Raw genomic sequence first — 72,089 nt, forward strand, 5'->3', positions numbered from 1 at the left:
ACTAAAATATACTGTAGTTTAATATCCAACAAAAATATTCATGTTTTGGAAATAGCCAACGTTTGCAAACTTTTGGAAAAATAGCCAAACAGCTTATGTGACATAAGTGATAGCTAATAAAAAATACTTTTATGACCTTAATTTTTAAATTCGTCACTTTCTCTCTGCTACTTTCTTTCATACATTTTTTTTTTCATAAAAACTTCAAAAATATATATTTATCTTATATGAACTCGAAATTGAGTAATTTCAAATCCTACTGATTCGTGGCGCCGAGCTCTTCAAAAATAGATCTATTGTATTTGATGAAAAATCATGTTTAATGCGTTATGTTTACGTGTGTTTGTAATGACTTTTCCAAAAATATTCAATAAATTTCAATTTATTTCAAGATGATTTCTCAAAATTTTCAGTTATTTCCATATCTAAGGTAGTAACGTGATTTTTCTACGTCTATGGCATTAAAAATTATTTTTCTTCGAAATTCTATTTTTGAAGATCTCGGCGCCACAAATCCGTAGGATTGGGAATCACTCTATTTCGAGTTCATATGAGATAGATATGGATTTTTGAAGTTTGAATGAAAAAAAAAAAGTTTTAAAAAAAGTAGGAGAGATAAAGTGACGAATTCAAAACCAAAAGAGAGAGAAAGTGAGGAATTTAGAAAAAAAAAACCGCTAAATTGATTTAAGGACATTTTTAGAATTTTAACTCATTATCCCAACTGGCATCTCATGCATTTGGCTATTTTTCCATAACTTTATAAACGTTGGCTAAATCCCAAATATTAAGATTTATATGACTTAGTTAGTTACAAATTTTCTGTAACAACACGCGTGACATATTTCTTGTAATATATTTTAAATTTACATATACTAAAACAATAATATCAGAATTACATAAGAACTTACACAACAGGGTTAAAGTACATCAATGAAAAAAGAAAAAACAATAAATATAGAAACGAATGTGAAGTAAGTGATATTTTTGGTACATCAACATAAAGGACTCATTAGAAGACCACAAATCAAATATAATTAGAGATATCCTAATAATCTAGTTTCAATCATGATATAAAAGCTAGAACATTAAAATAAATAACTTGAAGTCAAAATTATATCAGTTGATGATTCATAATTAAAGAGTAAAGAGTTAAAGAACTTATTTAAAAATAACACGTATATAACCCATTAATTCTCCCTAGAAGCTTTCATTTCAAAGATATATACTTAAATATAACCCAATTCTCTCCCTAGAAGCCCCAATTGTAATGTTTATTCTTTCTTTTCAGTAGCTATAGATCTGAATATATATATATATATATACAAAGAAATAAAATATAACGAAAATATAATTCTGCAACATAAATTCTCTCCATTAATAATTATTAATGAGAAATTTAATTTAAGCTTGGCATATATGGGAATTAGAACATATAGGCTCATGTTTCTCTATTTTACTTTTGATGCCCTTAGCGTTGGTAAGACGCTAAGCTATGCAAGTTGCAATTGTGAGTCAGCTTAGACGGGGAAAGAATGAGCACATGTCCTTATACAACCGTGTTTTTTTTTGTTTCTTTTTTATTTTTTTCTTTTTAGCATGGTAATTACTAAAAGCTGGTATTTAAATGACTCTATTGACTATTAGGACCTTTCAAGAAAAAAAAATCGTTTTCTTTGAAAGGGGACTTAGTATATCTTTTCATGTGTGCATGAGCTAAATTAAATTGGGGCTCATTTAAGAACTCTATTAATATCACATTATCTGACACAACACAAAGGTTAGCTTCACAATATAATTAAAATGATTTGTAAAACCAATTAATGCTACGTACAATTGTACAAGTGAGCTGTAGTGACTATATATATATATATATATGTATATATATATACAGTACTTGTATTTTGCTATATTGAGTTGGAATTTGGTAAACCCTAGCCAGAGTGCTTTATAGCCCATTTGGTAGACTAGACCACTTATGGGCCAAAAAGGTCTTTTTACATCAAACCACTTACGTGAATGCATGCAAAAATTTATAGATATTCGAGCTCGATCATGCATGTCTGTCTTATTATGACTTCCTCAGGAAGTTATTTAAAATCCAATTAGCAACTATAACTAAAATTTGAGAAGCTCATACACCAATAGTACTTCTATTTAATTATTGAGCTTTGAAAAATTAATGCATAACCTAGACAAATATCGAACAAAATTTGTCAGCACGGTAGCATTATAACTTGTGTTCACAGCTTTATGCAATTGTCTATTTTTTTTTTTTTAAATTCAGAAAGTTTATGAAGCTAATTATGCATATCCTTTCGTGTACACTGCTCCTACCTTCAACAACTTTTTATTAAGACGCGTAAAATAAAAGCAATGCGTATATATAAATATATAAGTTGAATAAATATCTGTGTGTGTGTGTGTGTGTGTGTGTTAACTAAGATGTGCATTGTCCGATTAATGGAGGAAACTAACCATTAACTTGCATTGAATTGCCGATCAATATCCTAATAATTATTTAAAAATAATAATTATCCTAATAATTAGTTAATAAATACTAATAAGGAGTTTATCATACTCCTTTTTTTTAATATAAAAAGGTGGACATACGTGTGTAATAAATTAATAATTTTTATTTTTAAGAATGTTAACTGGTTAGATTTATCTCTTGTACATGATCACATTCATTAACATGCTTAATTAAGAGTACTATTTAGATTACTGAAAGTAAAAAATGGTGGCTGTGCAATGTATTAATTGAGTGGTCCCGCTTTGTTGCTTTCTGTTTGTATTTACTCGAGCGAGTTTTATGCTTGATATAAGATCATAAGTAGTATCAAGAGGATTTAAATACCACTAATGATACCGAGGTTCAGAATTTACTGGTAACCGCTGTTATCGTAAAAGAATACCGAGGAAAGCTAGAAAAAAAGGAAATCGGTACCGTTGAACTTATCGTTATCACTGAGAAATGCCGTCAAATACCGTATTTACCGAGAGGAATCCATAAAAAATATACAATAAACATAAATAGTATGTAGGATAAAATTAATAAAATTAAAAATAGCGTACAATGTTTCAATACATTACCAAATTACAAACACAACAAAAACTAAGTTCAATAGTACAAACCAAAATGACAAAGTTCAACACAATCCACTAAATACCATAGTTCAAATTCAACATAAAAGAAATAATTTGAACTAAATCATAAAAAACTAACGACAAATTTCGTGAAGAACACTAAATATCATCAGATTTTAAGAATTGTCGGGATTTGACCGGTATTTGACCACTTACCGGTAAGTTTCATTTGGAATGCTTAAAAATTGCCTAAAGACTGTCGGAAAGTTGACGGTTTCCCCGGAATCTAAGAAAAAACGGAAAGTGAACGGTTTTGTACATACCGATACCGGGACTTTGAAAAAAACGGTTTTCGGACTGATTTCCGTCCGATTTCCCCGGAATTTCAAACCATGTCAACTAGAATTTAATGTGTGGAATTATATATAAAAATTTCTTTATCACAACTTTAAGAACATGAAGTTTCCTAAAAATATTAAGACACGACACATTCCTAATAATAGTTTCTTTCTATACTCTTTCATTTCTTCTTATACATGCATTTCCACGGAATTTACAGTATTTCCACTGAAATTGTATCAATAAATTTCTTTAATTATTCCATTTCTTTTTATTTTTCTTTTGTTTTTCAGCAAAATAGTTTAAGTTTCATCTTTCCATGTCCACTGGCTTGATCGAACTCCTATTTCTGATTGAGGAAATAAGATTAATTTCCCATGAATATTCGCACAATCGCACTTTATTAATGGTACTTTCAAATGTGACATTCACACTCATTTAATTTTCAAACGATTTCTTTTTAAAAAAATCATAATTATATATGGTACTGCTCAGAGGCTCATGAAAAATTCAGTTTTAATTATGGCACAGCAAATAAATATCTAAAAAATCATATTATCAACCTATATATATAATTACTATTATATATGTATTTTTAACTACATTTTTCGATTTATTTGAGTAAATATATAATTTTTTAAACACTAAAAATATAACGATTTTGTGTGTGCCAATAGACACAAATTAGTAACAACATACCAAATAATTGAACTTTAAAGTCGTTGGATGTACGTTTTTCAACTCAAGAACGAAAATCTATATCATATCAAAGTTGATAAAAAAAAATTTGATAAACGCATTTCATGTATATTTATCTTGTATTTTTCGAACTTGAAATTTAGCTCGGCTTCATGTGGCCTTGCGCAATGAGAAAAAAAATATAATAATGTTTGTATAACAATTAATCTTTAAATTAATGTGTTCTAAATTTTCAAATTATAATAAATTAAACTTTTTAATTCGAGACAATTTAGCACAAACAAGTGTATTATTATTTTTTTTGTTAATTTAACTTCCAACAATGTACAAATTTGTTGGTGGTATTCTCCTATGTTTAAATCAGTATAGTACCATCACACTTATTACATCTTATTTCATTCCGAACAAAACTTACATCGTAACTTTAATATATAATTTTAACGCTTGCTTTAATACAAGTTGGAAAGTAATCTACCCACTCGATCTATTTAGAATGAATGATATTTTAACTATGTATAATGTTTAGGCATGCAACATTTCTAATGCATGGTACTATATAACAAGTAGCACTATTATTTAGTAATATTTATGTACAGAATACATTAATATAAAAATGTAGATGTAACCTAAATAATGCTTCTTCTTTTTTGCTTTTATTTTACCTTGTGTGCAGTGTCATACCTCATAAGTAGCAACCACACGAACTTCAATCGAGATGTTATTTGAAATGAAGGCAAATATTTTGGAGTAGAAAGTACCCGAACTACCAAATTTTAAAAAACAATTTCGTGTTCATCTTATTTTCATTGTTGCTTTGATGTAATAATGTTATTATTTATTTTATTTTTTTTCAGTTTAATTCTGCTGTTTACGTTTATTTCCTTGTACAGTTTCATTTAAGTTTGCTTTCTTAATTATTACCATTGACATTCATTCACTTACTCATCCAGAACAGTGGGTTTTGCTTTTGCTTTTGCTCTGGCGAGCGGAGAAGAAAGATGAAAGCTTTATTTTGGGGGTGTTTGCTTTGGATTATGCACTAGTTATTGTCTTCATGTTTAGACTTGAGAGAGAGAGAGAGAAAGAGAGGTTTTTTTTGGGGGGGGGGGGGGGTTCAGATCTTGGTTCTTGCCTGGCCGGGTTTTTGTTTTTGCGTTTGGGAGGGGAAAAGAAAGAGGAAAGCTTTTGTTTTGACTTTTGTGGAGTTTTCTTTGGATTATAGACTAGTTATTGTCTTACTATCTTCCAGAAGGTGTTGAAAAGGAATATGTTTTTTTCTCTCTCTATAACAGAAATTAATAAAGAAAAAGAGTTGGGGACAAAGTGTTTTTTTTTTTTTGAGGGAGGGGACAAAGTGTTTTGGGTGCTGCAAAAGGGTAAAAAAAGAAAAGCGTCAAAAGAAAGTCCACAGAATTTGTTAGGGTCTAAAGTGATTCATGGGGATTTACTGTTAATTGATTAAACTTGGAAGGGTATGTGATATGAAGTGGAAATCAGATTACGCACAAATAACGTACTTTCTTTAAATAATGTGTTTGAGACTTAGGCGTATACATTGAACAATATTAATGTGTATTCTCAACAGAGATAGGACTACTTGATGGAGCTGTACAACTTGCAAGATTGTTGAACTTACCTAAAGCTATAGTTACTTCCACGGACTAAATTAAACAGCTTATTGGAAATAATTAAGCCTTTAAGGATTAGCAAGAAACGTACCAAACCATAGATTATTTAAAAAGCAATAAACTTACAAAATTTTCCGTGAGATTATTACTTTATAAAGTAATTCAAACATATTAAATGTGTCGATGATAAAATCCAAATTTTATAGGGTACTGGTTTATTAGGTGATCGTTTTTCATATTTTCTTTTATATTTGAGCATTTTGATGCGTTGATCATATTCTCTTTTTAATGATTTCTTTATGAATGATATTTTGAGATCGATGTCTGCTTGAGGGTGTATGGAAGGAAGACCTTAATAAGCTAATATTGCGATGTACCAAGACAAATTCTATCGCTTTCATCAGTTGAGAATGATGGTGAAAGTATTCTCAACTATTGACCAGTGGTAGGGCCGGAATTTGTAGTCATGGGGGCAAATTTGATTAAAAAAAGTTGTTCTAAATTTTAGCTGGGGGTGTGAAAAAATATCAGAGGGGTATATATGAACTATATATATATAATTTAGGGCTAAAAATGTAAATATTGATAAAATTGGGGTAGAAATTTTTTCTTTTCTAAGTATATGCCCTCTGGTCTTTAGCTGGCCCGTGATTGTGACCGAGATAAATATAGCAAATGCCATGAATATAGTGATATATAAATTTCACTTCCCTCTCCACATCACATAATGGAAGATCTATAAATATAAATAGAACAATGAATGAGTATAAAGCTTTTGAAAGTGAGTCATAGATGAATGATTCTCATCCCAAAAGGAGAATGAAATCAGCAACGACTCTCGTTTATTAAAAACCAATGGATCTGCAAAGACACATTTTCATGTCATATATATAGAAAGAAAAAGAAAAAAAAAAGTCATACCAAAGGGACTCTTTAATTTGTAGCTACGTAAAAAAAGAAAGAGCATAACGTTAATCGGCCAAACGGGAGTCCCGTCCCGTTAAGTAATGGGACGGGACGGGAGTTTGCCTAACGGGAATTCGGGACCCCGTTAGGCATAAAAAAAATTAAAAAAAATTCGGCTTTAAATGAATTTAAATAATTAAATAGAGGGATGTAATTGAAAGGAATTTAAATTAAGTGGGTAGAAATGAAGATTTAAATGAAGTTCAATAATTATATACAAGGACTTAATTGAAAAGATTTTGAAGTAAATGGGTAGAAAAAATAATAAAAAAAATGTGAAATTAAAAATGGGCCTCCTAAAAAACCTCACCGACCCCTAAAAAGGTGCGATGGCGAGGAAAAAGAGCACCCATTTCCTCGTTAATTATTTGAAAATTTATCCCGGACAAGGGCTTGGATATCTCTTAGTTATACAAGTTAGTCTAACCATTTATGTTTACATTTGCGAAATCAACTTCAAAATCGTCAAGAATATCGAAGCACATGAATGTTTCTTGTGCTCGATTTCTATGTTGAATCCAATCCTTACCGCACGTCAATGCTTCGACCATCTCCGGTTTCAAGCTACATCTTCTATCGTCGATGATGCGGCCCGCGCTACTAAAAGCCACCTCAGATGACACGGTTGAAACGTGGATGGTGAGGATGTCTTGTGCCATAGATGACAAGACCGGGAACCTCCTCGCATTCTGTCTCCACCAAACCAAGAGGTCGATGGCTTCGTCATCCGTCCTGACCCAATCGTTCCGATCGTACTCTTGGATCTCCGGATGGGACCGTGCGTCGGTTGCGCTCGACCTCGTCTGACTTGTCCCAGCTTCTTGTTGTTGAGGTGATGAGTTGTACGCGGGCGCGTTGATGAAGACATTCGTGTATTGGTGTCTTCTCGGATACTGCGTCTGTGATTGAGATGGTTGTGCTCGGTATTGCGGTAGGAGTTTTGCCTCGTATACCTTGAAAAGATCAAAAAAAGCTTCCACGATCCTCAAGAGATCAAGTGCAATGTAATCTTGGTCCACAAAATGGTTTCTAATGTACTTCAGAAATTTCTTTAAACCACCAATTTTACATCGGACGTCTAGAATGGCTCCAAAACCATATAATAATGGAACCTTTCCAGCCCCCCAATATTTTAAAAACTTGGCTGTCATTGCTTGAATAGAATCTTGAAAAATTGTTACGTTTTTATATTTATCAAGATGCACAGCAATTGCGGTCATAGTATGAAGACCGAGAAAAGAAGTAGGAGTGTAAACAGCAGAGAGATAACAAGTTTCTTTGTAAAAAATGTCGAAAAAAGAAACAAATGATTCAGCCATCCTAATATCATATTCAGATATAGCGTTTTCCCCATGTTCGCTGTTAATGTAAGAAACAATAACATTGACGTAATGCTCGGATAAGAAGTTGGTCAACATGAGAAAGGTAGAATTCCACCTAATTTTGTTATCTAGGTGAAAGGTGCGTTCTTGGAGACCGTTTAGTCTAAGGCGTCTCTTAAGCTCATCTACTCTAGAGGTTGAACTATTTATCCAACTAATGTAATTCCTAATCTTGTTGATCGAAGGGTCATAACTAGCGGCTCCGGCTTGAACTATGAGGTTTATGATATGGGTAGCACAACGTTGATGCAAAAGGGTATCATCAACGTTAAGTTTCTCCTTTAACTCCCTAATCATGGCGTTGTTGCTGGTGGCATTATCTAAGGTTACAGATATAATCCTATTGGTCAAACCCCACTCACCAATAACACTAACTATGATGTCTAAGATGTTTTCACCAGTGTGAGAACCTTCTATCCTCCTAAAGGCAATGATACGTTTGTTTAGGTTCCAATCGTCGTCTATATTGTGCACTATAACGCTCATGAAATCCATCTTAGATTGACCAGTCCATATATCCGAGGTTAAGGCAACGCTATATCTACCAGATGATATTGTGTCTTTCATTTGTTCCTTTTCTCCTAAAAACCATTTTAGGAGATCGGATCTCAAGGCTTTCCTAGACATAATTTGAACATTTGGAATTATAGAACTAATGAATCTAACGAAGCCTTGAGATTCGATATGACTAAAAGATTGATCGGTGGAAACAAAATATTCTACTAAATCACGTCTAAAACTTACGGGATCGATGTGACTTACCTGGCTTGACGAGGCTCCAGATGGTGTCCCCTGGCAGTGCCTGTGATGACTCCACAATAGCGACGTCCCGACTCTTGTGTTGTGAGCGCTGAATATTTTGCCACAACTGTGACATTTTCCGGCTTTTTCGCCATTCGCAATCACCTCTTCAAAGAAGGTCCACACAACGGACCTAGCACGACGTCGTGGTGGTTGTTGTTGTTGAGGTGGTTGTTGTTGTTGTTGAGGTGCTTCACGTTGTTGTTGTTGTTGTTGTTGTTGTTCTCGTCGTTGTCGGGTCTCCTCTTGTTGTTCACGTTGTCGAGGTCGTGGAACTTGACTTCGAGGTTGAGGTGGTGCTGGTGGTGGTGGTAGGTCTTCTTCTTCTTCTTCTTCCTCCTCCTACTCCTCCTCCTCTTCTTCATTTGGATTTTGGGTTTCATCGTCATCTTCTTCTTCATTTGGATTTTGGGATTCACGATAATGTTGCTCGAATACTTGAAATTCTTGAAAAGCCACTTCGGATGGCGGAATTTGAGCTTGATAGGCTTGCTCGGGATCCATTTGAGGGTAGTATGGCACTTGGGTGTTTGGAATTTCGGTGAATTCCGAATGGTTGAAAGTAGGAGCAACATAATTTGGATCGAAGGAGTATTGGGTGTTTGGGTCGGGGGCGTTTTGAGATAAGTGCAACCAATTTTCTTCAAAACGGTGCATTTGTTGACCTCGGGAAGCTCTTCCCCTTCGACCTCGGTTGTGGGATGAAGATGTCATGAAAAATTGAGAGAGATTGAGAGTATTTGAGATTGAAATTGAGAGAGTTTGAGAGAGAGTGAATGAAAGGTGTGAAGAAAATGAATGAATTGGGGGGGTATTTATAGATTTTAGAAATAAATGGGTTAAAAAAAAAAATTCGGCCGAAATACTCCAACGGCTATAAAAAAAACGGCCATAAAATCAACGACTCTTTTTTTTGGGCCGTTGGATCAAAGATCCAACGGCCGAGATTTAAAAAAAAATCGCCACGGGACTCCCGTTACCGTTCGCCAGCTTAACGGGACGGGAGTCCCGTCCGTCAACAGTAACGGGAGTCCCGCTCCCGTTATTGTGCCTAACGGTAGCGGGGATTCCGTCCCGTCCCGCTACCGTTAGGCCAGGTCTATCTGTGACATTCTGATCTCTAAATCAAATTTACATAATCTCATTTTCTTTTCTTTACATCCTGAGCATTTTCTTTTAACAACACTCGCTTATTTATTTATTAAAACTACAAACGTTTTTAAGTGTACAATTTCCAAAATCATGAATAGTCTGAATGTTTTAAACAATTATTTTTCTTATAAATAAAATTACAAGCTGTAAAAAGTTAAGTAGAGCAAAAAAACAGTTAAAATTTTTAAGAAAATTAATTATTTACAAATTAAAGACTACTATTTTTCTAAGAAATACTTAAAAGTTTAAACACGTTATTTTTAGTTATTCTTGAGATAAGAGGATAAAAACGGGTACTGAAAGCAATTACCGCTTTATATTTATGAAGCTTGGACTTGCGTGAACCATTGTTTGTGTTTGTAGTTTATTTTTATTTATATATATTAAAATGACATTTAATATGGTATGGCCTTCCTGGGGCCATTGTCCAACTGCCCCATTCTTGGGTCGGGATCTTGGTGTAGTGGATATAGGGGTGGCAATTCGGGTCACGTGTTGTGTTCGTGCCGTGTCTTATTCGTTTTCACGTATTTTTTTACAGACCCAGACACGACCCGTTTATTAATCGTGTATAGGAGCAAAAAACTCAAACACGACCCACTATTTTTTTGCCAAACCCAGACCCAACCCACTAAGACCCATTTATTAATCGTGTCTTAATGTACCATGTAACCCACGAACCCACTTAGACCCACAGACCCATTTAGACCACTAAACCCATTTGAACACGCGAATCGGTTTAGGTCCTTAGACATGTTTACTTCAAAGTATTGAAATTCTCTAAATCAAATTAAATAACAAATTACTCAGAATAAGTAATTAATAAAAATACTCCATATAATCAACTAATCCACCAACATAATATTTCTAATACAAAAGAGAAGTTCAAACACAATCCATTGGATCATTATTGGTCTTGATCGTGCTTACCAATTAACAATCCATTTAATATTCGTGTCTAATTGGGTCCTAATGGGTTGTCGTGTTCGTGTCGTGTTCACCCGTTATTTAATCGTGTTAATCGTGTTCGACACGGATGGACCCAGATCCATTTAAGGTCGACTCAAACCCATTTACACTGTGTCGTAACCGTGTTGTGTCTCGTGTACGGCCCCAAATTGCCACCCCTTAGTGGATCCTCATTCCCATCAACGGTGAGGGGGCTTCGTAATAATTAATTTTTTTTATAAATAAGATTATATTACTCAACAAAAAATTAAATTGAATGATATTATACTCCTTTAGAAATATATGAAGATATAGTTATTAAGAGTATGGGTTATTCTTTTTTATTTTATTTTTAGAAGTGATATTATTGGCGAAGATTACATGATGTATTAGTATTGCAAGATTGCAAGCACACGTGACACTATTGATCAAAATTACATGATTTAAGATAAATTTAAAGAGGCAGAAATGTGTGAGATTAAATGTATTTATGAGGTATGTGTGAGATTACCGCTAGATCAAACTAGTTACCACAAATAATTAATTATTATTTTTTTGTTAATATGCTATTAATTTTAAATTATTACGAGTGTGTTGTTGATCGTTATTGATAGTTTACACAAGCATAATGGCCGCGCGATTGCCGCGGGATTACCGATGCATTTTTGTAATGATAATTATATATATAATTGACTATTTTCTAGCCATAGTAACTTGTAGTCAAAACATTATAGAAATACATAAAATGTAATAACATATTAAGTTTAAGTTGTATTTATTATATAGATATAATTCAGAACAAAAAAAAAAGGTGGTTTATTTTACGTAATACGGACAAAAGGTGAATTGGATTCTTGAAATGTTCATGTAAATCGTCAATATAACTGAGACCACTTGAAAAAAAAATAATATGGGTTAAAATTCTTTCAAACCCCATCCTTTACTTAATTAACAAACACTAAGGTATGCAGGCCCAAAATTTGACATCACTTACTGTGCCCAAGTCCATGACCCTTTTACCACAGACAAAAGATAAATGATTTTTCCTTTACGTTTGTTTAGTAGTTCTAGGTGATAAACATAAAGCTCAAACACATTTCCCAGTAAAGTATACCCATTCTTTTTCCTCTCTCGCCGTTTTCCCGTGTTCCTTTTATTCTTTGGTGGTGCGTCAAAATAATGACGAAGAAAAGAGGAAATTCATTGTATTTATATATTTATCTACCCCACGTCGCTCATGAATCTTTCTCTTCTTCAAGGTTAGCTTTTTTGTTTTCTTCATATTTTGTGTTTTTTTTATCCTCTTCTCTCTCTCTCTCAGAAAATAGGGTTTTTATTTTCCATGATTGACGGTTGTGAGATATCTTTGTTTTAGGAGTTGCTAGGGTTCATGAATCTTGGGGTCTACATATTAAGGGACGGTGATAGTCCCGATAACGGCAAGTGATGGAATGGAATTAAGACAAAATACTTTAAAATAGATTAGGGTTTCAGAATTGTGATTATTAAAAAATTGGGCTTTCTTCTTATCTGTTCATTGCATGTTCTAATACTAAGTAGTAATATACTAATTTCAGTTGATTTCGAGGATTAGGGATTTATTTATAATTAATTTTTTGGGTTTGTGTAAAGCTTTTTGCCGGTAATGCTTAGTTTGGAGATCAAAGTTTAGATTATGAGGACTGGTTGTTTAATAGATTCGGAGTTGAAAATTTGTTCGTCTTTAAATCTCATAATAAGTTCTGATTCAAAAAATAAAAAAATGTTTATAATCTATGTTCTTCAAAGCTTATTATCTCTTTGATTTTGGTCGAATCTATATTCTGAAACATCTCTCATTTATTAGGTCCGCCGTAGTCTGCTGGAATAAATTCTCCATTATCAATGGCCCTGCTATTTCTGGTTTCCAGTTTTGGGGGTTTAGAAGTAATGGATATTGGATACATTGTTCTGGCTACTTCTCCTTTGTTGTTTTAAATTGTTTATTGTATGTGCAGAGCGAAGGGAAAGAGAAGAACGATATGAGAGAATGATTTAGAGAGGAGGAGAGAATCTTGGATTGAATGGTTGTGATTTTTTTTTTTTGGTAATCTGGAGGGGATTTTGGTGAATTATATATAACAAAAAAAGTTCCAGAAATATCTGGGCTACGTTTGAGCAGAAGATAGAAGAATGCTCTGGAGAAGTCTAGACACTTACTCGATGCAACCGTTGTAAATTAAATATTTCTATAGGATTTTATTACGCTCATGGCAGACTTGGTTAAAAGAATTATTTCGAGACTGTTCTGGAGTTTTTCAATCAGAATGGCAAGTAGTGTAATAATGACACGTTTAAAGGGCATTTTCGTAATTAAACTGTAGACTTAACAGTAATATGAGTCTGGGTGAATAGTAATTTCGGGTTCTTCTTTATATATATATAATAATGTATTTATGAAATAAAATTATTTCATGTTACTTTTTGAAGACCATTTGAATAATTTTGAAATTTAATATTCTATAGATCAACTCCTCATGGTCTTTATGTACATTTTTTTTTTTTTTGCTAAAAGTGACTCACTTAATTATACTTATATAGATAATGTATATGTGATTATTTAGACATAAAAAAAGAGGCCTTAATAAAATCAAAGGAAAGATATAATAAATACAAAAATATGTTGTTTGTGTAAATTTATTTATTTTTCATCTTATATATTATATATTTTTTCTTAGTCTATTTTTAATTGTATAATTAGTCATTAGTTTTTTTTTTATAAAATTAGAAATTTATATTAATTGTTAGCCCCTAGCGACAATTCTTGGCTCCGTCCCTAGCTTCCACCCATAACCGCTGCACCTCCCCGGCCAAATGCTTGCCCTCGCTTCTACTCTGGACACTGGATTTTACTTATATTGTCTTGACGAACCTTAATGGCATAGATGAATCTCACCGCTCTTATCCCGAGAAATACGGCTCTGGCAACCTCATTTTTTTGCCATATTTTATGTTTGTGAGCACTTATATGTATCAACGACCACGTCTCACATCGATGGGTCCCACCTTCTCTCTCACGCCAACGGTCCGCTTGTCGCTAATAAAAAATATTTCATTTTTTAGCGTAGGAGAGAGAGAGAGAGGAAGAGTCGTGTATTATAAAATGAGAAATTACATAATTCGCCACCAATTTCATTACATTTTCTCATTTTCCACCAAAATGCTAATTTTTTTTCAAAATGCCACCATCTATGTCAATAATGTTGATATCTATGTTTGCTCTTCACTATTAGATATCAACATTGTTGACATAGAGGTGACATTTTGGGAAAAATTAGCCTTTTGGTGAAAAATGAAAAAATGTTATAAAATTGGTAACAAATTAGACAATTTCTCTTATAAAATCAAGATTATCTCTCGTAGGCAAAAATAGAAAATAAATAAATAAGCCCGAGGACAAAAGAGAAACTAAAAGAATGTAAGTGAGAAAATAAAAATAGTATTCAATATATGAATGGGTAAGCAAAGGTCTAATGTAACAATTTGTTTCTCTCTCTTTCCATACACAATTGGAAAATTGACAATAATAATAATATTTGCTTGATAATTACCAAAAAATCAACTAAAATTCTTATACGATATATTTAGTATCAAATCGGTCAAGACCTAAATAATTATGTGATACATTTGATACTAAATATGTTGAATTTTGATTGATTTTTGATAAGTTAACGAACGGGTGAACGGGTAAAAATGAAGTATCATTACTAATATTCATGAGTTCACTTCATTTCATTTAGATTCCCTCACAAAATAAAAACTAACACTACATTTTAGATAGATTTACAGAAACAAAAACAATAACAAATAACCACCACTCCATAAAAAAAAAAAATTGTCGTTACCACATTCGAGTGTCGTTAAGAAGCTCGAGACAAATGAAGGAATAATCAGTGAAGGAAAGCGTAGACGGCGGTGGAGATGTAGAGGAGGAGGGCGGAGGAGACGAGTACGACGAGAGCAACGACGGCGTGGACGGCGGGCTTGCTCCCGCAGGAGAGGAGGCCGAGTCGGATCTGCACGACGTTGACCATGGACAGCACCAGAAACACGCAGCCCATCACCGACCCCACGGCGGAGGCCAGCATCCCCAGGCGGAGCACGCGGAGGTTGATGTGGGCCCGGAAGGCCTCGTCGGCGTCGCGGCTGTTGAGCAGATTGATGGCCAGCTTCAGGCCCTGAGCCACCAGCGACGAGAACAGGAAGAAGCTGAACGACGCCACCTCGAACGCCACCAGCCGCCGCGCCACCTCCACTCCGGCGTCGCACGCCGCCCTCTCCTCCAGGCTCCGCTGCCCCGGCGACGCCATCGACAGCCCCACGAACACCGCGATCGTGAACAGTGAGTTCACGTTCACCAGTCCGTCCAGCGCCGTCACGTGCACGCTCGTCGTCGACTCGTTCCCGCTCCTCCGCCGGCAAGCCGGAATCTCCCCGGATCTGACAAGCGAGTGAGCTGAAAATCGTTATTACGCACACTTGAGGTTGTTTTATTCATATTGTTAATACCCTTGGCATTCATTCACTTACCCATCCATCGGTTTTGGTACTTATTCGATCTGGGGTTTTGCTTTTGCTTTTTTGCTTTGGCGAGCGGAGAAGAAAGATGAAAGCTTTGTTTTTGGGGGTGTTTGCTTTGGATTATGTACTAGTTATTGTCTTCATGTTTAGACTTGAGAGAGAGAGAGAGAGAGAAAGAGAGGTTTTGGGGAGGTTCAGATCTTGGTTCTTGTCTGGGTTTTTGTTTTGGCGTTTGGGAGGGGAAAAGAAAGAGGAAAGCTTTGTTTTGTGGAGTTTGCTTTGGATTATAGACTAGTTATTGTCTTAATGTCTTGTAGAAGGTGTTGAAATCTGAAAAGGAATATGTTTTTTTTTCTCTCTCCATAAAAGAAAATAATAAAGAAAAAGAGTTGGGAACAAAGTGTTTTGGGAACTTGCTGTAAAAGAGGAAAAAAGAAAAGCGTCAAAAGAAAGTCCACAGAATTTGTTAGGGTCTAAATGATTCATGGGGATTGATTGTTAATTGATTAGATTTGGGGGGGTATGATATGAAGTGAAACCACATTGCGTACAAATAACGTATTTTCTTCAAGGAATGTGTTAGAGACGATTTAGACGTATACATTGAACAATATTAATGCGTATTCTCAACAAAGATAAGACTACTTGATGGAGCTTTACAACTTGCAAGATTGTTGCACTTACCTAAAGCTAGTTACTTCCACGGACTAAATTAAACAGCTTATTGGAAATAATTAAGCCTTTAAGGATTAGCAAGAAACGAAACGTACCGTGGTAGCTAGCTTGGTCTAGCGATAATCCCACACTCACCTCGACGGAGAGGTCATGGGTTCAAGCCCCCATAGGATGCAGAAATGCATGCCTCCTAAGATTTATTCTAATAAGTATGTAATTTTGGCCGATAGTGTCACCTGCGCTTTGCACTACTAATATATAAAAAAAAAGAAACGAAACGTACCAAACCATAGATTATTAGAAAAGCAATAAACTTGCAAAATTTTCCGTGAGATTATTACTTTATAAAGTAATTCAAACATATTAAACGTGTGGATACTAAAATCCAAATTTTACAGAGTATTGGTTATTGGGTGATCGTTTTTCATATTTTCTTTTACATTTCGGCATTTTGATGCGTTGATCATATTCTCTTTTTAATGACTTCTTTATGAATGATATTTTGAGATCCATGGCTGCTTGAGCTCAAAGGGTTTCCCTTTTAGGATCCTATACAAAAAAAAAAAAAAAAAAAAAAAAAAAAAAAAAAATGTTTTGTTTATAGATCTGGACATGCACTTAATTAATGTCCTCTTTTACTTTTCCTTGCTTATATACCCTAAAACTTAATTATTGCTATTTAATGAATGTATGAACGCTATTGTCAAATACTGAAACAATTGCTGTCTTAGTAGTTAGGTACTGCCTCAATATATGTATATGGAAGGATGACCTTAATAAGTTAATATTACGAAGTACCAAGACAAATTTTATCGCTTCATCAGATTAGAATGATGGTGAAAGTATTCTCAACTATTCAAGACCATTGTGACCAGTGGTAGGGCCAGAATTTGTAGTCATGGGGGATTTTTGATCAAAAAAAGTTCTTCTAAATTTTATCTGGGGGTGTGTAAAAAAAAATTAGAGGGGGATATATGAACTATATATATATAATTTAGGGTTAAAAATGTAAATATTGATAAAGTTGGGGTACAAATTTTTTGCTTTTCTAAGTATATGCCCTCTGGTCTTTAGCAGGCCCGTGATTGTGACCGAGATAAATATAGCAAATGCCATGAATGTAGTGATATATGAATTTCACTCCCCTCTCCACATCACATAATTGAATATCTATAAATATAAATAGAACAATGAATTGAGTAGAAAGCTTTTGAAAGCGAGTAATAGATGAATGATTCTCATCCCAAAAAGAGAGAGAAATCAGCAATGACTCTCGTTTATTAAAGATCAATGGATCTGCAAAGACACATTTTCATGTCATATATTTAGAAAGAAAGAAAAAGTCATACCAAAGGGACCCTTTTTAATTTGTAGCTTCTTAAAAAAGAGAGCATAACGTTTGCATAGACCATAACGTTTGCCCTCGTTAAAAAACAGCAAGTCCAAAAAAAATTTTGAAAAAAATAACTCATAATATAGCCTTAGACGGCTGGTCTAGCATTGCAAAGCTCATCCGCCGAGTCGCCTCGCTCGAACACCGCCGCAGCTCCCATTCCAGACCCTGTCATAAAAAAGCAACAATTTATTTTCTAAATTAAACACAAGCAAAAAAAAAAAAAAAAAGGAACAGCTCATTTTATTTTCTTTCTTTTTAAGGTACATAATCTCTAAACTATTATCTGTGACATTTTGATCACTAAATCAATTTTACATACAAGTTTGGATGTCAAAGAGAAGAGGAATCACCTATGCACATGGAAATGACACCGAAGCGACAACCCGTTCCTCGGCGCTTCATCTCGTTCAGCAGCGTCGCAACGCAACGAGCCCCTGAGTGACACATAGGCATGTGTTAGTACTTTAGTGTTCATATACAAGAAGCACAACTTTTTTTCCTTTTACATGAAGATATTTTGTGTGTGGATGTACTATATACCTGTAGCGCCTAGAGGATGACCAAGTGCGATTGCCCCTCCGTTTACATTGACTTTTTCGGGATCGATCTCCAACTTCTTACAACAGAACACGTATTGAGAAGCAAAGGCCTGCGGAAAAAAAAAAGAACAAATTGAAATATTTTGCTTGCTCGGGTTTGACAAGAAAATCCTCGGCTATAAAATCGTGTACCTCGTTGATTTCGTACAAATTGATATCGTTGAGCTCGAGTCCCGCGGATTTCACTGCCGGTGGAATCGCTGCCGATGGACCGATCCCCATCACGGCAGGATCAACGCCCACGGCCGCAAAACTCCTTCGATCGACACGGACAAAATAAAACAAATTATTAGTATTTGTATTAATAAGAAAAAATATTGAAAAAATAAACTAGGCCTCCAATGAACCTGAAGACACCGAGAATAGGGAGTCCCTTCTTCTTAGCCAGGCTTCGCTTCATGAGGAGAACTGCTCCGGCTCCGTCGCTCACTTGGCTCGCATTACCTAAACCAATCGAAAGATTCGAATCACAATGCATAAATCATATAGTAAACAAATAGTAAAAAATATGAACTAAATGAACTCGCGATTTACCTGCAGTTGTGGAACCATCCTTCTTAAAAGCAGCCTTGAGCTTTCCCAAATCGTTGAGGTTTGAGTTTGGCCGAATTCCTTCATCCACCGAGATCACTACAGGCTTCGCTTCTCCAGTTTTAGGGTCCACAATCTTATTTTAGAGGAGCCAAAAAAAAAAAAATCAAAACCCGGCACTAAGACTAGAAGAAGCCAATTAACTCTCACTTATTTACAGCTCTACCTTGGTGAGAACGGGAATAATCTCGTCTCTGAATTTACCAGACGCGGTCGCCGCAGCAGCGCGCCTGTGAGATTCGACCTATACACACAGCACAATTATCTCTATAATATTATATATTGATAGCTCTGTGACATATTGATAATAATAATAATAAAAAAAAAAAAAAAAAAAAAAAAAAACGATCTAGCTTACAGCAGCGAGATCTTGTTCGCGCCTAGTCACGCCGAACCGCTCCGCTACATTTTCGGACGTGATTCCCATCGGAAGAAGACAGTCACGGGCTTGTGCAAAGGCTTCAACCTGTTTCATCATACATTCTCACTTGTCAAAAAAAAAAAAAAATTATATGAATATATATTAGCTTTAATCGCTGATATGTATTACTTTCGGGTTTGTGTGATTTATTCTGTCAATGTTGTCACATGTCATTGACTCCACTCCAGCTCCAATCCCTGCGTCCCGGAAAAAATTTCATGTAAAAAAAATTGGAAATTGAATGACAGATATCACCAAAAAAAATAGTTCTGTAATTTATGACTCACCGATCTCGTAAAATCCTGCTTTTATTGCAGCAGCGACATCGGCAACCGCCTGAAGGCCTGACGAGCATTGGCGGTTGACAGTTCTGATCGGGACAGTGTCTGAAATTAATTACAAAAGTTAATTTCCAACTCTAAATGACTGAGACTTTGGTTTTGTCTCATTTATACTGTCAAGAAATCAAATGGACACAACGACCAACTGTAAGCATGAATTTTTATTAACACTTGAAATTTTCTCCACCCTCACTCTAATTGATCTTCATGAGAATCATGAGTTTTCTGCTTCATCAGCACACACAATTTTGAAAAGACCAATTCATTTATTATCGAATGGTAAAGACACATATAGTCGTTCATTTTCTCGCGGAGTTATGGTGATATTGTTACTTTGCACATTAAATTAAAAAACCATTCAAACCTGTCTCTGATATTTCAGCCAAAATTAAAAAAAAAAAAAAAAAAAAAAAAAAAAAAAAAAAAAAAAAAAAAAACGTAAACCATAGGTACAGCTTTGAGTAAAGATTAACAAAAACAACTAAACTCATAAACCATTTTGGATGAGTCTTAAATTAGATGTCAAAGCAGCATAACCACCGGAATTCATTCATGGAGTAAAGTAGACAATTTACACAGGAAAAAGTACTGAATATATATGGAGAGAAAATATAATAAACGCACCAGGGAAACCGGCATATAGAGAAGCCATTCTGCACTCGATTGCCCTCTGTGAGCCCGGTGCCAAAACCGTGCCAACGACTATATCACCAACTTCACTTGGGTCCAAATTTGTTTTCTCTACCACGGCCTAGTTATCCCAAACCCCATCCCATAAGTAATACATTAAGCCTGAATAGAATCTGATCAGAGAATATTATAATTAAAGCTCTGACCTTTAACACGGTTGCGAGTAGATCATCAGCCGGGGTGTCCTTAAACCCACCGCGCTTTGCTTTGCAAATTGCGGTTCTGTATGCCCTGTTTATCAATAAATTAATCCAACAAATTCATGAGTATAAAACACAAGTTTTGAATTCTTTTTTTTTTTAATTTTATTTTATTCGTTTCATATTTTGAAAATGCTTTTACTCACGCCACAATCACAATATCGTCTCCAAAGGCAGCTTTGGGAATATCCGAAGCGCTGTCCTTTGCCGCACATTCTGAGGCCTAAACAGCATAATCAATCATAAACCCAATATATATAATATAATCTGATATGATATACACATGCATGGTCAATACGATGAAAAGGAGCGAAAACGAAGCTGATTGAAGACTTACAGAGAGAAAAGAAGAAGAAGAAGAAGATTGGTGGGTAATTGGCGATAAGTGTTGGAGCAGAATTCTCTGTCTCGTAATTGCGTTTTCCATGTCTGCCTTGTGAGAAAGTCTCGAGCTTTAGTCCTTCTGTGGAGAAATGAGATCAAAGTCTCTGTCTTTATATTGAAAACAATTGTGTTGTTGTTGTTTGGAATCAACTCAGAAAAATGGTGGTTGGTGTACTGGTCAGGGTGCTCATCATAATTTATAGGACAGTCTTGGGAGTTAGGGGTAAAATTGGAAGAATTGAACCAATCATTTTGAGTCAACGAATAAGAAAATTCGTGGAAAATTTCAAAGGTTATTTATTTACAGAAATACCAAGACCAAAAGCAAATACGGTTAATGTTGTGCGTTGGCTAAAAAGAGAAATGAGTTGCACGAATAATTCAGCACGTTAAAAAATAAAAAATAAAAAATAAAAAATAAAAAATAAAATTCAGCACGTTCTTCTCGTTACGGAAGATTTTGGAGCGGATGGAAACGAATTCCGACCAAATTAGAACCGAAATTTTGTTTTCTATGATTCTATCTATTGCTCCAAAAATTAACTTAAAAAAAAAAATCTATTATTTATAACATGGGATGGGACGTTAGGTCATATATTATAATTTATAACCCACAATTTCCAATAACTTATAATGATAGACCATGCATTATTCTCCTTTCCAATAATCTCCCTTGATTTTCCAAACAATAATGAGAAAATTATAGGATATTTTATTTTATTTTCTTTCGCTTGCATTTTCTACGGATTTTTAACATAATAAATCAATTTAATTTTTCCATGCATTTTCTTTATTATTTTTATTTTCTTTCAAATTTCACTTTAAGTACTCTCAACATTCAAGTTTCAAATGGTGGACGCTCTATTAACTCCCTTCAACTCTTAATTATTCTCATAGTTATGCATTATTCTTCATCTTCGTCATCTTCTCTTTCTCGAAAAAAAAATCCCACCACCATTTCAAAGCACTCCATCAAGAATTCATCCACCGCTTGTGCGAAATATACAATATTTGGTTGAGTTTTATTCAATTTTCTATCATACATAATACCAAGAGTTTCTCTCAGTAGGATGTGCCAAGATCAACATTTATAGTTCAACATGGTTGTTTCTTGGCGGACTTAGTGAGTCCTCGCCCATTCCACCATCATTTTTTCAAAAAAAAAATAAAAAATTGAAAATTGAATTTAAAGATGTAAGTGCTTTTTCCCCACTCGGATTCTCTACAAGTAAAGATAAAGATATGGACCTTCCCGTTTAAATCGAACTTTATTTTTCCTATAATTTCTTTGGACTTATAAGTTTAGTTGATTCTCTTTTTTTTTTTAATTGAGGTTTTCTCTTGTTGTGTAATGAAGCCAATATTAACACTTCAACTAGGAATTAAGCTATTTTTACTACCATTTGTTCGTTCACCGATTATTGGTGATTTTTACATACACGAACACGATGTAGTTTTGTGGGTATTCATATGTTTGGGGAAAAATAATGGGGAGTACGTACATCTGCTTGTGTACGTATGATATTTGTTAAGAATGTATTTAAGGATTAGTTTAAATTTTGTTAACAAATTAGTTTAGTGTTCTAGAATCATTTTCTTGGTTGATTCCCTTTTTCTTGGTTTTTCCTCTTGCTATGTGCATTCTGTCTTCAAGGTGTAATCAAGCCAATATTAAAACTTCAAGTAGGAATTAAGCCATTTTACTAGTATTTGTTTTCATTGATTATTAGTGATTACTATATACACGATGTATCGTGGATATTCATATGTTAGAAAAAAGAATTAAATAATTAATGGTGAGTGTTTATTTCCTTGGGTATGATATTTTCTTAGGAATGTATTTAAGGATCAATTTAAAATTTGTTAACAAGTCAGTTAAACGTTCTAGAATCATTTATAGTTATTTAGGGATAAATTTAAAGATTTTGGATTAGTTTAAGATTTTTTTTCTAATTTAATTTAGCATTCTATTCAATGCATATTCAGAATATTATATATGTTTTTTATTTTTATTTCTTACTTATTATGTTAATTCTCTTTTTTTTTTAAAGATAATAAATAAAATTATTTCCTTTGCTGATATTCTCTTTGAGAAATTCCATTAATTGGGCTTAATAAGCCATTAAATATCAAGATTAGACCCTAATGTTTAAAAATATCTAAATATGGACTTTTGACCCAAAATCGGACAAAAATACCCTTGATTCAAAAAACCCATATTTTTCTCTCATTTTCAAATGATTTTCATCACAATTCTTTTTCATGTTCGAATTGGTTGCGCTAGGATTAGAATTTTCGCTAGGATTAAAACGCCCCGATTTTTTTTTTTTAGGAATTTGGGTATGTGTTCAGTTTCGATTTTGAGGGTTTCACATTGTATTTCATCGTACATCATCGTATCGCATCGTACAGCATCGTACGACATCGTATGTGTTCAGTTTCGATTTTGAGGGTTTCACATTGTATTTCATCGTACGGCATCGTATCGCATCGTACAGCATCGTACGACATCGTACAGCATCGTATGTGTTCAGTTTCGATTTTGAGGGTTTCACATTGTATCTCATCGTACGGTATCGTATCGCATCGTACGACATCGTACAGCATCGTACGACATCGTACGATATCGTACATTATAATGTGTATGAATTTTATCGTACATTATAATGTACGATATCGTACGATGTCGTACGATGTCGTACGATGCTGTACGATGTCGTACGATGCGATACGATACCGTACGATGAGATACAATGTGAAACCCTCAAAATCGAAACTGAACACGTACGGTGCTGTACGATGTCGTACGATGTTGTACGATGCGTCGAAAATTCTAATCCTAGCGCAACCAATTCGAACATGAAAAAGAATTGTGATGAAAATCATTTGAAAATGAGAGAAAAATATGGGTTTTTTGAATCAGGGGTATTTTTGTCCGATTTTGGGCCAAAAGTCCATATTCAGATATTTTTAAACATTAGGGTCTAATCTTGATATTTAATGACTTATTAAGCCCAATTAATGAAATTTCTATTCTCTTTTTATATAAATAGTATATGATATCTTTTTAGTATCTGCCATATAAGACCATTGATCGTTTCCCACTGTGATCAACCTTTACAATTGAACACGATGGACACTGATGGGTGATGTCAAGCTTAACATTTTGAAGTCGTTGAGTGCGAATAGACATTTCCCATTAAGTCTGTAACATTCTTACCATATTTGTCTTGGTTGTTTGCTCCGAAGTCACCTTTCGTGGCTTTGGTCTCGTCCTCATGGAGCGTCGGTGTAGCTCCCATAACGGTCGAGGTGATAACGATTGCAAAATATTGGTTTCAAGTCGATAAATGAGACCAAGAGAAACTTGGGATTGACAACCTCATCGACAATTTTGCAAACGTAAACGCTAATGGATAATTTTATTTTGTGTACGATAAGTCCTATGAGTCAACTTTAGATCCTTACGAGTTAATTAACTTGTTTAATCACCCCATCAACTTTGGATACCTATGAGTCAACTTGTGTAATCAACCTATTTAGGCCATCTTTAAAATTATTGGCCTAAACCTTGTAAAATAACACATTTGATTGACCAATTGTTGACCCCAAAGCATGCGATCATGGATGATTCTATTTTGACTCTTCTAGAACTTCAATTAGAACGATTGAGGTCTCTTGAATATCATTTGCACCAATTTAGGGTCAGCATTAGTCAACTTGTTGAATTAGTCATTTAGAGCGTCTTTAAAATGTTTAAGCTTAAACCTTGCGATAGACCTATTTGAGCTTATTGGATCATTTGAAAGTTTTGATCAAGAGTTATACAGGCCCATCTTATAAAATGTCAATAAACCGTAACTTTGTACATACATCTCTAACACTTTTACACCCATCGCTAAACCCTAGAAGGTAGGTATGGAATCCGTCGTTGTCCCAAACCAGCTTCTCCAAATCCGTCATGATATCTCGTCCTAGAGTTATAGATGGTATCCAATTTTCTTCAAAACATAACATTGCAAAACACAATTTTGACGTGAGATTCAAGATTGTGGTGGTAAATCAACGGTTTTTAAAAAAAAACATTGCTTGTCTCATAGGTGGCAGTCGATCTTTGACCGAGTTTGAGAAACTATATAATCGGTTCTTAAGAAGAAAAAAAAACAAGATATCACCTTGATGTCGCGGTATCTCATAAAATGATGTTGTTTATACACAAATTTTTAAATAGAGTTTGTCAAACCTCAATTTACCAACGAGATATCCCTGTTAATCTCCGAGATTTTGATCCTTAGTTGTCATTGTCCCACGACTCCACTGGTATCAATGTTGCTTAAATGTTGTAATTGATTCGTTACCGCGTCCATACATTTGAAGCTCCTTGATTTGCTTAATTTGAACATATATTTTTAGGCGAAATTCAATATTTAGGTGGTGAATGAGTTGTTTCTGGAAAGTATTGCTCTATTGAGGGACGAAACCAGAATCTAGTTTCGGGGGGCTAATATGTAAAAAAAAGTGTGGGAAGGCTGATTTGTAAACTTTTAGGGTAAAAATGTAAACAATTATAAAAATAGGCAAAAAGTGCAACAAAAAATCTCATAAGAAGAAAAACGATTCTTAAGAAGAAAAACGAGGTATCACCGTTGATGCTACGGAATCTCATAAAATGATATAGTTTATAATATACAATTTTTAAACCATTTTGTCAAACCTCAAGTTATATCTCCCATTTCTCATCAAGATTTTGATCATTACTTGTCAAACTCATGCTACACTTTTTTTTCTTTCTCTAATTTAATTTTTATACTTGTTTCAACTTTCAAGTGTAAAATTACCCTAACTATCTTATTTTAACCATATTTTGAGATAATACCTTCATTTCACTCTTATTTTGATAATCTGTTATTATATTCCAAAAATACCTTATTTACAGTTTTTTTTATCATATATATATATATATATTATATATATATATACTTGTTTCAAACGATTTAAAATAAAAAAAAATGATTAGAAGTTTAAATGAAAAAAGAGTCAAAAGACATTAAAAATAGTCATCATATAGTGGAGAAAAAAAAAAGTTAACATAAATAAAAAATAAAAAAAAATTATGTATTTTTTATTATTTTCATATGCGTGTTATTTTTATTTTATAATTAGGGTCTGTTTTTTTTTTCTCTCGTCCAAGGCTCTGGATTTAATGGAGCCGCCTCTGCCCACAAACCCACTAGCATCAACCTTGCTTATGTTGCTTGAATGTTTTCATTGAGTCTCACGTTTATGTCCTTCTCTAATTAGAGCCCCTGGGTTTATGTTTATATTTCTCTAAAACATGAACACTGATATCTCACATCAGGCGAAATACATCAGTGGGTCCCACTTATATCTCACATCCGCTGATGAAAATCATTAATGCTAAAACATCTAGTGTGATTTTGATTTTTGAAGGAATAATTAGAAACCGCATTACCAAAAATACCCTTATGCTTTTTTTTTTCTCTTATTTTCCAAGAGATATTTTTTTTGTTTACATATACATATTGGACGCAAGTTTTTTTTTTTCTCTCAGCAAAACTTTGATACAATAGAAGAAAAAATGTACAAGTGTTGCAACACTCTTTAATCTAAACTCGCTCTCTCACTTTTTTTTCCCCTTTTCTTTTCTTTTCTTTTCTCTTCAACAATGAATAAAAAAATGAATATATTGTCTTTTTTTGTTCGATGCTCGATCCTCCGAACCAAGGGCTTCAAATGAAGATACTCTCCAGGGACTGAAGAAAAAAAAAAGCAAAATATCTGTGCAAATATACGTTGTATCTATACGTGGAAATGCTGTTCCTCATGCTCTTGTTTGGTTGTTTTGAGGCTTTGTCTGAAGTGCAATAGACATGGCACGAAGCCTCTTTGTAATCTCGGTGAACGATGGGCGACATTCAGGGTCGGGAGACCAGCAATCTTCCATCAGATTCTTCCACTCCAGATCACATTTTTCGGGGATCAAAGGTCGCAGAGTGTGCTTCAATATCCCACCTTCAAATTCGATGGTCATTTGTTAATCTTATAGGAAGTATAATCAAAATATAAATGCAAGTGCAAATGTCCCTAGATGAACTTACCGATGATCGCTCCGCAATGCATATTTGCATAAGGTTCCTCGCCGGTCAAAATCTCCCACATTGAAATGCCGAACGAAAAAACATCAACCTAACAGAAAAGGTCAATATGAGTTTGAGCAATTGTCGTCTTCTCTTTCACATCATTATATGAATTTGATAAAACAAACCTTCTCAGAGACACGGGTACTACTACCATTCAAAAGTTCTGGAGCCATCCACGGAAGAGTTCCTCTCACACCGCCGGAAACTAGTGTGTTCCGTTTGATTCTCGACAATCCAAAGTCTCCAACCTATAAATTAGATGTTCACTTCACAAGCAATAAAAACCTCGAAGGTGGGAACAAGTATACTGTAAATTCACAAAGGATTTCCGAATGATCAAGCTTTTTGTCTAGGGAACTTTAAAGGATTAAGTCCATTATCTTTCTTTTACTTAATTGTCAAGTCCTGATAGCATCTAGAGAGTAGAAAGGAATGCTAATATACGATGATCTAGTTTATATTTGTATATCAAAATCGGAACTTTAAATCACTGACCTTGCATATGGGCCGTTGAGGATCTCTCAGATTGACTAACAAGTTATCACATTTCAAATCAAAGTGTACGATATTCTTTGAGTGCAAGTATTCCATCCCAAATGCTGCATCCATGGCGATAATAAGCTTTTTACGTCTATCAAGCGCTCTGTTAAATAATTCACAATATTCACATAAATAAGGTCGAAAAAAGACACGGGGAAAAAGAAGAAGAAGCTATGGAGCTGAATTACCTGTCCTTCTTAAGTAGGACATGCCTTAAGGATCCATTCACCATATATTCAGTTACAGTAGCCAATGTTCCTTCATTTCCATCTGGTACCACCCCATAAAATGCAACAACGTTTGGGTGATGAAGGGTTGAGAGGATTTGTGCTTCTCTCCAAAAGTCTTTTGTCTGGTATAGCCATGAGAAAGAGTTTCATCATGGGTCAAATGAAAGCCAAGAAAAGGACTAAAAAGAAAACTAAATTCTACAAAGAATAACAATATTCTAGGTAGAAACACCAAGCTTCTGGTGAAATTACTCCTTGAAAATACATATTCAAGCAAATATATATATCAGTCGATTGGAAGGGGGGAATAAAAAAAGTCCGGATACTTACTAGTCGTTCTTGCTCAGATGATCTCCCAGAAAAGCAGCTCTTTTTAATTCTCTTGATAGCAACATCCGATCCCTTCCATTTTCCATGATATACAGTACCGTATCTACCAGCTCCCAACTCCCGTAGTTCTTCAAGATCAGCATTCCTTATAATCTGAGCATTCATATAAATGCAGACGCAAATTCTTAGCATTTAAGTTGCATCTTTTGGAGCTTATTAGTCGACTTATAATCAAAAGCTTGAAAAACAAGAAATTTAGAAATTACGTGCCCACAAAATGGCTCAGATCAACATTCTATATTTTATATTTTACGTGCCCACAAAATGGCTAAGATCAACACTCTATATTTTATATTTTAAATCATAGGAAGACTTGAGGGACGTACAAAATTCAGTTAATATTATCTAGGAGGGAATGAGGGTGATAAAAGCATGTGATAAATGTAAAAAGTTGTAAAAAGATACAAATCAATGATTTTGGAAAAATAAGTACGCAAACAGAAGAGCACCTGTAAACCATAGATACTGGCTTCAATTTCAGCTATCATTGCATCACAAAACGATTCATTCTTCCCTCCGTCCTTACCATCCTATATACATAACAAGGAATTAGATAAATGAGCAATGGAGGTATGTATAAACAGCAGATGTAACATAGATTCATGCACATATCTGTGTGAGAAAAAAAAACCAATTTATTTATGTTTACCTCAGATTCGGTTTCTGGGATAATGCTGTCAACTTGCACCGCAGTAGGAAATATTGCATCGCCAATCGTTTCATCCGTCAGAGATTCAGCTACTGACGCTGGCTGGTTGTTAGCGTTCTTTGTAATTGGAGAAATCGATTGCACCGACTCGATGTCTTCAGCATTAGGGTTCATCGCAGTAAAGTTTGATAAATCGATATCTTCAACTTTCTGGACAGGGTAACTTTGAAAGTCGATATCAAGGAGAGAAATCTCTTGCTTAAATTTAGTATCTCGAACTGGATTCCGTGAGACCAAATGCTCACTTCCGGGAACTGGCAACTGGAAAAAATTTACGGAATTCACGAGCAATTTTTCAGAACTTGTGTCACTATCACCAGAGTGGAGTTGGGTAGCTTCTTGGAGTACTGGATCACCCGATAGGAGATCACCGAACGGATTCTCATCGCGGGAGCGTCGCATGTCACTTGGAAAAAAACTTGAAATTTCAGGCTTGGTTTCTGAAGCATTGTTTCCTTGCCCGTCCGTTGTTCCCAGGGAAGAATGCTGATTGTTGGTGGTTGTTTGGCTCATGGTGAAGAGTTCGGCAATGCTTTTGTCAGATTGGTGGTTTTGGGGATGATCCATCAAGTTATCAACCAAAGGTATAAAACCAATGGCCGAGGATGTAGGAATCTTCTCTTGAGAGAGCATGTTTGGATTCGGGTTCGACTCTACCCCAACTGCAAGAAGACTATTACCATCTTGTTCAACTGAAGTATTTCTTCCATCAACCATCATTACCAGTCCAGACTTCAGAGAATTTTCAGCATGCTGATTCAGCCCCGTGGAGCTAGAAATACCAAGAGCGCCTCTAGTAGCTTGGAAACTGCCAGTGGTATTATCAATATCTTTGAAAGTAGTTTCATTTGGAACGACGAATCCTCCAAACATAGAGGAATTTGGAAAATTCTCGATCTGCCACCCAATACTTGCATCGTCCAGTAAACTATTTTCCATGAACGGATTGATGAAGTCTGCGTTTTCGGGCAGCTGGGATGGCTTTTCTGGCAAGCAACCCGAATTCGGTGGCAAAGACAATTGCGCCTTTGCATAGGACAACGGGGAAGATGGGCTCGTTCCATCTTGTGAACAGTATTCAGTCCTCCTTCCACTCTCCTGCAGTTTTGAATCGGAAAACGCATGTGGCATTCCTTGATGAGAATCACCACAATCTGACAGCAAACCAGTTTGATCTTCCTGACGCGAGGTTGGTCTTTCAGAATGAAATGCCCTTTCATTGTGCAATAGCTTGTCACTGAAGAATATACCAAACTCGCCCTCGTTTTGTTCAGCTGCTGAAAGATTTGTGAAGACGCTGTTAGGACTGGGATCATTTAAATTTCCTTTATATTGGTGTTCTGTCTGGCGATGATTGATCGAATTTGATGCCGAGCATGAGGGATTGATGTTACCATTGTGGACACGGGGACTCTCAGGTGGTATTTGAGAACTGTTGATCTCATTATTAGCCTCAAAGGAGTTAACAGGACGTGATGGTATCTGAACACCCTTGGAGTCTCCTTGACGGGATAAAAGTGAAGGAGATAGACCGGGGAGCACGTGTGAGTTCTGGGTATCTGAGAACTTATTAGAATCCAGTGCAACAGAATTGCCATTAATCTCCATGGGATTTTGGGAGCTCTTATGTCCCAACAACTGATTTGCATCAATACCGAATTTCATACCTCCAGTGCTTTTCCGAGGACTAGGATCTCCCATGCCGTTCACAGCAGCAACATACTTGTAATCAGGCTGCTGTGTGGTGCTTGAATCAAGAGCAGACATATTATCAGATTCACCCAGAGGGATCAAAAAGATCCGCAACCTCTGCGAACCACCTTCCTTTTCAAGCCCATGATACTCTTCTATCATATTTTGAAGATCCTCGTCAGACGATACTGATATAAGAGCATCAAGATCTTCACCAGGAAGCTGGTACTTAATTGCGTGAGGCTCATTGCAGATGCTGGAAGTTTTCTTCACAAGCTCGTCCCACGAAACATTCTTCCCGATCGAGACGATGCGAGTCTCACCACCCACATATCGGAGTCTCGCGTCGCCGGGCCTTGGCAAAATCTTTCCGCCGGAGCTGCAGAGGAATTTCACCTTCTCTGACTGACTGGCGTCCGACGTTCCCGACCCACTAAAGCGGCCGGAATGAGGGAACTCGGATTTGTAGCTCGGAAGGACAGTTGTGGCGGCGGCGGCCCCACCAGACCGCTCGCAGTTCAGTTCGCTAAAAGCCTTCCTTAACACGTGTCCATTATCACCATTCTGTTTCTGAGCCGTGCTAAGTCTATCAGCAGCATAGCAATCCACATCAATCTCTTTGACAGAACCTCTGGCGGACGCATATTCAGTTGCTTCGGAAGCGCACTCCGAATCCATTCTCGTCAACCCGAGGAACCGAGAGAGCTCCTCGTAGCCCATCTGAGAATCCTGGCAGCCATTTGATCCGACGCTCTTTTCGCAATCCGTACCAGCATCAACCACAGCGCCGACCCTTCTCCCGGGGAGACGATCTTGAAGAAACTCCTTGGAAAACTCCTCACCAGTCTGTATCGAGACGTTGTTGTTGCGCACAGTCTTTACCGCAGCTGAAATAGAGAGGTTTGATTCTTGCCAGACCCGACGACTCGCTGGACCAGGAACCTCATTGGCCATGGAATCAAGCAACTATTCAGCTCCACAACACACTTATGAACTGCCTACCCTTTTTGCCCAAAAAAAGTTCAACAACAGACATGTAGTAGGTCCATATTCCTGCTAAAAAGCTGCACCAAATTTTGGCTCAACTTTCTTCCTTAATATTCATCAAACAATTTCCATTCCAAAAATGAAATTAACTAAAAAAAAATATACCCCAAACAATAATCCTGTCTGTAAGCTCTGTTTTCCTTTAGTGTATAGAGCCTTTGCAGTTGAAACAAATCTTAGATCATTCACAGAACTCACCAAAAACACTCCAGAGGCCACTAAATAACGATAATCCAATCTCTTTTTTCCTTGAACAAATAAAGTCCAGACCTGTACACCATAGAAGAAGAAGAGGAAGAGGAAGAGGAAGAAGAAAAAGAAAAAGAAAAAGAAATCCAAATAAGAAATTCTCTTGTGATGATCGGACGCTAATAAACTATTCTAATCGAACTTAATTTCATACAATCCACAGAAGTAATTTTTTTTTTTTTTTAAAAGAAAAAAAAAAGACAGGATCACAAACAAAACAAAACAGAAATGAAGAAAAATTACATATTAGCGAGCCAAAAACTCAATAACTCCAAGATTCAAAAATCGCACATCAATGATCAAAGCCCAAACTAATTCACACATGCCAAGGATTAAAAATCCAAAAATCAAAACAAATAAAATAATAATAATAAATCACCTGAACTTTTGGAGCTCTGTTTCTCTCTCTTCAAGCTCTGTTACAAAACTTTATTGCTCTTATTTCTGCAAGAATCGCAGCTAAAGAAGAGAATTCTCGAGCTCTGTGAAGAAGAATGAGCGATTAGGGATTGGAAAATTGAGGATTTAGAAAATTCGCTCAATCTTCGACGAAGCGACATTGCCGAGAATTAAGCGACTTCGACTCCTCCCAAAATGCCTTTTAACTGTTGCGAATATTTAGTTATTTAGTTATTTATTAATTAATTAAATATCAAATAATTATTTGATTTTCCTCGGTTTCCAATGAATATTCATTCCCTCCGACGTGGCCTCACATTCTCTTTGGAACTTTAACTTCTCGTGAAACGTGATTACAATATATAACCATTTGTCATTAACATGAGATTAATATCCATTATTATTTCACTTTTCCTGTCTTAATTTTTGGTATAGAGTGCAGAAAAAGAAAAGGGATTAATGCAGATATTTTTAATGTCGTTAATTTCGTAATAACTTTATGTTTAATAATTATTTTTCGGGGAATTAGAGAGCTCATCGTAGCTGGAAAGTGGGATATATAAAATTGTAAGTTTTTATTTTTCCATAAATATCTACGTGATTCGTTTAAAAATAAATAAATATCTACGTGATTTATGTTTCTTTTTCTTAGATTATATGTCTGGCATCGATCCAGATGCAAAGAACTTTCTGCCTCGTGTGGCCTCTCGCTGGCTGGTTTTCTTCTATATAAATATTTGTCAATTCTAATATTTTTAGTTTATACATATATATATTTCCAATTTCTTAATGAAAAAAAAGATGAAAATAGATTACTACAGCTTGTAAAGTTAGTTATCATGCCACTTTTTTTTATTAAAAAAAACACTTATTTATTTTCTTTTTTAAGTGCGTACTAACAATTTAATTTGGAGTGTTCGTTTCTTTAGTCAAATGTTAGGAGTTTTAATTTTAGACTCTAACTCGAACACCTTTAAGCTCCTAATATAATATCTAATAGAGAAATTACGTGTCAAATTGTGTAGAACTAAAATCTAGCATTACATCATTTTCTACTTATAGTGGCTACAAATTTTATAGTTACAAACACGAAACTAATTAAGCCAAAATTACCAACTTTAATAATCAAAGTTAACAATTTGCTTGGCCTTTTTCAGCCTATGCATTAATTAAAAGAAAAGAAAAAAAATATGTTTAACTGGATTGTCTTTTTTTTTTTAACAAAATTTTTCATCCTTACAAAGACGAAAAAATCTTAAAGGAGCTCGTTGCATACGCATGAAATTTTGTTAAGCCAATAGCTTGTTCATCAAGGTTTTTTTTTGTGTGTGTGTGAGTGTGTTAGCATCATAAAAAAAGTCGATTATAATGGGAATAAAATCAATAGGTAGATTATGGATTAGCACTAGCTTGTACAAAAGCACACCTACGCATGTGACTCTGCTGGCAGTGGTGGGCATGAACTTAAAAGCATGCAACGTGACTCCTTGTGATTATTATTTGTTATATTGTGGGTTCACGTAACATATTGAAGTTATATATATGGACATAGTGTAAAATACATTATCCATATCCTCATGCAAGCTTGAAATTCTCTTCTTTGAACTAGTGTTTTAGGTCTGCCTTGTTGTATTCTAGCTGTTTGTTCTCGTACCTATAATATTAGGAGGTTGTCTCATTATAATTGTGAATTATTTGTAGTATTATAGTAAATTGAAATTAATAGATTTATAAATTAGTCAATATTTTTTTATAATTAATTAAAAAAAATTAAATGTCTAAGTATCAGACGTCCATAATTATTTTGATCATGTGATGATTAAAAATTTTAAAAAGATAAAATGTTTATATAAGTTGTCAAACTTTGAATATTTTATGGAAAATTTAAAATTTTGATTATCTTATTAATCAATAATTTCGATTACTATTTTGTATGAATTTTTTTTTTACGTAAAAGAACAGAAGAAGATTAAATATATCCCTCCATCGTGAACGAAAGTCTAGTAGTCGTAGTAATGATTGTGATAATAGGTTTATATATTTATTTATTCTTGTAATAGGATTCTAGAGAGTACTATCTGTGAATAATTTGTGTGTCATGAATCATGATGTTTACAATTACATGAAAGTGGCATATACCAAAACTATTTTAATGAGAGTTAACAAGAAACTCTACACGTAATATATATATATATATATATATATATATATATATATATATATCACTTTCCACGAGTGGTACTATTCCATTCTATTATTACACGTCTAGGGATTTACTCAATCCTTGGTAACAAGGAAAGCTTTGATCACTTTCAACCCTTCGAAATCACAAAAGATGATATAAAATTAGTTATTGTTTTATATTGGTGTATCTTTAATTACATATTACTCCAAACAATTAGCTGTCTCACTAGCTTGGAACAATTGTCGTTTGCCTGTATTATTTACTAAAAAACATGTTAACTCATTAGTACGATAGCACAATAGTCGGCATTTTATTTATTGAATAAGGAAAAAAAAAGTATATGATCTCTTTATAGCCAATAGAAATCTCAAGAGTGGCACAGAGACATTGGTCATGCTTGCTTGACGTGTCCTCCAATAGATTGATAGATTGAGTTTATGAGACCAAAAGCTCTCATTGCTACGTTTTAGCTCAGCTGTGTATTTGCGGCTCGGATCCAATCACATGGCAAACCCTATTTACGCTCCGTAATTTTTATAATATATAATAATATACGAGGAACTTCACATGATAGACAATGCTCTATAATTTATATAGATTCTATATAATTTATAAATTAAGGTAAGAGAGGTTTAGCTGATGTTGGTAATTTATAAATCGCGAAAATAAAACTACAAAATTCAAAATCTATTAAAAAAAATAAAAGAAAAACAATATATATTTATATTTATTATTTGGGCCGATTAAAGAACTAGCCAAAATAACACTCTTACTTTAAAATTATAGCCCAACTATAAACATATTTAAGAAAATAGCCAATTTATCATAACAACATTTCAATATTCCAATAATACCCTTAGGTTAATATTATTAACTATCATAGTAAATAATATCATCCATAACAAAAAAAAAATAGTAAATCTAATTAACAATAACCAAAACTATAGTAAATTTTATTTATCGTAACAAGAATAATAGTAAATCTTATTTACCGTAACAAGAAAACAGTAAATCTTATTCACCGTAACAAGAACAACAGTAAATCTTATTCACCGTGACAAGAACAACAATAAATCTTATTTACCGTAGTAAGAACAAAAGTAAATCTTATTTACCGTAACAAGAACAATAGTAAATCTTATTTTCCGTAACAAGAACAAAATAGTCAATCTTATTTACCGTAACAATAACAAAAGTAAATCTTATTTACCGTAACAAGAACAATAGTAAATCTTATTTACCGTAGTAAGAACAACAGTAAATCTTATTAATCATAATAAAAACGAGAACAATTATAAATCTTATTTACCGTAACAAGAACAACAGTAAATCTTATTAACCATAATAAGAACGATAGTAAATCTTATTAGGTACATTTACAGATTAACCATAACATTTTCTAATTAATCTAACATGAAAAGTATCAAAGATGAGGACTAGTTAATCTAACAGTAAATACGATTTACTAATTATTTCCGTGAACAATCGATGACAATTAATCAGTAAATCATATTAACCATGGAGTAAATCGGACATAGCTATGACAAGTTATTACATTCATAAAAACTCATGATTACTTCAACATGAGTTACAATGGCGCCATGAAGATTATCAATCAATTTTTATTATTTTCCATTGAAATACATATTCAATTCCACGGTCCTCAACTCCTCATAAATCATCAAAACCACCGGTAAAAAAGAAATCCAGTCCAATCCAATCCAATTAATGCCTATTCCAAGCTCTCAAGTTCATACCGGTTCAATCAATCAATTAGTCAACTACGAAATTAGGCAAACTTATTTCCAGATTCACGTGGAATCAGACTGACCGACATCGATGATAACTCAATACCAAAGACCATAAACCCTACCAAATTAACACCCCTAAACAACCGAACCAATCGAAACTGGAGAACCAACAATCAACGACCAGTCATGTGAGCTTGGACAGCGATGACGATACCTCACCGCGAGCGAGAATGAACGCTAGGTAGTTGTTGAAATCGGAGAACTGCGAGTATGTGTTCAAGCTGTTTCCATATCTGAGACTTGTCCACCGAAGAAAATGAAATTACCGCCTGAATGTTATGTTCCTATTCTTCAACTTGAATGTTATCTTCCTTATCCCTGACCTTACACCAGTTCCGGTATCTCCGGCACAATCCTCGACGTCAACGTTGACGATGACATCTCTCCTCCGTCATCTCTGACCGCACTTCCTCCGCCATCTCTAACCGCACTTCCTCCGCCGACGCCTGCTTCTTTGCTTCACCGCGCTTCGCCTCGATTCGATCAATCCACTACAGATTTACCTCCCTCGCTATTTAGGGTTACTCAATTCAATCGGACATGACGACAACCAGACGATGAGATGAACTAGGATAAAGGACTTTTTGAGAACTCCAATTAATATTGGCTATTTTCTCAATTTAATTAATAGTTTGGCTATTATTTTAAACTCCCCTTGTAAACAAGGCTACTTATTAAGAAATCTCTTATTATTTTAGATGAAAATATATTTGACCACATTATTTCACATTTTTTTTTATTTCACACATTCATTTTTATTCTCAATCATAGTCGTTTTTATCATTTGTCTCTTTTAAGTCTATTAATTACGTTTAAAATCCATTTAGGAATTGTATATTGAAGTTAAAATACATTCAAAACCAAATTTCATATTTTTCATGTTTTTTATGGTTTTTAACTAGCATTGAATAATTTGAAGAAGATAGTAAATTCTTTCATATTTCGACGTATTATGTTGTATTTTTATTTTTTTTGGATGAAATTTGTTATATTCTCCATAAATATATGCATATATTAAGTTTTTTTCGATGAAATACAGCAAAAATATATTCTCAAGAGTGGCACAGAGATATTGGTCATGTTTGCGCTACTTATTAGACAGTAATTTTTTTATGCCTACAAATATATTTTATGTTACAACCCATCGTTCATAAAATCAACAAGTCAGCTAATATTATATGAACGTAGTTTTTATTAGGATTTAGGCAGAATTTCTAATAGAAGAAGATTATCATAAATACCTGTCAACTTTATTTAATATAAAAAGGACACTTTAGTTATTGAATTAGGACTCATAAAAACTATAACCTTTTTTATATCAACTGTTAACCGCGTTTGTGGGTTGACACTCAAAACCGTTCGTGGTTCGATCTACGGGCGGACTCTATGACCGCACGTAGATTGAGTTTAGTGAAATTCTTCTCTTCATGTCGCCTTTGTCTCGTCAATGAATCTTTGCGCTTCTCATCATGTTCTTCGGGTCTTCGAGTTACTCGCGTTCGTCGTGTTCTTCGAGTTCTTCGCAATTTTCCGGTTCTTTATGTTCATCAAGTCCTTCTAGTTCGTCGTGTTCTTCGTCTAAAAAGATAAGAAACGTGAACTAGAGGGACGCGGATGGATTTTCCTTGGCGCGCGCTTCGACGTTCAACATTAATCGTGTTGTATTGCGTTCTTGATGAATAATTTGTGCTCGTCTCAATATTTTCTAGAGAGAGATAGATAGAGATAGAGTTATGGTGTGAATTGTGTGGAGTTTTGATAAGTTGAAAAAACTTACCTTGGGTGTGAGTGGAAATGAGGTATTTATAGATTTCTATTTTGGAGCTTGGATTGGCCTGGGGACTATTTGGATAACATCAACTATATAAAGATGTTAATTATATTTAAATATGAAATTTATAGTCACGTAAAATATTTAAATTTGGTGGACGTGTATGGATATAAAATTATATATATGGAACACAAGATGTAAATACACTCCCTCTTAGCATCCTATATAGATAATTTATACATAATCTGGACAAACTTCTTTGGAATGCGTTGTTAAAGAAGTCGTTATGCACAAATTGAAGCCACTATATATGATGGTGATATATAAACAGGGGTGGGACTATATATAGTAGATATCCTTTTGTCCATATCCATATGCCAACCCAAGCATTTCAAAAGTTTTTTTTTTTTTTTTGAAACGTGGCCGGCACCACGAGAATATCATTAAAACCCTCACTTAAGTGGCGGAGGAATACCGTGGTTACATCAAGGACCAAGACCACGGAGATCGTTCACGGCCTCCTGAACAACATTAGGGGGGGCCGATCCCAACCACCTGGTGCCCGGATCAAAAGTAAAAGCACAACTAGCAAGCACATGGGCAGCCTTATTACAATCTCTAGGAAGAAACATGAAGTCTAAGCTAACGAAGCTAGGAAGAAGAAGATAAATATCACTAATGATGGTACCTAGCTCCGTCACCGGCGCTTCACGCCTTCGGAGAGTCGAGATAACCTCAAGGCAATCCGATTGCACTAAGATTTGCGACCACCCCATTTCCTGCGCAAAAACCATACCTTGGAGGACCGCCGACGCTTCTGAAAGTTGGGCCGAGAGACCAAGCTGAATAACATTCGTTGCTGACCCGAGAATCTCCCCTCTAGCATTCCGCGCAATCGCCCCGAGCCCAATCCGGCGCTCATCGGAACGAACTGCAGCGTCCACTGAAATCGCCACTCTGTCATCCTGAGGCGGGGTCCACTGTCTCTGCGAGCCAGCTTCCCGTTTTCCTTTCCGACCCCCGCACGCTTCTTGGTAGTCTCTTAAGAGCATGGCCGTCCATTCCAGAAGGGCATCAGGCGTCCACCTCTTCCGTCCCGAGCATATACCATTCCTGTGATTCCATAACTCCCATATAATAGTCAAGAAAAGTTCAAGAGTGTGTACCTTAAGTCTCGTCGAGGCAAGGAGTAGAAGCCCAATCGTGTCATCACCCCGGAGACACCGGATGATGTCTTTAAACCCACCAAGCTTCCACACTTTCCTGGCCCAAGGACAGCCCCAAAACGCATGGTAGATGGTTTCCCCCGCCTTATCGCACACCGGACACTTGTCATCAGAGGAAATGTGCCGATATTGGAGGGTAGACTTCGTCGGAATCCAACCCCTACAAACCCGCCATAAAAAGGACTTAACCTTAGGGGGAATATTGAGACTCCACAACTTATTCCACCATTCCGTGTTCCCAGATTTACTAGAAGGCCCCTACATACTCCTCAACTCCATAGCCACCCGGTATCCACTTCGCACCGAAAATTCTCCATTCTTGGTAGAATGCCATCGTAGCATATCAGGGCCCTCACCACGACTCTCTGGTATACTAAGGATAGCCTCCACGTCCTCGGGGGGAAACATAGCAGTAATAAGGGGGATATCCCACGCTCCTCTGGAGTCCTTAAGCTCCGAAACCCGCATCGCCTCCGGGATAGAAGCCGCCTCGCTAATTCTAAAGCTCGGGGGCCGGGGAATCCATCCATCCCCAGAAACCGACGTGGATTCACCGTCCCCAATCACCCATCTAGACCCCCGAAGAATGAGCTCCTTTCCCCAGCAAAGACTCCTCCAAATAAAGGACCCCGTAGACCCGCAAGAAGCCTTGATGATATCACTATTCGGGAAATAGCTTTGCTTGAGAACCCGTCCAACCAGACTCTCCGGCCGACGGATCAGGCTCCACACGCTCTTCGCCAGTAAGGCCTGGTTAAAGGCTCCGATATCCCGGAACCCGAGACCGCCATCAGATTTATGTCTCGCCATCTCCGACCACTTACACCAATGAATCTTCTTTTGCTGACCCGAGTCCCCCCACCAAAAACTCGCGATAGCTTTGTGGATCCCATCCACGAGCCCTTGGGGAAGGCGAAAGCAGCTTGCCACATACGTAGGAATGGCCTGAAGGACCGCCTTAATGAGAGTCTTTTTACCCGCCTGTGAAAAAAAGAGACCCCGCCATGATTGGATCATTTCCCAAACTCTCTCCCGAATAAACGCAAAGATGTCGGCCTTCTTTCTCCCCACCGCCGTAGGCAAACCCAAGTAACGGTTATGGCAAGACGTGACCGACACTCTTAGCACCTCGGCAAGCTCCACTCCGTAAGCTTCATCCACATCCGACCCAAAACATATGTCAGATTTAGAATAATTAATTAACTGACCTGAGGCTGCCGAGTAAGAAGCAAGGCACCGAGCCACCTCCTCGCATTCTTCGCCATTAGCACGGAAAAACATGATGCTATCGTTAGCAAAGAAAAGGTGAGACACAACCAGATCCCCCCGGCCGAACCTCGCACCCCGAATGAGTTGTTGGCTCTCTCTTCTCCTGAGGAGACACGAGAGTCCCTCCGAGCAGAAAAGAAAGAGGAAAGGCGAAAGAGGGTCTCCTTGTCTGAGCCCCCTCTCCGGAATCACCCGTCCCCTGACCTCCCCATTTATGTTGAAGGAGAAGCTGACCGAGGAAACGCACCGCATCACCTTCTCCACCCACCGTCTATCATTTCAAAAGTTATCCTTCAAATATTTAAATAAAAAAAATCAACATTACAATAACACAATAGAATCCGCTCTGTTTTGCTTCGATCTATACCGAAAATGACATAGATGTTGTTATTGTTCGATATTATTCTTACTATTTGTATCGTAGTGTATCCGCTTCGAGAACTGCACGTCGAGGTCCACGCAAGTAGAGAATTCCCTGCCATTGAAGATGACGATTGAAGCTCGAAGAGAGATGTGGATGTGAGAGGTTTTGAGTTTTGTGTTATGGCGTAGGAAAGGTGGTGGCTCAGCCGAGGAACTTGGCCGCCATTGAAGAGGACGAATGGGAGCTCGAAGTGTACTTTTTTCTTGTTTTGTTTAATTCAAATTAATTATTTTGTAAAGAAGAAAAAAAAATATATTGTAAAATCAGAGTCATCCACGTGTCCCTTTAATTGCATTGTAGCAACGTGGGAAGTATATAAAAGTATAAACTCGATTTAATTTTTTATAATTAAAATTTCTCTTGTTTTAATGACATTATATTTTTTATATAAAATTTAATTTATATATGTTTATATGAAGTTTCATACTATATGTTGTCGAACACCCTTGAAATAAATTTCTAGTTCCGTCCCTCCCTGTATGTCGCAATCGCGTGATGAGGTTCGGACGTCGGTCATCTCCAAGGAATAAAATATATTGGTAAGAAAGGAAGGGAAAGAAATGGTATTTTGAGCTTAGATTTTTGTTATTATTTTTTACTTTATTTGGCTTTCCAATTTTGGTAGAAAGTAGGAGTGCGTGTCCTTTTGATTATCAAATTTCATTGAGTGGAACCCACTCAAACCTTTCCCTAAAGTCAGCAGCTCATTAGACAATAAATACTCAATATATTGTCCACTTTTCCTCTCTAATATTCCAACAGATTAGGAGTGCCTGTCATTTTGATTTTTTTTTTAATTTTAGGGATTCCAAAGAAGAAAAGAGAGTTTAAATAATCAAGTAATGAAAGTAAATACAATAATTTGCGTATATGGCCTTAATACAATAAAAAAAAATGAAAAGACTAAAAATACATTACATAATAATATAGCTAATATACTATGCTAATCTGATAATATATATATATATACACTATGCTAACACTTTTCAACTCAGATTTATTTGTTTCAATAGGTTTATTGTTTGATCCACTGTTAATAGAAAAATATTTTGATGTTTGATTTTATTTGAACATTTATAAGAGCATGTTCAGGACCTTTAACTGTGGGCAGCTTGTTCTTTGTTTCTTATGCTTATGCTTGGATGATTGAAGTTTCTTATGCTTATGCTTATGTCTAGGCTAGATCTTAATATATTATAATAAGCTAGATTCTTAAATGTTAGAATTAAGAGAAACAAATTTGGATACATATTTCTTATTTCTTAGACATATTTATAGACATATATAGACAAGTGCTGGGAGTATATCAACAGGAAAGGGATCTTGAAAACATCGTTTAAAAATACGGATCTTGAAAACAGAATTTGGGTGAGTTACATTTAATGTCAATATTATTTTTAAAATGTTTGAGTCTAGGAAATCAAATTTGAGAGCTAGTAAAAATGGAAACCTGGCTGTGATCTTTTGGATCTTTTGACTTACGCGTAAGGTGTGAGTAAAGCTGGTCATATGAAACTCGGGAAATTGGATCCCCTACTCCCGTCCCATATTTTACGGGAAATGGGAATCTCGGCACCGTAAAAAATGGTACCGGGAAATCTCGAAACCATTTTCTATGGTACTGGGAATTTTCGGTACCATATATCGCAGTTCCAGAATTATCGGTACCATATTTCGCGGTTCCGAGATTCTCATATTTCCCATATTTATTTTTTTCATTTTATTTTAATCATGAATGCATTTAAAATTAAATAAAAAAATCCATATATTTTCAATTAAAATATACCATTTTAAAAATATGGTACTAAATGGTGTTAAATGGAGATCCCAGTTCCGTCTCATTTCCCGAATGGTTATGGGAATAAAGTCTCAGTACCACATTTTTATCCTCTTGGAAATCTTTTCTTACATGAGCACTCAATTCATTTAATGGATTTTAATCTCGTCACCTACTTTCTCTGTCTTTATTTTCTTTTCTCTAAACCATTTGGTTCCTCTGAAACCTCGTTACTCTCTCTCTCTCTCTCTCTCTCTCTCTCTCTCTCTCTCTCTCTCTCTCTCAGCAAGCATTAAACCCAAAAAAAAAAAAAAAAATTAAGCGATCACTGCTGATGCGCGCCCGTTCATCGTGGCCGTGGACTTTGCAGATTTGAATGAACCTGAAGATCTCAACGGTTGCGTAGCACGTCACTCCACTGCTTGAAGATTTTAGAAAGCTCACAATCTTCTCAAGCGATTGCTCTGCGGTGATCGGAGCTCCGAGCGAAACCACGTTGTCGCTTGCCTTGAGTTCGGTGACGAAGTTCAGTCCCGTCACAAATCACACTTTCCTCGGCGCCGCCGCCATTCTCGAGCGGTGATGGCTGGAGAAGTGACCGTCGAAAGGGCAGTTTGAAAAAAAAATTGTTGACATATTGACATTTGTTGACATTGATTACTATTTACTATAGAAAATTGGACTTCCATAATTTTACTCAAAAGAATTTTAGCATTTTATCTAATTAAAAAAAATAACTTAATCAAATATTGTCAAAATGTGCACGATTTGTTGATATAGATGTCAACAAATAACACGATTCAAAAAATGACATAATTTCTACTCATATACATAAATAAAACAAATAATTAGCAAACTAGTCATATTTACACTTTTAGATTGCTATTTAGCCGATTATGTAAATATTTCGTAAATAGTCACGTCCACATATTTACCTTGTAAATATGACTAAAATATCCGATGTATAATGACACTAGACGGGAAATAAAATGAGATATTTTAATCAATTTACAATACCAAACGGCATAAAAAAGACAGCGTCAATGGAACACAAAAACGCAACTGCAAAACGATTGTCGTTTTCTAGAAACCTCCTAAAATTTACAAAATCGCCGTAATTTCACCAAAAAACTAAAATTTTGCACTGACATATTAAACTCGCATTGCTTTATAACAAATAGACATAGCTAGGAATTTAGGATCTTTATAATATAGGGCTTCATACAATTCATCAAAATCAAGTCTCCTTCATAAAAGGTTTTGTTCGATTTGGAATCACTTAATTTCGAGTTCGTATGAGATAGATATGGATTTTTGAAGTTTTTATGCAAAAAAATTTTTTTTTTTTGGAAAAAAGTAGGAGAGAGAAATCGACGAATTAAAAAACAAGAGAGAAAAAGTAATGAATCTAGAAAAAAATACGTTATATTTATTTAAGGACAAATATGGAATTTTAACTAATTACCTCTAGTGTCACCTAATATAATTTGATATTTTTCTAAAACTCTCCAAACATGGGCTAAATCTCAAAACTTGAGTTTAAGGTGACCTAGTTAGTTACACAATTCTTTGGTTAAAGGTAAAGGTTTCACTAAGATAGGCGAAGAAAAAAGAGATGAGATAATAATGGATTTCGAAAGCAAGTAGAATGAGAGAGGAAAACAAAGAGTTGTAAACAAAATGGAAAATTGTTTTAAAGTGTAATATTTTTAAAGTAATAGTTATTTCAAAATAATACCTTTACAAACGTGAAACCATTTATTTCAAATATTTTCATTAATTGAAAATTTAAAGTCTATACAATTAATAAAATATCATTTTATTAGAGAAATAACTTTCCAGATTTAAGTTAATTAAATTAATTGTTCAGTTAATTTAATTAATTTCGACCTGGTGGACTACTTTTTTTTTAATAAAATGAAACTTGTACTATTTTTTAAAAGAATGATGGGGTATTGGACTATTGACATAATTACCATTTTTTAAAATTATTAAAAATTTGTAAATAAATTTTAGTTTCATTAACTTAAATTATTAATAAATGTTATTAGTTATAATTAAAATTAAATAAATTAATTTAGTTTGAAAAATAATATATTGTATTACTTTTTATTTAATAGGTCTTATATCTATATTAATCGAAAATTAATCGGTTAAACGTTATCGAGCGGTTAATTTTAGAGATTTGTAACTAATTAAGCCACTTTAAACATGTGATTTTGGATCTAGCCTATGTTTGACCATTTTTAGGGATATAGTCAAATGGCTTATGTGGCAATAATTAAAGTCTGATTTGCCCTTATTTATTAACAAATTCGTCACTTTCTCTCTCTAATTTTTTTCAAATAATTTTTTTTGCATCAAAACTTCAAAAATTCGTATATTTCTCAAACGAACTCGAAATTGAGTGATTTCAGATCATACAAATTCGTGGCGTCGAGATCTTCAAAAATAGACCCATTGTGTTTGATGAAAAATTATGTTTAATGCATCATATTTACGTTTTCATTTATTTTTTTGATAATTTAAAAAAAAAATAGTTCTTTCCATATTTAAGGTAGTAACATGATTTTTCTAAATCTATGGTATTAAACATGATTTTTCACAATGGATCTATTTTTGAAGATCTCAGCGTCACGAATCCGTAGGATTTGAAATCACTCAATTTCGAGTTCATATGAGATAAATATGGTTTTTTGAAGTTTTTATGTAAAAAAAAAGTTTAGAAAAATGTAAGAGTGAGAAAATGACGAATTTGTTAATAAATAAGGGCAAATCAGACCTTAATTGTTGTCACATAAACCTGTTGCTATTTCCCTAAAAGTTATGAAAAGTAGGCTAAAAACAAATTTCATAGTTTCATTTTGGTTATTTTGCTACACTGCCCTTAATTTTAAACGATTAATTTAAGTTTAAAAAAAACGAATATGCATCTTTACATCACACTTGCAATACTTTGCTTACTTCTTACCTAACTACATTCATTTGCTATAAAAAAATAATAAATCTAAATAAATTGTCATTGTATTAAGAGGAATTGTCATAACCACTACAAACTCAATAACAATTTCCAATAATCCATCAAACAATAATTTTGGCCAAATATACCACTTGCCTCTATGTGTAAAACCCTAAATACCCTTAAAAAAAGTTATTCTTTACATTTCATCATTTAATTCCTTATCTATCTCTCCCTAACGTCTGATACCTCTCAAAAATCTTGTCACTCAAACACACCCAAAATCAAAACCCTTATGTTTCTTTGAACCACGATCGAAATCCTTGCCCAAACATTTCAGCGAATGAAACCATTTTCCTTCTCCACGAATCTCTTCTCCTTCTCCACGAATCTCTTCTCGTTGCCCGGATTCTACTTGGTTAGTTTCAGCGAATCTCTTTACCAAAGACTCTACTGGGTTAGTTTTAATGTTTTTTCTTACCATTTATTTCGTTTTTGTGTATGTTTATTCTGGGTATGTTTAAATTTGGGACAAAAATAAGGTTTTCGTGATTCTGGATAATTTTTGAAGTTGTTCAACGAAGTTCGTAAGTTTCGTCAGATGTCAACAGTTGACGTCAACAGTTGAAGTCTTATGTCAACAATTGATGTCATCTGTTGACATATATTGTTGATGTATAATGTCAACAGTTGACATCAATTGTTGACGTCAACTGTTGACATCTGATGTCAACAATTACTAACTTTGAATTTCTTCTTGATTTGTATGCAGTGATGGCGGAAATTTATTGAGGACGTCACTGTAATGGAGAGTTAGCTGAAGTTTGGATTGTTGAAGAAAAAAGATGAGGAAATGCGTTGGTACAAGCCACTATAAGATAAATTGCCATATGGATGGAATTTCACAAAAGTTGAAATCAAATTAAAGACATTTTAGTATGAACTATGGACCGAAGAAGAATGGCTTGGTGATCAGATACGATAGTCAATTCTACTGTTGTTTTTTTTTAATGGTTTTGACATCAATTGATGACATTGATGTCAACAGTTGACGTCAATTGATGACATTGATGTCAACAGTTGACGTCAACTGTTGACATCAATGTCATCAATTGACGTCAACTGTTGACATTGATGTCAATTGTTGGTATTGACGTCAATTGTTGACATTGACGTCAACAATTGACTCCTATACACGTATCATAAATTTTTACGGAATGTGACATTAGATCTATAATTTTTTTAATAAGAAATTTTCGATCACCAGTTGATGTCAATTGTTGACATCTGTGATCTTTGATCTCTCTGTTTGTTGATATTAACCTATCACCATGCCACAACAGAGCAATGGGTACGTATATAGCTATTATTTAATATTACCGTATTTATATACTAAAGAAGATGTCCAATCCCAATTTTTTTTAAAAAAAAAACAGTGATGATTGTGACATGTTTGTCATTAAGGCCATGGAGTTTATGTCTCACGGCTTAGATCTGCAAGATGTGAAACAAGAGGAGATGTACATGCACCGGCAAAAGTTCACGATCGACTTATACCGGCACGGAGTAGTGAAGTTAGTGACCCATGTTGGATTGAACATGAAGATTTATGACAATTAGAAAACAATGTAAACAATAGATAGCAATGTGTTTCACGTACTACTCTTATCTTAATCTTTTAGTATGATTTTGATAGCAATGTTGTTCACGTACTACTCATATCTTAATCTTTTGGTATGCTTTTGATAGCATGTTTAATGAATATCAACAATATATCAATTATCAATCTGTAGTTGTTTTTTAATTATTTTAACGTCAATTGTTGACATCAATGTCAACAGTTGATGTCAATTGTTGACATTTGGGATTTATGAGCCCTCTGTTTATTGACATTGATGTCAACAATTGACGTCAATTGTTGACATTGATATCAACTAGGCATGTGCACGGTCCGGTCTGGTCCAAAACCGGCCAAAAAATCAGAAAAAACTGAAAAAATCGGACCGGACCGGACTGTTTTGAATCGTGTAGACCGGACCGGACCGTTTTGAACCGTTTAGACCGGACCGTTTTGGATCGTTTGGACCGTTTTGAACCGTTTTACATCATTAAAATTAAAAAACCATTAATTTTCCACCAAAACAAAAACATATAGTCATGTATGTGAGAGAAATACATGCACAAATGCCTAATTTGACTAATTGGACATTAATTTATTTCTTTTATTTTTTTTTAAATAAACCGGTCCGGTCCGGTTTAACGGTTTTTTTTTTAAAACCGGACCGGACCGTTTGAAGTGAGTAGACCGGACCGGACCGGACCGGGGAAAAAAAAACCGTTTTAAATTGGACCGGCGGTATAAAGATCACCGGTCCGGTCCGGTTTACGGTTTTTACGGTTTTTTTGCGCCGCCCTAATATCAACAATTGACGTCCATTGTTGACATTGATGTTGTTGACATTGATGTCAATAATTGATGTCAATTGTTGACATTGATATCAACAGTTGACGTCAATTGTTGACAGTGATGTTGTTGACATTGATGTCGACAGTTGACGTCAATTGTTGACATCAACGTCAACAGTTGAGGTCAACAAGTAGTCTGTACAAAAAAAATTCTCTTTAACAAAAGTAGTTTGAACAAAAAGCATAATGAATTAAACAAATAGACTCCTAAACAAAAGTAGTATGAACAAAGCGTAATAAATTAAAAAAAGTAGTATGAACAAAGTATAAAAAAGTAGTCATCCCATCTTAATGTAGAACGAATTGCCGATTCATGAGTTGGGACCGAATCCCACCCCTCCTCGAGTATTGGTGGCATAAGGGGATTCGATGGCATAAAGGTTTGAACAAAGTTAGCGAAGTTCACTTCAGACGGCACCATAATTCTGAATGATCCTTTCTCATGATACCGACCAGGTTCAACCCAAGTACCACTGTACTTGAATAATAAATAAATTTCTGTCATCACTATACAAATCAAGAAGAAATCCAAAATTAGTAATTGTTGACATCAGATGTCAACTGTTGACATTATACATCAACAATTGATGTCAACTGTTGACATTATACATCAACAGTTGATGTCAACTGTTGACATTATACATCAACAATATATGTCAACAGATGACATCAACTGTTGACATAAGATGTCAACAATTGATGTCAACTGTTGACATTTGACGAAACTTACGAACTTCGCTGAACAACTTCAAAAATTACCCAGAATCACGAAAACCTTATATTTTACTCAAATTTAAACATACCCAGAATAAACATACACAAAAACGAAATACATGGTAAGAAAAAACATTAAAACTAACCAAGTAGAGTCTTTGGCAAAGAGATTCGCTGAAACTAACCAAGTAGAATTCGGAAAAGGAGAAGATATTCGTGGAGAAGGAGAAGAGATTCGTAAAGAAAAAAAAGGGTTTCATTCGCTGAAATGTTTGGACAAAGATTTTGATCGTGGTTCAAAGAAGAAGAAGAGTTTTGATTTTGGGTGAGTTTGAATGACGAGATTTTGGAGAGGTATCAGAACTTAGGGAGAGAGAGAAGGAATTAAATGATAAAATGTAAAGAATAATTTTTTTAAGAGTATTTAAGGTTTTACACACAGAGGCAAGTGGTATATTTGGCCAAAATTATTGTTTGATGGATTATTGGAAATAGTTATTGAGTTGGTGGTAGTTTTGCCCAAGAATTCTCGTTGTATTAAACTCATTCTAGTATATATACACATATTTTTGCCAAGAAAATTGTTAGAACATCTTCTTTTTTTTTTATCATTTAACATTTTTACTATTTTTTTTTTTATCAGAATTTACACGACTTGCCGCGTATGGGGTGAAAAACACCCCTGTAAGTTATTGGAGAATAAATAATAATACAGTTAAAAAAAAGAGCAGTTGCGTACGTGTCCCCACACACTCGATCTCTCTGACTTACAACGTGCTTCTCTCTCCCTCTCTCCCCCTCTCTCTCCAAACTATAATCAAAGTATATTTTTTTTAATTCCTTTAAACTCCACCAAAAGAATAAATGTTCGCGAAAAAGGAAAGATTACTGATTCTCTTTCTCTTACCGGAATCCTAGTAGAGAATTTCCGAAGCAACTTCCTCGAAATTTTGTTTCGATTTGCTGCCACGATGACCGAGCCGCCGGAGAATCGCCGCCAGTCCGCTGAGAATCCCGGCGAAGTCCAGGCGGGAATTGAGCGAGAGACCGGCGCTGAGAATGGAGGCGGAGAGAAGGAAGTGGAGAGAACTGGCTATAGCGTCGGCGACAGGTTTGAAGTCCAGAGCGGTGAGGCCAGCGGAAGAGATAATCCGGCGAACGTCGGTGGAAGTGAATCTCCAGGTTTGTCTTGATTGCATTTCTCGCTTCGTCTTTGGTTAGCAATAAAGGGCAAGAAAATGACTTTTCCGATTCTGTTTACTTTCGTAATTCAATTCGTTTAAGCAATTCAAACATGTGGTGAAGCTTTCGTCAATAGCATTTAAGAACTTTTTATTCTTGACATTCAATATAAAGTTCTTGTTTCGGTGATTCAGGAACTTCTGGCAGAGTTTCTGTTAAGTTAAACACATTACCGACGGAAATATTGAATCCCGAAAAATCCGAGTCACATTCCGGTCATCTTAAGTTGGAACGGGCTAAAACTGAGAGGCAGAGACAGCATAACATAGAAGCAGCACAAATTTATGATGACAAAATTCCGTTCCAGCAGAAGGTAAATCGACACAGAGACAACTCCGATTTCTCTTTCTTATTCTGCTTCTGTAGAATTGACTGCTTTTCAAGTGAACTGTCTTTTGGTATTAGCAAATGAAGAATATTAGGTTAAAAATGTATTTTATTCACAAGTTGCACAACAAAATAAATTAGAATATCTTCATCATGTTTAATAATTTTTTTTAACTATGTTTTACTGAGGTAAGTTACTTTGTGCAGCTTAAGTTGTTAAAAAGAATAGCTACTGTGAAAGATGATGGAACTGTGGAATTTGAAGTTCCAGGAGATGTTGAACCATTGCCCATTATAGCTGGACAAAAAGACTCGCAACCAGAATTTAGTGACGCAGAGCCTCTTGATTGTGCGGATCTTCAGGATATACCACCACTTGAGATCGTAATGCTTATCGTTGGAACACGTGGAGATGTTCAGCCATTTATAGCGATCGGAAAACGTTTACAGGTAACAATTATATGCAATGTTCCAAATCTTATGCGGTGTTCCCTTATGTTGCAAATGTGTAATCCTCGCAAGAAATGCGTATCCTTGAATAAGATAGATTTGAAAAGCACGATGATAAACGAACCTCTTCAGTTTCATGTACTCTTCCTCACTTTTTTTCTTTAACATCCTCAGTGAATGGGAGTGTATATTTACCATCATTGTGCAGGACTATGGCCATCGTGTAAGACTAGCAAGTCATTCCAATTTCAAAGAGTTTGTCTTGACCGCTGGATTGGAGTTCTACCCATTAGGCGGTGACCCCAAAGTTCTAGCTGGTTGTATGTACCCGATTCACCACTTGTGTTTATTTACTCGGTCTCGGCTAGTCTTTTTGCAGCTTTCTCATCTACCTGCAATTAATACTTGATTTGATTGATGAACACTGCTTGTGACCTTACACTCGTAAAATTACTGTAAATCTTTAAATACATGAATGAAAGAAGCGTTCCTTGGCTTGAACGCGTTGAATTATTTTCAAAGTTAGAGCAGCATTCTATCTTGTATTTCTTTAGTTAGTTTGAGTTCAATTTTTTTTTTCTTCCTGTTTTGCAGATATGGTTAAAAATAAAGGATTCTTACCATCAGGGCCATCTGAGATACCTGTACAACGGAATCAAATGAAGGAAATTATATATTCTTTAGTTGCAGCTTGTAAAGAACCAGATTTAGATTCTGGACTTCTTTTTAAAGCGGATGCAATTATTGCAAATCCTCCAGCCTATGGTAAGCATGAGCTAATGACAGATCATTTTAATTACTGTACTCTTCACAGTGTTGTCAAGATAGAAGCAGTGTTCTTGTAAACTTTTATTTTTTAAGCCTTTTTTCTTGTAAAAATTTATTGCACTTTTGTAGATGGAAAGGCATATGTATGTATCCCTATTTTTTTAATGTAAATTTGATTGTAAAATTAATCAAACACTTTCTATAGGCTACTTTCTAGTCTACCCCATCATTTGCTGTCTTCTCAGTTTTCAAGAACTTACGAGAGACAATATATATATATATATATATATATATATATATATATATATATATATGTGTGTGTGTGTGTGTGTGTGTATATATATGTGTGTGTGTGTGTGTGGAATAAGTATTAGTGTTTCCTATTCATGTCTAGTATTATATTCTGCTCTGAATATATTGCTTTCTACGATTTCATGTTTTGGTTTTTTGTTTGTACTTAAAATATTTTTTTTATTCTGTACTGTAGGACATACTCATGTGGCCGAGGCACTTAAAGTACCGCTTCATATATTTTTCACAATGCCATGGACGTAAGTCTTGTCTTGCGAGTAGAAGCTTACAAACAGTTGCATCATTCGAACTTTCCTGGAGTGAAGAGATTGATTTTACATCAATATGGTCATTAATTTTAATTTAAATTGCTATATGTTTCTAATGACATCAGGCCAACTAGTGAATTTCCACATCCTCTGTCTCGTGTCAAACAGCCAGCTGGATATAGGGTGAGTTCTTCTTCTTTTTTTTTTACAGTCCCCTACCTTGTTATATATTTTATTTTCTGAAGACCCTCTGTGGCTTACGATACTTTGTCGCATTTTTCAGTTGTCATATCAAATTGTGGACTCGTTGATTTGGCTTGGCATTCGAGACATGATAAATGATATGCGCAAGAAGAAGCTGAAACTTCGTCCTGTAACTTATTTAAGTGGTTCGCAAGGCTCAGATTCAGATATTCCACATGGCTATATCTGGAGTCCTCACCTTGTTCCTAAACCAAAAGGTGGGTGTACCTTTTAATTAAAATACTCTACTTCCCCTGCTCATCACCACCTGCTTAAAATTATTTCCTGCTCTGGCTCTGGTCATGCATTAGAGCCACTTCTTTGGACTCTACCAAACAAATATTTGTTACTTGAGTTGCAGACTGGGGTCCAAAAGTTGATGTAGTTGGATTCTGCTTCCTTGATCTTGCTTCAAATTATGAACCACCAGAGGAACTTCAAAAATGGCTTCAAGCTGGCGACAAACCCATTTACGTGGGATTTGGTAGCCTGGTGAGTTTTTTCTCCTGCGTCAACAATTTTTTTTTAATTAAGAACCACTGCTTTAAGCCTTCCTAGTAACTAATCTCCGGATCCTGATGGTTTTACTCGTCAAAGTTTTTTTCGGATTTTTGGCACAGTGGAATCATCGACAACATAGTGACATGAGACCCACATTTGTTCAACCCCAGAAAATACCGGATTGTGTAAGGTGGACCCTTGCTTTGAGACCTAGTGAGGTGATGGGGATACTATGCATATCACCAGGGGAGTATTTGTTAAAGGACAGCAGATCTCAGATTTGATTATCGTCGGTAACGAGATCGCGGAAGAGTACCAGAGGAGGGGCAAAAAGGTGCTTCTCCAAACTTGGACTTAGAAAAGGCTTACGATAGAGTGAATTGGAGTTTTTTACACTTCGTTCTTGAGAAGAAAGGTTGCCCGGTGGTGATCATGGATTTGCAGATGTCTTGTGTTCGTTTCTTTTTCACTCTAGTTAACGGAAAACCTAAGAACCACATGTTGAAATTTGGCTACGCGACCCTCTTTCCCTTCACCTTGGTGTATGATTTGTTGGCTCATCGGATCCAAATAGGTGTTGGTGAGGGATCTTTTTATTCCTTGCCGTGTGGGGAGATCCAATATTTAGATGGCTTATGTCCAATTCGTGGACGATACCCTTGTTCTCGAAGAGCCTTCTATAGTCCATAAGTTCTGTGAGGCTTCTGTTCTTAAGAGTTAATGTCGATGAAAAACACTTCCCTCGGCATCAATTTGCAAGACGTGATTGTTGAAATTTGGCTTGCGACTTCGGATGTACCCCGAAAAAAAGATTTCTGAGATCCCGTGGTCGCCACGGTCTCCTAACTCCTTGTCGGATGGAAAAGTGGCTGTCTTGCTGGGGTTTCCCATCTACTTTATGTCAGTTTTTAGAATGCTGAAATGAGTTTTTTTAACCGTTGAAAGAATTATTAGGGAATTCCAATGGGAAGGCTTTGAGGATAATCGATCTAGACATTTGGTGGCTGGGAAGACTTGTTGTGCTTCTAAAGTAAAAGAATTGGGAATCAGAAACATTGAGAACTGTAACATTGCTCTTCCGTCCAAATGGGGTGTGGAGGTTCCCACTGGACAAAATGCTCTGTGGCATAAAGTGATCGAACCCTTCATGGTCTTGATAACAACGGGTGGTACCCTGGGATTTCGATCAGAAGTTCTTATCACAGATCTTGGAAATCAGTTTCTTCCGTTCGTGATGAGATTTGTTTAGTCGAGTTCAATGGGTTGTTCGCGGTGAATGAGTGGTTAGATCTTAGCAAGACCTGTGAAGATCCAAAGTCGCTTTTGCTGCCAGATTTTTAGCCCGAGCTAGAATTTCCAGTTGTGCACACCCATCAGTCAGTTTGCAATCTCAGATCCTCTCCACCCTGGCAAGATCACACGGGATCTCACTTGTTTCAAAAGCTGAAGCATGTTGCTATTTGGGATTGAGTCCAAGACCAAATGGCTTGGCTGTCCCGACATCGATGGATTTTCCGTAAAATCCATGTCCTCGCACCATTCATCAACCTTAACCCGTCCACAGCGTTATCCCACAGATACTGCTGTCATTTTTCATCGACCAGCAAGACCCGCTATCTCTGTTCATCAAGTGTAGAACTGCCAAGGCTGTTTGGACCAGGATGTTTAATCGTCCCATCATCAGCATTGATGTCACAGCTTCCTTTCAAGATCTTTGTCGTCTCTGTAAAGCTCCAGGATCAAATAGAAAATGGGTTCATTTGGCGAAGAATGCTTTCCTAACCGCTTGTTGGAGTATTTGGAGTCAAAGGAATCGGCGTAGCTTCGATAATCAGATCTTCTCTTTCGAATACCTCCGGGACAGGATTTATCGCTGTATACATGCATATTGGTTTGGCAGTATGATACAACCCTTTGGGTAGAACTCATCCCCAAAAGCTAGCTATTAGGGAGAGGGTGCCCAAGAGGTTATAAACCCACATGCCAAGCCCATACTTTAGCAATGTGGGACTCTCACATGTCAATCCCATACTTAACAATGTGAGAGTCAACTAGGATCGTAACACAGTACTTATTGGTTTCAAGTAAATATTTTGTTCAAATCCAAAGATATACATGCTTGCTTTCCATCTTAATGGGGAAGTTTCTGAGGGATTTTTTGTTGCGTAGATGTCGACTATTTTGTTGATATATTATGGTGTCAATCAGTATTTTAAACTTGTCATCATTCCTTTTCGATCTCTAAACAACACACCTTTTCGCCATTTTGGTAATGTTCAATTAGCATTAAACTCTTGGCTCTTCATTTGTTTTTAATTGCCCACCCATCAATGCTACAATCTCTTGGAGGAGGAAACTCAAATATACTACTTGATGCGGAACCGAACCCCAGACCTCATGGGAGATTACTATATTTTGGTTCTTCATAAAATAACAGAATTCAAAAGGATATTATGGATACTCATCCTCATAAGGGCTAGTGCAAATATATACTTTTTTTATCAACTTTGTCGTAAAAACTTGCTTCGTTCGGAATTTCATACTAAGAATAAAAGCAAAGGAAATGTATCCTTGCTTAATTTTTTTTTTTCTCTTTTGTTTTGTCAGCCAGTTCAAGAGCCAGAGAAAATGACACAGATAATAGTAGAAGCACTTGAAAAAACTGGACAAAGAGGCATTATTAACAAAGGTTGGGGTGGCCTGGGAAATTGTAAGTTTTTGCTTTAGTTACTTGTAAGCTAATATTGTTATATTAGTCCGTATATGTGACTGAGTTACTTTATTATTTATATTACCAGTGCCCGAACCCAAAGACTCCATATACTTACTGGACAATTGCCCTCACGACTGGCTCTTTTTACAATGCAAAGCTGTGGTAAGGCCTGTTTATAACATTTATAGATTCCTAAACCTACGGACAGAGTTGTAACTATGTTCCCGCTCTTGAATTATTTGTCTTAATTATGGTAGATACTATACCTTGATATGTTATTTGTCTTACAAGCATTTGCTATTTTTTTTTGTTCGTGGTACTTTCATCATCGTTACACAATAGATACAGAACGTGCGGTGAATTTGATTATACATTACTGCTCTTCTTTCAGGTTCATCACGGAGGTGCTGGAACGACAGCTGCCGGTTTAAAGGCCGCAGTAGTGGCTCTATAACCTCTTTGTGTTTTCAGTAATTTCTCAGTTTCTTCTTGTTCGCTTCGTCGTAATTGTTCTCTTTTACAGTGCCCAACGACAATTGTACCGTTCTTTGGGGACCAACCTTTCTGGGGAGAACGAGTACACGTACGAGGAGTTGGGCCATCACCAATCCCAGTCGAAGAGTTTTCGCTGCAAAAATTGGTCTACTCGATAAAATATATGCTCAATCCCCAGGTAATTATGATTACATGAATGAATTCAATTTTCAACTAGCAAGTAGATGTGTCACTTAATACGAACACAAATCCAGGTGAAGGAGCGAGCCGTTGAGCTTGCCAAGGCTATGGAGGACGAAGACGGTGTCGATGGAGCGGTGAAAGCATTCTTCAAGCACCTTCCTCGCCGGAAGCCTGATGTTGAACCAGAAGTGGTGTCTTCGAGTTTTTTCTCTCTCAGCAAATGTTTCGGTTGTGCCTGAACCTTGAATCCTTTGTTAACTGTTATCCTTTGTCGCTGATCTTTCCTTCAAGAAGTCGTATAATTCTCCACATAGTGCGATTCCTCCGATCCCCACTTCCTAATATGTCACTGCGTACATGTATCAAGAACGTGACTCGATATTTATAGTTCATATTTCTTTTCATAGCTTTTTTTTTTTTTTTCCTTTTGTTTTTGTATTCAACATTTCTCTTTATAGAAAAGCTAGAGCTGGTTTCATTTCCCAAATGATCTTGCGTAGACTTGTTTAGTTATTTATTTATATATAATTTAATTATCTGTAAGTCTGTCTACCCTCCGTAACCAGATCAAAATAGCTTCCCATTAAAGTCTGTGGTCAATTCCGTGGTTTGTGACACAGCAATCTTTTGTCGTCCTATAACAATGAAGGTATGTTTCTGTATCGCTTGCACTTTTGTGTAGTTTGGCTTACTGTGCTTTTTTTTTTTTTTTACCTCTAATCTATAGGACTAATTCGATTCCACGGGTATTGCCACTTCTGGTTTTGTTTTGAATAGAGCGTGGAATATTATATATACACACACATGCATAGGGAAAGGTTTTATACGACACGGTATTTGGTCATTTACAGTATGACACAAGATTGTCCGTTACCATTACGTTTGATCGATTCCTAAAGTTTTAACTAAAGAATGTCTGTCAAAGAATGGAATAAGATATGAAAGAAGAAAAAAAAAAAAAAAGCAAAAGCAAAACGGCAAAACTTCCGTTTCAATTTTGTAGCCAAGTGAAATCTTGAAGAACGAGAAGCTAAGAGTGCAATAAATAGCTGGGACGTCAGTTTTGGGTCCCCGACCCGCTGTGGAACTAGAACCGTTGGATTTGTCAGCACTCGGATGGCATTTAAGATGTGGAAACCCGACACAGTCCCCAGGTCGGGAAGCGAGATCGTCTGACACGTGGCAGTGGAAAACATGGAGCGGCAAAAGTATTGGATACCCGTTCTCATTAAATAAGTAGGAGAAGCAGTGACGTTGAGATATCAGTGCATGCAAGGAATGGGAAAAAAGTGGCAAATTGCTTGAGATTGGCGGTGAAGAAGATAGACCAGAGCAGGACAAGAACACACTAGTGGGTCTTTCACCCCCATAACTATTTAATTTTTTATTTGTATTTTTTTATATAAATAAATTGAAACTAGTAGTCAGTTTGAGTCACAGTTTCAGGCCAAGTGGGGGTCACTGACTTTAGCTATTAAAGTCGCCCAATCCCTTACACATTTGCCATTGGAGATCACAAACCTGATCGCCATATCATCATCGTCGTCGTCATCATCATCTCCACCATCTAATGTGAGAGTGTAAGCTAAGCTTCTCCGACAACTGACTTGTATTTATTCCACGCACACTCTCTAATTTATTACCCACTTCCAGTTTCCGAGTCTGCCTTTTCTTAATGAACTGAGCTTAAAACTGTTTTTTTTTTTTTTTTTTTTTTTTGCATTGCACCCACTAGGGATTTGATTAGTGGGTGCTCAACATAAAAATGCTCGAAAGAGAGGTTTAAGAACACCCCCTCTGAGACAAGCAAAAACACACCAAAAACTTGCAATTGTCAGAGGTGGGAAGAGATAAAATGAGAAAAATCCAACAAGCTTGTGTGCTTGCTTTTGATTAGTGATTGGTGAGAAGTGGTATTTTAGGATTGGAAAATGGAATCTCTCTCTCTCTCTCTCTCTCTCTCTCTCACTTATCCTGTTCTGTTTCCAAGCCCATACGTACATACATACATCCTCTCCGCGTCCAGCAAAAACACTCTATATAACAATTATTACAACCGAGACACTTCACATTTCCCAACTCCTTTAGAAACCCCTCTGAACTCTATCTTCCCTACACATTTTTTATCAGCTCAATACGCCAAAACTTCTAACCCACACTACACAACAACACACACACACACACACACATACACAAACACCTTCTCCGAATCGGTATAAAAAAAAATGGAGAACGACGGAGAGAAACTGGCGCGATCAGCGAGCAACAACGACACGGAAGACGCGATAACGACATCTCGAGTGTTCCCGTGCCTGTTCTGCTCGAGAAAATTCTACAGCTCGCAGGCCTTGGGGGGTCACCAAAACGCCCACAAGAAAGAGAGAAGCGCTGCGAGGAAGGCCAAGCGAGTCTCCGAATTCTCGCCTCTCAATAACTTCCCTCAGCCGATGGTGTTCGCGCCGAACCACCACTCGCTCGGCCTCATACACCCTTCCATGTTCATCAACGCCCACGCGGCCTCGTTCCGCTACTTTGCGCCGACGCACCACCAATTCCCCGACCGATCTTTCGCCTCCAACCCCGCGCCGAGGCACAGAAAAATGCTCTACTACGGAGCCGGCTACGAAGAGGACGAGCAAAGCTTCGTCAATTGGCAGCGGAGCATAAGAGGAGGCTCTTCCACCGAAGATGACACCTCATCTCCGCCGATGAACGACACGGATCCGAAACTTGATCTTTCTCTTCATTTGTAGAGTGGAAAAGTGGATACGTAATTTTTGGCCTTTTGGTGATGCTGTTTTTTTTTTTTTTTCTCTCTTTTTAACGCTGCTGAGTTAGCACTCTGAAGTCCGAATAACATGTAATCTCAAGAGATACTCTTTTTCATTTTTGGCTCTTTGAGATCAGTTATATTAGCTTGTCAAGTCTTTTTTTTTCAGTTTAAAAGAGATTTGGCTCAATAAGCTTTGAAGGCTGAGAGATACTACAGTGATCAAGAATTGTCTTCGTGTTGTTGCGTAACTTAACCCGAATGGATGCGACTTTATTCTAGAAATGTCACGTCCTTGATTGTAATGTAATTTGAAATAATGAGTTTCAGAATATTTTAAAGTTGATTTCATAATAAACGTATCTGGTCATGACTTGTTTTAAGAACTATAGCTTTTATATGCTGGCTAGTTGTGTTGACTTTTTAGTATTGAAAAGTCAAGTTGCCTATTTGTGTTACACTTAAAGTTGAAATCAAGTTTTAAATTCCGGCAAAAATCGGCGGCGGTGCCGCTACCGGAGCAAAAACGGTCAATAAAGAGCAGTTTCTTGTATTTGTCGTTGTTTTTCGTTTTTTGTCATTTTTTCCGAATGTCGTCGTATTTTTATTGATGCGAGTATGGAATAATAACAATTAGAATAATAGGAGTATTGGATTCATTTTGCTAATCAGTAGTTTCACTTTCAACTTTGTATTTTTTTTTTTCCTTTCTAAAATGTATGGTAGGAACATTGAAAATGGACATATTTATGAGTATGGCAGTGAGAATGAGGTCTACTTCTCTACTGGAAGGGTCTGCGAAGCCGTAGTTTGCAATCAACGGTGGTCAAAACTTGAACCTTTAAGCGGTGGTGGAAAAATATACATAAAATAGAGGCCAACTCAACCAAAAAGAGAAATATTCAAACATATTGAAAGGTAAAAGAACAAGATTTTGCAGATCTTTTGAACTTCATTCTAAAAGTAGTTTAGAATTCAATGTGATTGTTCAACAATTCTTTTTCCTTTGGTCTAGTGTTTAGATTTCATTGGCACCTTCTACTTTATACATGTAAAAAGGTCAAATAACCTTGCTGACCGCTTAGCCCGACCTATTTTTTTGGGCTAGTCCAGTCTGATCCAAAAAAGGTCAGACCAGACAAAGCCCATTGAAGAACTAGACTGGCCTAAGGTATGGTCCTCGAACCAAGTCCTTGAAAAATCATGGCCGGATCCAACATTTTAAAATAATAAAAATTTATTTTTATATAATTTACTTGAATTATTTTTTGTTGAAAATAGAATTGTTTTTTAATGAAATATACGGTTGATTCGATGAAAAATAAAATTTTAAATTAAAATTATGTATATATATATATATATATTTAAGAATTTGATTTGGGCTTTCGCTAGGCCCTGATTTTTTGTCATCGAAGAGTTCACGAGATATCGGCACCAATGTATTGAAAGATTGGCAGACTGGGCCTAGATATAGGCCCTCAAATCTGGCCCAGCACAAGTCCTTGTCAAAGAATGGCTTGGGTCCAACCATTTTAAAATAATAATAATACCTATTTTTTAGTTAAATTTCAAATATTTATATATAAGAACTATCTTTTATACATCCAATCCAAAAGAAAAAGGAAAAAAAAAATCTCACTCAATTAAATCATTGAAAATATATATATTTTGATAAACAAATGTATGGATGATTCAATTGAAGATGAAAATTTTGTATTAAAACAATTATTTTTAATTTTTAAAAATAATTTGATTTGGGCCTTTTCTTGGATGTGTTTAGCCCTTTCCAAACCTTGGATATAGACTTATGGACTAGTTCCTAACTGAGACTAAGGTTCTACTCCTCATGCCTGGAAAATATAAACGAGGCCGGGGCCGTAAGTAAGCAACGGGCTTGAAATTTGAATGAAATAGAAAAAAAAAAAAAAAAAAAAAAAGGCCGTTTGACACTTTTATTTTACTTTATAGTTTATAGTGGGATATAAAATACAAAACACAGTTGGAGTAACAATGGCGCTAGTGAACCAGATATATTACCATTCCCATGCCGTGTGACCTTTCTCCCACATGAATATAAAGCCAAATTCGTTTCTGTTTTACTTTCACTTTTTTTCTCTACAATATCCTTATTCTTACTTTTACAAAGATGAATACAATACAACTATACTAGTGAATTAAATAGAGTGATTCCTTTTATGTTGTGGGTTACCAAATCGAATAGTATCTTAGCTGTTCAAAACCATGAGCCAGTATTCCGTATCCAAGCAAATGAGCGATTGGTGTGAAATATAATACACAGTCATATAATATAGTTTAATATTTTGTTTGAATGTTGAGGAAATTACCAGTCAAATGGGCCTATAGGTCTCTCTGGAAAACACTTTAATGTCGTGTTTGAAAAAGAATGATACGCCAGATCATTAAAAAAAAATTAGATAATCATATAAATGATATGAAGGTCACATGGATTGAGAAATTATTTTTGCAAGTAAAGTCATATTCTATATCCAAATCCATGACATGGTAACGTGCAGAGGCCCAATAAGACTCGTGTCGTTTGATAATAATAGCCTTTGCTGATCAACCTTGTAATTATCACGTATTTGAATAATATATTAAATATATTTTACGTATGTGTTAAATCGCTACGCTCTCACGCATTCTATGATTATGTTCATGCGTTGTTATGGTGTTGATTACCTGTTCTTGTCGTTTGGATTCGGTGACGATGTTGAGTAAGTTATGTGGACTTGATGTACCTGCTTATCTGATTATGAGAAGAAGGAAACAAAAATATTTTTAATAATAATAAAAAAAAATATTGGCCTTTTGGAGTGGGAAAAAAGGAAAAGATCAATATAAAACAACGACTTTGATTATAAACGTAGAAAAAGAAAAGTATTGCACACTTCATGGCACCAAATGCGATACACATTATATAAAAATATGCGTATCGTATATATGTGTACCAACGTGGTCAAAGATATATGAAGGCAGAGCCAACTGCCAAGCAAATTATTGTCACATTTTTTCTTCTGTAGTTTGGTACATATATATGTACAAGGACTAAAGTGTAGTTGTAAGAATGTGGGTTGAAATAGACACTGGCATATAACCATTTTTTACTGGAGAATTTAATCAACTTCAACGGTCAGAGTTGTAAGCTCGCTCAAATCAATTTATGTCAACAAGTCTTATATATATATATATATATATATATATATATATATATATATATATATATATATATATATATATATATATATATAGTGAGGTCTTTATTGGTTGTCTGCTTTAAACAGCGTTCTTTCAAGTATATTTTCTTGTTACCGACAATATTTTAGAAAATGAAAAGAAAAAATAAATGTTAGTTTCCCTTGGTGAATTATACCGCCATTTAGAATGAATTGAAAAAAAGAATGTAGGGTTTGTTTGGTAGTTCACTCAAACTGTTTTTTGTTTTCTGTTTTCTATTTTCAGTTTTTTATAGTTGCAGTCTAATAATTTTTTGCAGCTGTTTTTAATTAACTGTTTGGTAAAGATTTCAATTTTGTTATCCAGCTTTTTGTAGTTGAAGTGTAATAATCCACAGAAGAATTAGGCGTCGAGATATATAATAATTGAAAACCTTTGCTGCAAATATCATTGTCGTAATACCTTTCGTTTTGATGATTGGTCACAGAGTCGCCGGAAAACACCTCGTTTGTCGCTGGAATCAGAACGAAAACTATCAAATTTTGAAACTTAATTTTGACTAAAAATGATGAAAACCGATCTACTCGACAAGAGGATCATGACCCAATTTACGGTTTGTGAAACGGAGTTTCCGGTTGTTGAGATATAAGAGTTTAGAGTTTTCATGCAAGAATTGTAAAACTTGGATTTTTCGGAGAATGAAAACAAATTCGATAGTCGAAAGTGAAGAAGTTTGAATGATGTTGAGAGGAGAGAATGAGATGTCAAGAAGAGATAGTTAAAAAAAGAAAAAAAAAATTAAAAAAGTAGAGTGAAAAATTGGAAAACACCAAAAAACTGTTTTCTGATTTTTTTTTCATTAAAATAAAATACAGCTTGAAAACTTTTTGAGTTGTATTATGACAATTATCAAACAGAGTTCAGTTTTTTAATTTTACTATTCAAGTAAGAAAAGTCAAAAAAAAGTTTTCAAGTTATTAACTTTTTTAGTCCGTATATATATGTATTCGTAAAAATAAAAAAAATGTATTCGAAATTTGGGGTTATTAGGTTATTCTAATAATTAAATTTCTTGGCAACGCATGAATATTGGTAATTTTTGGGTAATAGTAATAGTAATATTAAGACTATATATTATACTAATACTAATAACAGAGCGTATACTTTATCATAAAATTAGGAAGAAAACAAAAGAAGTCAATTTAAACGCTTGATATTTCTAAATAACAAACGTTTGATAAATCATAGGTAAATAATCACTGTCAGACGTAAATCTTAAATAAATATTCATTTTCATACGTAAATCTTAAGTAAATAATCAACGTTTGGTATATGAAAGTACCTAAAATTTACGTCTGAAAGTGATTATTTATTTAAAATTTATCCAATATTGATTATTTAGTAATGTCAAACGTTTAAATTAGTTATTTTTCTCATAATTTATTCATTTTCATTTCTTAAGTCAAGAAATTAGTACGTACCTTCGATGCTGTCAAAGTCAAAGCCATTAATAAAAGGCTTGGCTTGAAAGATATTCCGTGCAACATAATACAGAATATGCGACAGCAACTTCAGTTTCTTGTCACTTAATAGCATTATCTATCATTACGTTGACATAATAATGAAAGTTCAAATTCAGTAATATAATCATAATTTAATATTCATCGGAAATTAATTGATTAACGATTCTATAAAATAGTATTAAATTAAGTAAATAAAAACGATTTTAATACTTTCTTACAAATGAACTATAAGTAACTACTAGAGATGACAATTTTACTCATGTACTCGTGTATCCACAAGACTCTATGATCTTACATGCATAAATGAGTAATGAATAGGGTACGTGTATTACCCATTAAAAATTATATGAGTATAAATACGGCCCTACCAAGAACTCTACTCATATATATCATATCATACTCGTTCGAAATTATTACTATATTTATAAATTTATAAGAAAATTTTAATCTACGTATTTATTAATTTTAGTATTTTTTCAATTTGTTTATTTTTTATTTATGTATTTTTTAGACTTATATATTTTTATCAATAAATTTAATATCAAATGAGTAAAAAAAACTCATGAGTTAGTTTGTACCCATTTAGATTTACCCAGACTCGGACCCATTAAAAATAAATAGATATGAAATATGAATAAAATATAGTTTTAAAAAAATTGCAAGTCTTATTTGCAGAGTTCTACTACTTAGACCCTACCCATATATTGGCATCCCTAGTTATGAAAATCACGAAAATATAAAAACTTTAGGTATTATTTGATTACAATATCACTATAAGTATAAAATTTTCATTTTTTATATTTAAAACTAATACGTGATCATGCTTTCTCAATTTTATGTGAGAGGACTAACACATATAACATTTCGAACAAATAATTTTAAAGGCGAGGGTATTAAAATTATAATTAAAACTAATACGTGATCAAGCTTTCTCAATTTTACATTAGAATATTAATATTGCTTGTATCTCTCAAAACAAAAATAACAAAGAAAAAGTAGTGGGAACCATGTCCTCCCCCCCACCCCTAACTCTCTTTTTTTCTACCTTAAACAATTGAGAAGTCAATCATATATTTGTAACCGAAGGCTCTTTTTTTTTTTTTTTCCTTTTAAAAATTACTTCATTCTTTACATTTTAAATAATGTATTTCACAACACTTCACATTGACCACCAACCGCCTAGACGGTGACATTACCTATTGTCTCTGGGTGTGTGAACTCAAATCTCACAAAATAATCTTCCTTATATAAAATTTAAAATATGTCTTCGTAATTTATGCATAAATATCTAATATATTTAATATTGTGTAACAAATATTATGTAAAAATAAATAAATATTAAAAAAATTATTAGACATTGAAGAACGAATTACAAAGATAACATTTGAACTTCACAATATAAAAGAATTTTACATTGGTTGGATTTATACTCACATTCTTACATGCAGCCTAGGCTGGTGGTATACTTAGAGCATCTTCAATGGTTAGCTAATGTCAAATTAGCTTACCATGCCACATAAGCAATTCAAGCTACAACAATATTCTTCTCCATTGGTAAGCCAATTACTCTCCTAGCTAAGCCATCCGGATGGGTAACTTTAAAAAAAAAAAAACAAATAAAATAAATGCTAAAGCTTGTTGCTCAAACTCACTTCCAAAACTAGAGAGTGAGATACACTCACATGGAGAAAGTGGAATGTGATATACACTTGCTACATTTCTCATTTGTTTAAAAAAGAGTGGGACCCATTTGTTTTGCTAGAGCAATTGGCTCCATTGAGCTACTTTGCTTAAATAAGCAAATGAAAAAAAAGTGCAACAATGGTAAGCAACTAGCTTTGATTTTTCTAAAATTGCTAGCAAGTCCTTTATTTGCACCGTTAAAGTTGCTCTAAGACCCTTTTTATTTTTAATCATGTGAATTTGGCTCCATTTGATTGAGCGTTACATAGTTGAAACTTGTTGTTGCTCGTATATTAAAATCACATAAAAACTCCTCTCGTATATATAAATATGTATGTATAAGTCAAATCATTTTAGTTAATTGTTTGGCATATATGTACAATAGATAAGACTGGCATATTTATATATAAGTAAAATCATTTTAGCCAATTGTTTGGCATATATGTTTAAGAGTATATTGACAATTAGATCAGTAGTTCATCTTTTTTTTTTAAATAACTTAAATTTTATTTTATTAAAAAATAGCCCACAAATCTGCAGTACATTAAACTAACCCAACATCCTCCTCTTTAATTTATTTAATTTAATGTGGGCTGATGGATTATTTTTTAATAAAATAAAACTTTGGCTAAAATTTTAAAAGGAGCCAATGTAATGACTAATTGCAACAAATTTATGTTTAAAAAATTTATTAGCCTAATTAAGATCATCTCAGTAATATTAAAATCATATATAATATTAATTTTCCATTAATAATATAATCCCTTTATCAAATTAATTAACACTTGTCAATGGAAAGCTTATCTCCACGTGAAAATGATTAAGGAAGGTTATACGATTCAATGTGATGTAAGATTCCCTACTCACATGCTCTTTCTTGAGAGAGAGAGAGAGAGAGAGAGAGAGAGAGAGAGAGAGAGAGAGAGAGAGAGAGAGAGAGAGAATTAATTATCTGAATTATTTTAAGCAAGTACAACTGATTTTATATATTCCACGTCAATAATTCTTAGGACTTACATTTATATATATATATATATATATATATATATATATATATATATAAATATAAGAGATGATAGTCCCCTCTCACACATAATACTATTCATTCTACGTAATATTTATGTCCTTTTATAGTTGCAAAATTAACATGTATGTCATTATCGAAATTACATTACATATTTTTTTAAATATAAAAATAAAGCCCACAAATAATAATAATATTTTAATATCAAGCAATCCGCAACAATATGCGAGTATTTTGTTTGTTTATATATAATACAAAAATTTGAGAGCGTTTCTGATATAATGCTAATACATACATATATAAATTATAATATATATATATATATATATATATATATATATTTGTGTAATTGTGTGTGTAAGTAACACCCGTATGAATACATAATATAAAAAAAAAATCATAATATATGCCATTAGGTAAATTACATATTTTTTCATAATATAAAAAATAAAGCCCATAAATAATAATAATATTTTTAATATCAAGCAATCTGCACCAACTCGCGAGTATTATATATATATATATATATATATGTATATATGTATGTGTATATATATATATATATAACACCAGTATGAACCCCCATTATTAATTGACTATAAGTAGGATCTTATTGTTATATGGTCTATCGGTAAGTAATGGCTGGCAACTCATAATGATAGATCGATATTATAGTAGATTAAAAATATATATACACACATATGTATGTATATATATATATATATATATAATTTAGTAGATATATAAGAAAAGGACAGCAACAGCAGTGTTGTATTATTTGCATGTTGTCTGATTCGGAGAATGGGAACAAAAAGTAGCAAAAATAAGTGGATATCCATAACCTTTTAAGTCGTTGATTTTTATGAAAGATTTTTCGTGGTTCGTAATTCAAAGGGAAATGCATGTATACATGCCAAACATCATACATGTACACTTACTTCAAACTTGATAAAAGAAAAAAAAAATTGGATAATCAATGTGAAAAAAACATAATATGGCTGATGTGAAAATCCCCCAACCGTACTGTTAATCATAAAAAATGAATTTTGCGTACATGATAGGTTTTTTTTTATATATATAAATAATCTTCCTTGTGTGGCAAAAACCAGCTATGCTCTCGATCAGAAATCCTATCTATGATATTATTGCACTATATCTCTGTAGGGCAAATGGGTTCCGTACACGAGGCCATGTTAAGCTGGCATGACTTGAATATGAATTATCTTTATCGGATTTGATCATATATGCCGTAGTTCGTAGAGATATTTATTTGAAATCTTCCATTTGTCTTGCAAGAATATAATCATTTGTAGCTTAAAAATGATATTGATATAGATAAGGGTATTATAAGTATTTTGTTTCCAATTTCGTGAAAATAATTAACATAGCAAGACTTACTGTCAGCATGTAAAGAATGCTCAATTGAAAACTCAACCAAAAAGTATCTCTCTGTGTTATTAGCATACATTAAAGAAGAAAATGTTAAAAATCATAGTCTATATATTCAAAGATTAAAAATACAAACTAACACAATTAAATATATCTTCAATAAATTCTAAATTTTATAAAATAAAAAATTAGCAACTTAACATCAAAAATAAATTACCATTTAATAATGAATTATAGTTCTAGATTTATAACTTTTTGCCAAAACACAACAATTTATTAAATGCCAGGCCGATTTTAATTTTTGTCCATTAAAAAAAAAAACTTGCAAAATCAAAGAGCGAAACAATAAATACCGTGACTCGCTAGAATGGTGTTTTAACTACTAGGATATTGGCAATGAAACCTCTGTCAAAGCCGCGTCTATGGTCTCGCGACAGAAGCCGCTAGACTAGGAGTTGGTCATTGCCTCTCCCAAAGTCATAATTCATGATTGATCTTCGACAATATTCTATGTGGTCTTAGGTGTGCGTAGAAAGAATTCATCAAGATCATGACCATGTACGGTCGACAAAATATGTTTTCGCCAAATGAAGAAATCATTTACATCTCCATGTAGCTCACAAAGGAAAGATGTTGTGATATTTTCGTACGCAAGTGCACGGAATCGCTCAAGTAGTAAATCGTAAGTACGAGTCGATCGCACGAGGACTAAGTTTAACTGGAGAAATAAACGAGCTAGTAATAAATTGAACTCGAGAATAAAGATGATGATTATTAACTAAAAACGCAAAAATAAATAAAAACACAAAAGAAATGATGAGTGAACGGATATGAGGGCAATGACTTCGCTAAACTCTACTATCGTCGGGCTTCCTAGAATTAAGCACGATCTTTTGGTTCTCTCTATTTACTAATCACGCTCATGTAATAATATTCTTAAATCTCTCTCTAGCATCTAACAACCTATGTCAATATACGGAAAATCATATCATTATCTCAATTCCTAAAAACACGACAATCATTACAATCAAGAGCGTACACACGATTCTGTAGCAGCTTAGCTATCTCTAGTCATAGGAATGTACTACGGTTATCTAATTCACTCGCACGATTATTTACTCTCTCTCGAGCAGTTCAACAATCCTAAAATTTATGAACGAGATAGTTAATCTCATACAAGTATTAATCATAGAATTAAATAAAGCAAAAACGAAGATGAACACAAAAAAATACTTCAATCAACTAAATATGAATCCACAAGCATAATCAAGCAAAGCTAGGCCGTCAGCCTTAACGGGCTTAGATCATGGCGACGAGAGGAACATGTAAATAAAATAAATAAACAAAATTCATAATCAAACTAAAATACACAAGCATAAACAACGGGAGTTCCAAAGAATAAAGAGATGAAGAAAAACATTGAATCAATGGTGGTGATGGGGTCTTCTTCTCTGATCCTTCTTCTCTCCCAATGAGCCAAACAAGGAACAAAAACCTAAATAAAACCTAACTTTTAGTTATGAGCCTTCTAATTCGTATACATGGTGTTTTGGAATATTTTCGGAGCCTTATGGGCCTTTAGATATGATTAGAGCCTTATATTTTGGACTTCTTGAGCTGGAAAAGTCCTATGCGCGGCGCGCTTGACGTGCGCGCTTTGCGCAGAGTTCTTTGGAAGTTGGTTACTCATTTACGCGGCGCATTGGAGAGACCGCACGACACGCCGGACTTCAGTATCTTCGCTCCAATGCTTATGAACCTCCGTTTTGATGTATTTAGATTCATCGATCGCTTCTTATCCAAAATCTTAATTCATCTCTCAAATCTACTAATCATTCATGACATTAAAACAATAAAAATCACTCGATAACGCGTGAGATTCAAGCTCATAATTAGATTCTAATCAAGTATAGATTGCTCTTATCAAAATGCATGATGATATGCTTCAGCGGGTGTTGTCGAACTACTCCCCATCGGAACGAGAGAAAAACAAAGTAATAAAAAAAGATCAATCGAGAAATAAGGAATCCAAAGTCGTGCATGATTTTGATACCATATAAAAGTAGTAAAATAATGAAGGAGAAAGATATTTCATTATTGAACTTGATCTTTTGCAATGGATTGAGTGAGACTTATAAACTCGTCACTTAAACTAAATGTTAACATAGTAAAAGAAAGGAAATTAGCTAAAGTGTCTAATCACGATTCAAATTGCAAATAAGTAAAAATTAATTAAACAAAATAGCCACATAGACAAAGTAATTCATGTCAATGAAGAGTCTTCAATGTAAACACTGATTAAAATTGATGGTGAACACCCTTATGAAGATATGGTAATTGTTAAAAAGGTTTTATTTTTCAATTGAGATATCTTTGTTGGTTTAATTAGTTGTAACTAATTGATATTTGACGAATGCTCGGTTTGCTCGTGCATATCTATGTGATTTCTAACAAGTTGAAAATTATGTATCCGCCTATATGTTAGTTGCTTAGTTAGAATCATAACGCCCCCGCTTCAAGGCTTTATTGGGCCTCGGCCCACTTGCGACTCTTATACAAGGGTATATTATCATAACTATTTTATGGATTGACCACTAGCCCTACAAATCAACACGAGTCTTTTCAGCATGCTTTGTTCTCATTCACACACGTTCATGAGAACATTTTCTAGGAGGTAAACCATCTTAAGAGTATGATCTAAGCTTAGCACGCTCAACTATGAAATTTTTAAGAGATGAGCTTTCGAAAAGAAGATACATCTTGTTGGTATGTAATAATCACTTATCCATTTTTTTATTATCAATTGTGTAGTCTCATATCTACACAGTCTCAAAATCATTATATTTTGACCTTCCACAGACAATGTGAGATTCACAATTTACCGTTCTGATCATAAGACTCTAAGTGTGATAAGAAAGACAGCTCTGAACTCTCTTTGGTCAGATGCTTGATACATATGTTCTATTTTATGATTGTCGAGGCAATGATCTTTGATCTTTGACTATGATCCGTTTTTGAAATTGTCAAGACTTCTTTTTGCTTCTTAGACTCTAATGATTAAGGTGAACTTTGCAAACCATCGTATTATTGACATGAACAATATATGATTTAGCATGTAATATGTACATAGAAGCTATTTTAAAAATAGGGCAGTGTAGCGAAATAGCCAAAATCAAACTATGAAATTTGTTTTTAGCCTATGTTTCACAATTTTTAGGGAAACAGTCAACATACTTATGTGGCAATAATTAAAGTCTGATTTACCCTTATTTATTAACAAATTCGTCACTTTCTCTCTCCTACTTTTTTCCTACATTTTTTTTACATAAAAACTTCAAAAAACCATATCTATCTCATATGAACTCGAAATTGAGTGATTCCAAATCCTACGGATTCGTGACGCCGAGATCTTCAAAAATAGATCCATTGTGGTTGATGAAAAATCATGTTTAATACCATAGATGTAGAAAAATCACGTTATTACCTTAAATATGGAAATAACTGGAAATTTTTGAAATTATAAAAAAAAAAAAATGGAAACGTAACTATGATGTATTAAACATAATTTTCATCAAACACAATGAGTCTATTTTTGAAGATCTCGACGCCACGAATTTGTAGGATCTGAAATCACTCAATTTCGAGTTCGTATGAGAAAGATATGAATTTTTGAAGTTTAGATACAAAAAAAATTATTTGAAAAAAATAGGTGAGAGAAAGTGACGAATTTGTTAATAAATAAGGGCAAATCAGATTTTAATTATTGCCACATAAGTCATTTGGCTATATCCCTAAAAATTGTCAAACATAAGCTAGATCCAAAATCACATATTTAAAGTGGCCTAATTAGTTACAAATCTCTTAAAAATATTAATTGTAAGTTAAAAAAAAAAAAAAATCGTATCAATTCACCGGCGGGAAGGTTAAATGAGGAATGCTCGAAAAGTCAATTCCCTTACAATAGTGTTTTCACGAATATAATTTATTTTGACTATTTTGTCAAACCTTATAATATATGCTTCAATAAATAATTTGTTTTTTTTTTTTTTTCATCCTGGATATCTTACGTAATTGAACGCGTCTATTTATTTATTTTTATATCTAAAGCCACTTTTTGGCCACGATTGAGGTAAATTCGTCAACAT

At 34.7% G+C, this 72,089-nt stretch overlaps 5 protein-coding genes across 7 annotated transcripts; 2 read left to right on the forward strand and 3 right to left on the reverse strand.

Moving 5' to 3' along the window:
* Positions 1 to 14,742: 14,742 nt before the first annotated feature.
* On the reverse strand, positions 14,743 to 15,933 carry LOC149388143 (maternal effect embryo arrest protein). 2 transcript variants are annotated; one of them, XM_089621550.1, is made up of 2 exons: positions 15,572 to 15,933; positions 14,743 to 15,497 (listed from the first exon to the last, which is right to left on the reverse strand). In XM_089621550.1, the coding sequence occupies exons 1-2, from the start codon at positions 15,573 to 15,575 to the stop codon at positions 14,932 to 14,934; spliced, it is 570 nt and encodes a 189-aa protein (XP_089477676.1). In that variant the 5' UTR covers positions 15,576 to 15,933; the 3' UTR covers positions 14,743 to 14,931. The 2 variants fall into 2 exon arrangements, with proteins under 2 accessions (XP_089477676.1, XP_089477677.1); XM_089621551.1 differs by having other exon boundaries at positions 14,743 to 15,481; positions 15,572 to 15,925.
* A 1,541-nt stretch (positions 15,934 to 17,474) lies between these two features.
* Positions 17,475 to 21,026, reverse strand: KAT5 (peroxisomal 3-keto-acyl-CoA thiolase 2). The gene is made up of 14 exons (XM_089623209.1): positions 20,813 to 21,026; positions 20,622 to 20,698; positions 20,422 to 20,506; positions 20,210 to 20,336; positions 19,532 to 19,630; positions 19,374 to 19,441; positions 19,182 to 19,289; positions 18,990 to 19,067; positions 18,767 to 18,899; positions 18,580 to 18,676; positions 18,365 to 18,488; positions 18,174 to 18,282; positions 17,984 to 18,067; positions 17,475 to 17,798 (listed from the first exon to the last, which is right to left on the reverse strand). The coding sequence occupies exons 1-14, from the start codon at positions 20,900 to 20,902 to the stop codon at positions 17,719 to 17,721; spliced, it is 1,359 nt and encodes a 452-aa protein (XP_089479335.1). The 5' UTR covers positions 20,903 to 21,026; the 3' UTR covers positions 17,475 to 17,718.
* A 5,302-nt stretch (positions 21,027 to 26,328) lies between these two features.
* Positions 26,329 to 32,481, reverse strand: LOC149388145 (kinase superfamily with octicosapeptide/Phox/Bem1p domain-containing protein). Of its 2 annotated transcripts, none has more exons than XM_089621965.1 (10): positions 32,257 to 32,481; positions 31,827 to 31,898; positions 28,830 to 31,645; positions 28,630 to 28,710; positions 28,121 to 28,273; positions 27,749 to 27,912; positions 27,516 to 27,663; positions 27,146 to 27,268; positions 26,979 to 27,066; positions 26,329 to 26,892 (listed from the first exon to the last, which is right to left on the reverse strand). In XM_089621965.1, the coding sequence occupies exons 3-10, from the start codon at positions 31,533 to 31,535 to the stop codon at positions 26,702 to 26,704; spliced, it is 3,654 nt and encodes a 1,217-aa protein (XP_089478091.1). In that variant the 5' UTR covers positions 31,536 to 31,645; positions 31,827 to 31,898; positions 32,257 to 32,481; the 3' UTR covers positions 26,329 to 26,701. The 2 variants fall into 2 exon arrangements, with proteins under 2 accessions (XP_089478091.1, XP_089478090.1); XM_089621964.1 differs by having other exon boundaries at positions 31,734 to 31,898.
* Positions 32,482 to 49,672: 17,191 nt separating this feature from the next.
* On the forward strand, positions 49,673 to 57,022 carry SGT (UDP-Glycosyltransferase superfamily protein). Its single transcript, XM_089622914.1, has 14 exons — positions 49,673 to 50,060; positions 50,255 to 50,433; positions 50,655 to 50,897; positions 51,106 to 51,217; positions 51,492 to 51,662; positions 52,153 to 52,216; positions 52,351 to 52,408; positions 52,509 to 52,686; positions 52,830 to 52,960; positions 55,577 to 55,679; positions 55,768 to 55,844; positions 56,074 to 56,121; positions 56,206 to 56,355; positions 56,432 to 57,022. Exons 1-14 carry the CDS (start codon positions 49,850 to 49,852, stop codon positions 56,597 to 56,599), a joined length of 1,893 nt encoding a protein of 630 aa, XP_089479040.1. The 5' UTR covers positions 49,673 to 49,849; the 3' UTR covers positions 56,600 to 57,022.
* Positions 57,023 to 58,528: 1,506 nt separating this feature from the next.
* Positions 58,529 to 59,225, forward strand: LATE (C2H2-like zinc finger protein). The gene has a single exon (XM_089624549.1). It carries the CDS (start codon positions 58,586 to 58,588, stop codon positions 59,111 to 59,113), a length of 528 nt encoding a protein of 175 aa, XP_089480675.1. The 5' UTR covers positions 58,529 to 58,585; the 3' UTR covers positions 59,114 to 59,225.
* Positions 59,226 to 72,089: the final 12,864 nt, after the last annotated feature.

This window comes from Urtica dioica, chromosome 8 (assembly GCF_054948205.1).
Source record: "Urtica dioica subsp. dioica isolate 48M chromosome 8, U.dioica_male_clone48M_v1_H2, whole genome shotgun sequence".
Taxonomy (NCBI): domain Eukaryota; kingdom Viridiplantae; phylum Streptophyta; class Magnoliopsida; order Rosales; family Urticaceae; genus Urtica; species Urtica dioica.

Bases quoted from the DNA above. Each gene is read 5' to 3' on its own strand.
- KAT5 (XM_089623209.1), bottom strand. From the start codon at position 20,902: ATGGAAAACGCAATTACGAGACAGAGAATTCTGCTCCAACACTTATCG. The intron at 19,631-20,209 runs GTGCGTTTATTA...AATTAATTTCAG, and splicing joins TCTATATGCCGGTTTCCCTG to ACACTGTCCCGATCAGAACT. The intron at 18,677-18,766 runs GTAAATCGCGAG...CGATTGGTTTAG, and splicing joins GGATGGTTCCACAACTGCAG to GTAATGCGAGCCAAGTGAGC.
- LOC149388145 (XM_089621965.1), bottom strand. From the start codon at position 31,535: ATGGCCAATGAGGTTCCTGGTCCAGCGAGTCGTCGGGTCTGGCAAGAA. The intron at 27,913-28,120 runs GTAAGTATCCGG...TGGCTATACCAG, and splicing joins CATCTGAGCAAGAACGACTA to ACAAAAGACTTTTGGAGAGA. The intron at 26,893-26,978 runs GTAAGTTCATCT...TCGAATTTGAAG, and splicing joins GCATTGCGGAGCGATCATCG to GTGGGATATTGAAGCACACT.
- SGT (XM_089622914.1), top strand. From the start codon at position 49,850: ATGACCGAGCCGCCGGAGAATCGCCGCCAGTCCGCTGAGAATCCCGGC. The intron at 52,409-52,508 runs GTGAGTTCTTCT...CGCATTTTTCAG, and splicing joins AACAGCCAGCTGGATATAGG to TTGTCATATCAAATTGTGGA. The intron at 55,680-55,767 runs GTAAGTTTTTGC...TTATATTACCAG, and splicing joins TTGGGGTGGCCTGGGAAATT to TGCCCGAACCCAAAGACTCC.
- LATE (XM_089624549.1), top strand. From the start codon at position 58,586: ATGGAGAACGACGGAGAGAAACTGGCGCGATCAGCGAGCAACAACGAC.